At 30.9% G+C, this 72,089-nt stretch overlaps 2 protein-coding genes across 2 annotated transcripts; one reads left to right on the top strand and one right to left on the bottom strand.

The window, feature by feature from the left end:
* Positions 1 to 13,449: 13,449 nt before the first annotated feature.
* Positions 13,450 to 20,826, bottom strand: LOC126845182 (alpha-tocopherol transfer protein-like). The gene is made up of 6 exons (XM_050583782.1): positions 20,644 to 20,826; positions 19,392 to 19,548; positions 18,290 to 18,542; positions 18,055 to 18,165; positions 14,060 to 14,165; positions 13,450 to 13,993 (listed from the first exon to the last, which is right to left on the bottom strand). Exons 1-6 carry the CDS (start codon positions 20,756 to 20,758, stop codon positions 13,842 to 13,844), a joined length of 894 nt encoding a protein of 297 aa, XP_050439739.1. The 5' UTR covers positions 20,759 to 20,826; the 3' UTR covers positions 13,450 to 13,841.
* Positions 20,827 to 22,141: 1,315 nt separating this feature from the next.
* Positions 22,142 to 26,576, top strand: LOC126845181 (heat shock protein 75 kDa, mitochondrial). The gene is made up of 15 exons (XM_050583781.1): positions 22,142 to 22,358; positions 22,457 to 22,528; positions 22,947 to 23,020; positions 23,415 to 23,633; positions 23,701 to 23,864; positions 23,945 to 24,128; positions 24,222 to 24,387; positions 24,467 to 24,580; positions 24,671 to 24,740; positions 24,809 to 24,956; positions 25,026 to 25,153; positions 25,231 to 25,421; positions 25,490 to 25,721; positions 25,816 to 25,888; positions 25,959 to 26,576. The coding sequence occupies exons 1-15, from the start codon at positions 22,238 to 22,240 to the stop codon at positions 26,058 to 26,060; spliced, it is 2,058 nt and encodes a 685-aa protein (XP_050439738.1). The 5' UTR covers positions 22,142 to 22,237; the 3' UTR covers positions 26,061 to 26,576.
* Positions 26,577 to 72,089: the final 45,513 nt, after the last annotated feature.

Below are 72,089 nucleotides of genomic sequence, written 5' to 3'. Positions count from 1 at the left end.
GGTAAATTTTTTTTTATCGAAAACTTTATAATTTTGCCTAATTTATTAACATTTAATGGGTTGATTTAATTTATAAAATATCAGTTTTTAATTTTTATTTAGCCTAAGGAATAAAATTGAGCCATTGTTCTAATCAAAACTTATAAAATTAAAAGTTTATACTTATTTAATTAATAAAAAAAAACACTTGTTTCATATATGAAATAATAAAACATTTGTATTAAATATTATACACAGTATTGTATAAACATGCTTAAGAATAAAAGTGTGATGTAGAAAACAATAGTAACTTCGGGAAAATTACAAGTAGTTATCACAATATATTACTCTGCAAGACTTTTTAATCACAGTTGTACTTTGGTTTGTAAAATAACACTTATTACGCCCTTTTTCAAATAAAATAAAATAATGTTTTCTTATTACAGTACGTTCTGGTATGCGTACTGGACCAAAATTCTACCACAATATAAAATAATAGAAAAAAAGGAAATTTTTATAAGAAAAAAACAACCGAATTAGGCTCTTGTCCCAATTACAAGTGTCTCAATTACTATTGAAGTGACAACGATTGGAAATTGTAAGTACAAGAAAATAGTATTTCACGAATACTATACAGTGCACGTTTGTGCAGTTTTTTAGCCTATAACAATACCAAACGAAATGTAATATCGATGTCATCATAGTTGTTTACCGTACAAGTACATTGTTTGTGATTTCATTCATAAACATGATACATATTACTATAATAGTCGGTTATTAATATTTTGTGTTCTTCAATATCCGTACCACGCAAACACACGGTTTCAACTGATGAGTACCTGTGTATTTGTTGCACCCACTCGCTAGCCCTCCTCTTAACGGTTTAAGGGCGTTTCCAATAAGATTACCTGTTAGTATAATATATATATATATATATATAAACATTTTTTTATACTTGAACGAAAACTGGTCAGTATTCTGACTCGTGGGTCGTGTGTAGTCCGTTTATAGAAATGTTCCCGCACGATTTGACCGTGTCCGCATATAATAGTATTATGCATATAATATAATAAATATATATATATATATATATATATTAGTATTGGATACACACACTGTATGTGAAAATCTAAACGGGTACCGGTGACTCACATAGTGGTTGTCCTGTACTTACACCATATGACGTCACCGTTGCCGCCGTGTTTTACGACCGCCACCGCATTAGTACAGCTGCTGCTGCTGCTGTTGTATACAATACAATATATTATATTTATATTATAGTATTAAGTTTGTTTTGCGAAAATGTGCGATTGCACCGAAGACGATAAAAAAAAAGCAATACCCGTTAAACGAAATAGTACTTGGTAATAAAAACCAGTACAATGGGGCTATAGTGGGGACGGAGCTTAAGGGGGCGGGGAGAGGGCAATAGGTCTATATTATGAATTTTGGGCGGCTGAAAGTGACGATAAAGTGACATTTAAACAAACGCTCAGATGAGAATAAGCTTGTTTTCTGTGTTCAAATGGACAGCCAGTTAAGATTAGTAGGACACTTAGTTGAGAAAATATAACTGACGACCCACTTGGTCTTGAACAAAATTACAGGGTTAAAGTACAAGTTTAAAAAGGGATAAGGGATAAGTGTTTTTAGCATAATAAAAAGTGGACACTCAGTAAATTTGCACTAGGTATCTAATAATGTGCTTAAATGTGTATTTTTCTTATTAGGGTGGATACAAATAGGGTTGATAGTCCGTCTATAATAGTTTAATATGGTCAAAGTGTAATTTCACCCCTTATTTTTGGGCTTTCCTTAATAAAATAAAAAGATTGACCAAGCACAGTCCATACTAATTATTGTACAAACGTTTTATTTTAGAAAAACACTTGTGTGATTTGATGTGCGTTTTCGTTTCTACTATTCACATAAATGAAAACATAGTAATATTGAGTTTGCGTTTTAATAATGTGCACCTAACCATGGTCCAACTATATTCATATTTTCCAAGAAAGTGAGTGTCTTACATCAGATGGACCACCCTGTATAAGCTAATGATAAATTAGAAAAAAAATGTATACATTTCAATATTAGCTTTAAAAATAGTACAACGTTTACAATATTTGTAAGAAAATTTCTATTGAAAATATAAGTTTTCGAATTTGCTGATAGTCAAACTAAACACAATTATTGGTAGATAATATTATAAAATATATACCACTTTTAGTAAAACAAGCACCAACAAGCAACACTGGTCAGCTTAATTAAAATATTAGTTTGTGTGGTGTTTTTGGAGCCCAATCTAGTTAACTTTGTACCTATATAGTTTATAACGGGGTCATAAAAATAGGCACATAGGAATATCTGTTGTTTTTGTCAAACCGATACATTTGTACGGTGTAAAAACATATTTTTTTTGTATAATTTTGAACAATACACTCGCACATTGTTTTTTTGCTTATTTACTACATTTCTAGATGTTTAAGAGGCCCTCGGTTGTGTTTTCAATTCTTGACAGTCTATTCAAAATAATTTCACCATCTTCATTTCGTATATTTAATCATTAAATATAACACATAACTAATAAAGTGCCTAATAAATACATTTGAAATTCAAATAGTAATTATGTTAGTATTATTGGAATAACTGTAATCAAATAAGGCCAATGTAAATTTATTTCATAAACATACAAATTGATAATACATAATTCAATGCATTGACCATTATAATATAATTGTATTTATTTTAGTAATATACATTTGTATACTGCTACAAAAGGATTTAAACAGTTTTAATGAATGGTGCACCTTTAATGATCTATCTCTGAATATTGACAAATGCCAATAGTTATCTCTTTCACAAAAAATCGCAAACCAATTAACTTCAATTACTGTACATCTAATATAAATCTACTTCGTTCATCTATAGTCAATCATTTAAGTATACTATTTGATTGAAAATTACTATTCAACAACCACATACTAACAATCCAAAACAAAGCTCTATCCTTATTTGGTATGACACCTACAGGCTACAAATGCCTCTATACTTCTCTAGTCCGGTCTTTACTGGAATATGCAACAATAATTTGGGATAACAATAGCATTGGTCATAATAACCAACTTGAAAAAATTCAAAATAAAGTCCTTCGCTTTCTTTGCTACAAATGTAGTACAGCTAGAACTCCCCACACTGGTAATGAAAACATCCTAGCAATCTTAAATAGCTATATTCTATAGCTGTTAATATTATCTTATTTATACATATATATGTCGAATCTATTTGTTTCTAATTTATGTTATTAATGTATCTGTTATTAACTGTATCTACTTCAAGTCATTATCTAAAGTTATCTATATCGCTATACTTGAAAATGGACATATTTTGTCCGTAAAAATTATAATAAATAAATAATAACTATTGGCTTTTTTGTGGAGTTGTCATCAGAAGTTAAATATAATGTTCAAAGCCTCCGGTCCATAAAATACCTTTACATATTATTCAATTCTTTAACTTTTTGAGAAAAAGTCAATTTAGTCTAAAATTCGGTGGAATATTTTTTTAAGAGAAATATAAAACTACAACACAGTTAAGAACCAACACACTTTACCCCATTTTAATGGATGGTTCGGTATATTATGTTTTTATCGAATTGTTTGTTTTTGCATCATGGCGAATTGACAACAGCTCAACAACAATATGTGTTTTTGTTTTTTTTGCCAGTGTGCAATATTTAAACGTCGAATATCACCTAAAAAAACAAGTATTGCCCTTCACACGCGTTAAGTTTTATAAAAACCTATATCTGTAGACTCTTTGAACAAAACAACCGAATGTATTTCAACCGTATTGCTTTCATACTAAATTTCTCTAAAAAATATTACCACAAAACTATCGTGCCTATAATATAACAGAGATGGCCCTTGAAACTGTATTTTCAGTAGTAGTAGGGTTTATGCCATTGGGGATCATTATATATGATAATTATTAACATTAAATTAAAATGTTGTTGCTTAGCTACCTGTTGACTTTTTTAGGTTTAACATTTTAAAAGGGGAAGGGGAGAAATTTTTTAATTTCCGGTCCAATAAAGTACCTGTCAGGATCTATAGAGTTGAGATGTCGTGGGCCCACAAGGCGCACAAGAAAAACATGATTGTAAAAACAATGTCTTCTCAGCTAAAATTCTTAATATTATTATTACCCGTTGGCCTAGTCAAAAGCTGGATTGACAAGCGAGTTACTATTTTTATATGAGATGCTATAAAACATGAATATCAATTATACACATGATATTATCTGCCTCACGTTACACAATAGCCGGGGCAATAAAAAGTTATAAGGAGATAAAGATGTGCATTTGGATGGACGGAGAAGGAGCGGGTACTTCGTGATCCGGCGGTTGCAATTGGTAACCTTGGTAGTATTAAACACTACTAATTTGTTTTAACATATGGAATAATCATGCCTATTTCGTTCAATCCTCTTAAAAACAACAATTATGTTATGGAGCACAGTTTATAGATGAAAATTAATGCAATATACCTTGAAACGTTTAAAGAGTACCACGATAGTGGGTTGAGATGTTAGAGTAGTAAAAACAGAGCAAAAGTTTAGAAGAAGCTGAATGTTTCCATTCGTCAAAAGGAGGTAAATATAAGAATCAATAAAGAGATTGTATAAAGTTGCAACCGACTAATGATAGAATTTCTGTAATGGAAAACCGTTGAACCTACCTATAAAGAAGGAGATATGATCATTGGGGTTGAAACGTCAGCTAAAATTAATAAGAACTAAGTTGGATAAAATATATACAGGAAAAAAACAATACCTATCTAAATATGGATATAGGCTTTGATCTATTTAAAAGTGTGTTGGTTCGGTTTAGAAAAGCCAATTATCCAAAGGAGATTATTTAAAAATACATTGTTATTCTTATATAATCCTTCTTTTGGTATTTAATGATGAATTTTTTTTAGGAAGTCTCGTTTGAACTTTAAAAATATTTCCTAAAATTGGAAAAATGTTGATTGGTTAGAATTGTTTCAATAAAAAATACAAATTTCTAATTTTAGTCTTGGGGAAGTATTTAGAGTTAAGCTAGGGATCTAAAATTTTGCAGATTTTTTTATTCGGATAGGCTACTAAGGAATGTGACGTGTAAGTAAAAACAAAATTGTTATTCGTAGACACAGTTTAGTATAGATGATGTCATCGTTATGTTAAGTTCAACCGTGCGTAGGTGTTCTATTAATCGTCCGTTTATTATTACAAGGTTATAAGTCTATAACCTGCAGGCGTCATAGGTGCCCGTTAAGGAATGTTCAGCTCTAAGAGAAAAATAATGAATCTGTTCATAATAACCTCTCAGGTTAAATTCATTTTGTCATGTCAAGATAGTATATGGAAAAATTATCCACAAATCCATACTCCTGCCCCCAGACTTTAACAGTAGTCGAATTCCAGATACTATGTGATTGAATCAACAGTCAATAGGTGATAAATATATTTTCATGTTAGTGTTAATTACTAATATTACTACTAATTCCTAATACTACTCAATAACGTATACTATTTCCTTACTGTGCTTAGTTTGGACTGTACTGGTTTTTATATTATTATGATTTAGAAAATTAGAAATAATAAATGAATTAATATACTGTTTTATTACTATTATTATTACTAGCTACCTCGATTTTGCTATAATTTTTAGCATAATATTTTAGAGTTAATTTCTCATTACCCGAGGCTCAGTGACTGCTTCAATTCCAAGAACAAAAATTTAATTTTTACAAATTATCAAATTATTCTACAACTTAAGGGGGTTCAACCATTGACGGTCTATAAATGTCTATTCACAAGGAAACTTGACTGTATACGGCTTAACATTTATCAATTTACTTTAGTTATCTGAATTCTTTTATAAATATTTTCGATTAAATTAAAATATTATAAACCGAAAATCAAGGCTGGACATTAACGAGTTAATGAGAGTTATGTGTATGAAAATGAAATGGGCGTTTATTAACTTAGTTTTACTTTGTTCTAGATTAACGTCAAAGTAATATAATTTTAAAAACTTAATTTTTACACATCGGATACACAGTATAAAATTAGTTTACAAAATGGTATTAAATATTAGCCATTGACCAAACTAGTTTTAATTTTTATTAATTCCTACATTTTTGGATAAGTTGCGTCGTATTATTATTATTTATATTGTATTATAATTATGTTTATTGTGATAAAAAAAAACCCCAAAACTATTGGTGGTGTTTTGAAATGTAAACATTGGCCAACGAAAATGCCGAACCGTGTCCTTTGTTACATACGACAATCGTCAATAAATAGTTTTATACAAATAACGAGAAAAATAATATGATTGTGTGATAATAACGATAAAAGTAAGTTGGTACAGTCGTTCGACATATTATTAAATTATTTAACCTAAGTTCAAATAAACGTTGAACATTTTATAATAGGTGTAAGGAGTACTAATTCCGGCCGTGTGTAACGACTTCGGATTCACAAGACAATCTGTCACTAACAGCAATGATGGTCAGGTATATTAATATGTAATATTCAATTCATGTAGTTATTGTAGTAAATGGGTAAATGTCAAGTTATGTTATTATGCTGTATTAACAACAACCGGAATGTATCTTGTATGCTAGATTTGTATCTTTTGTATTATTATAATTTATAAAAAACTGAAGAACTGTTCTTTATTATACAACAAGTATTCCAACGCATTTGATATATCAGATCGAATAGCAGTGAAAAACATTGGAGTGACGATTTACCAAAATGGCATCTCGGTTGGTTATCCAGGTAATACTATTATGCACTATTTTATCATTTCCGTATACTAAAACGGCAAAAGACGATGTGGTAGGTGGCAACGCTTTAGATCAAATACCCGGCTTAGGCATTCTCGATAGTCTTCCTTTATGGAAAGATGGCGAGATCACGTATATCGTTGAGACTTTCGGTTCAGACCCAGAGAGATGGATACACGACACTCGTGCTATAGCCGACATGTCTTTTACCGTGTTGGGTTGTGTGTATTCGTCAAAAATAGTGAATTTCTTACAAACGGTAGACAATGAATTTTCCGAATGTCAGAAGTTCCGAAACGAAAAACATAATTTGACTACATGCTTGGCCATAAAAAATTTGCAATCGAAATCATTGCAAACAATGGCTGGTCAAATGTTGACGACACTGTTGAATTTTAAAAAAAAATTTAATATACGGGCTGACAAAAATCTGTTGAACGCGATTATGACGTTTAACTTATTTGTATATAACATGATAAACGGAAAATATAAATTGGAAGAAAGTTTGGTTGAAAAATTCATCAACATGAAGTTGTATACGCGTTACTTGATCGAAGCGTTCGCGGTCCAAAACTGTTCAAGTTATGCATTCGAGGTGAAAAAAAATAGTCATATCGACAACTTACTATCTGATTTTAAAATTCAAAACGATTTAAATTTACCAGAAACAAACTTTAAAGACGAGTACTTAGATACGAAAAAACTTCTTTTGAATGATGTTTTGGAATTCCGGTTAGGTTCTGGCTGCTGCAAAAGCAAAATGAGTGCATTGCGTGTGCAATCTAATCATAATGAGTTGTACTTTAAGGAATATATCACAAGTTACGCGACAGATTTTCGTTCAGAAATCATAACACAAAGCCAGACAATAGTTTTCCAGTCCACAGTTTCGATAGTTCTATATCTGATTAATCAAATAACCATAACGGCCATACAAAGCAATAAAACAATAAATTCAGGTACAGAAACGAGTGTGGCCAATGCCATAAATGTTTTAAAACGTTTTAATTTTCCTGGATTGTTACATGTGAAATTAAGACATGTCTTATATCTAAAAATGATAAGTCCAAACAGATATATACCGATTAAATATCTTACTGAAGGTTTACATTTCACTGTAGATAAAATTGAAGAAATGATTGGACTTGCAAATACAAAAAGCGTGGAAGTGTTGACGAGAATGTTGAAACGATTTTCAAATGATTTAGAAGCCATTGAACCAGATATCAAAATAGTAAAAGAGATAAACGAAATTTTGTGCGATTATGAATATGAAGAAGTAGGTTTTTTACCATACGACAGTTCTACGTTAAGTGTTAGTCATTGTTCAAATAAAAAACGGGCAAAGCAAGTAATCCCAATCTTGAAACGTTTAAATGAAAAAAATTGTCAGTTTTCTCATGTTGCTGCTGTTCATTTTATATTAATTGATTATATAATTTCACAGTGTGAAGCAATAGTATCCGTTACAAATAGGTTAGATATTATTCCAACTCTAAAATCATGTTTAGACTCAATAAGAAGATCCATCGAATCGATAGGAGTCACTCTCGACCATTCGTTGGTTACTATACTAGACATATTGAAATCGACTCATCCACATAACAATGCCAACCGCAAAGTAATTGACTCAATTCTAGCGATGAAACTGTATTTAAGCAACAGCAATCTGCTTAATACCACAGTACCGCAAGAAACGAAATACAAAACTGTAAATATTTATCAGGTGCTTCGTAAATTAGCTATGTTAAATAGATATAATTTTTTTATTATAAATCTTATTGAACATTACACGGTACATAGCTGCTCGACACCATCACTTCGCGAGAAGTTAACAAAAAATACTTTCAATAATATAAATCAACAATGTAGGAGCGTTATTAGCCAAAAAGACAAGACACAGCTCATAGAATGTGTTGAGGGAATCGTCAAAGATAATTTAAAGACATATAAAGCTGACGAATCCCCAATCAATAGAAATTATTATACAATTGAAAATTTGATCATGAATGACATTTTAGAGAAGTCTTTGAGTACAGATACCAGTTTATCAATGCTGCAAGAACTGAAAATTTCCTGGGAAGGCGGTCACAAAAAAATAACGGACATTGTCGAGATTGTGAAAAACAACGTTAATCCAAAATATCTTTGCAAATACCAATCGATCGTGATAAAAGCCGTAGTGTTTATTGTGTATGACCAAATTAAAACGATTATTCAATCTAGTACATCAAGCAACAATTTCCAAGTATATTGTTCTAAGAAGAATGCAATGCTGAAAGAATTAAAGGTTATAAGCAGTGATTTTTTCCCGTTAGGAATATTCCGAGTTTTTGAAATGATTGTTGATCGTTTTGATGAGTACTTCCAAGTTGACTCTTCGATTAACAAAAACGCACTTGTTCGTACCATTGAAGTAGAACAATATTTTTTGGGAATGCAAAAACAGTCGTCTGGTACAATAGTCGACGATATAGTGCAATCAATTCCAGATCATACGTTAGGAACGAGCTCAGAGTCACAAGATGTCGGAATAATTGTATCGTCTGAACTTGAAATGGATGGTCAAAAAAACATAAACAAACTACTATCGTATTTGGCTGTTGTTAAGGACATTCGGGGCACTCTTACAAATGTTGCACTTGTGTTGGATTTGAAACGAATGAGTAGTTCAGAGGTCTAATATTATTATGATGGATGTCATATTGTTGTAATAAGTATAAACATGTTATATTTCCTTTTGTTTTACATAATTTATATAATATTATTATAATTGAATAGTATCAATATCATTATACAAGTTTATAAGTGTTAAATCAATATCATGCTAAAAATGTATACCCCATTGTTCTCTGTGCAAAATTAATATATTTATTGTACTGCTTATGGACATTATTTTTATTTTATTAAAATGCTTTTACCGATTTTTGTGTTTTTTTTTTCCATTACTTTGTTTCGCATTGATGTGTTTGTTTGAAAGTGTTTTTATCACTCACTGTTGTAATAGTTCATCCAGACATGTAAGTAAAAAATATACTTGGGTAAGCAATAAAACAATTTGATGGCAAATTAAAAATAATATTTTATATTTAGAAAATAAAATAACATAAATATGGACATCTTTAAATTATTTAATATTTTTAGTGTATCTGAAAAATAAAATTACTGGAATTTTCATTGATGCAATTAAAATTCCATATTTTTATTGATACTCGATTTAACAAACCTAAAAGGTTTTTGTTGAATTTAATTCAATCTGTAACGTGTAAAGTGTAAAATTTCGAAAGTCTATCTGTACATTTTAGGCAAATAGTAAGCAGTTGTTAACCTACTGAACACTGCACATAGTGTGATCTCGTCATCCGTGTGGGATTTGGCAGATTTTAAATTGCACAATCCAATCAACCGTCTGCTCGGCTATTCTTTGTGGCAGATTGACGTTTGTTGTCTCCGAAAACGAAGGGTCGAGCACGGGATGATAAATAGTTTTTGGGGGATGAAAAGCCATTTTATAATGTTGCGCAACAATGGGGGAACAGATCAGCAAACCGGCCCTTCAACTATATCAAGTATACACTGTATTTTTACATAGACAATTGACTTTAAAGGGAGGGGATGTAATCCGGCATAATTAAACATGTAAGACCGCAACACATTACAAGAAAGAAAGATTGTTTTGTTTCGTAAATAAAAAGATTATTTCGTTGTAAAAAAAAATATGTATTTTTACTAGTCTGAATATGCACATGAGACCCGGTGGATTATTTAACGTTTTGGCATTCCATTTAAAGTACTCGCCAAAGCGAAGGAGTCAAAAATATACACGGCACCTTTACGAATAACAAGGCCGTTTCAGTCATTATGGAATTCTACAAAAATACATTTCATTTACGTGTAGCCGGAATTAACACTTAGAGAAAAAAAATACAACAAGTGCCAACGAAGGGAAGAAAACAATAATACAATTATTAATGCACATTGTTTCGCTCAGTGTGCTAATCTACGTTTTTCTAATTCACTAGCCACTAGTGTCTAGTAATGAAAACATAATCGGTTATAGGATTTTCAATATTGAGTAAATTAACCCTAAGAAACTAATTTAAAACATAAAATTTAATTGGTAAAAAAAAATATTCCTACATAGTACAAATTGACTAAAATGTGTTTGCATTTAATAGCAATCAAACGAAGGTGGGTAATGTGTTTATTTATTGAAAAATGATAGGCTTCCAAGTTAACCTCAGCTAATTAACAACATTCTAGACATGATAATTTATCACTTTATATTAGGAATAATCATTAACAAACAGTCAACACCGTGTTACGCTTTACGGGTTATAATATGGCAAGATTAATGTAAATATCCTTATTTATAAGTTGTAAAACAACAGCTATAGCCTAATAAGTTAGCAAAACAAGTTCTTTTTTAAAACTTGAGTCATGATGAAAATATTGTTTTTGGCTACCGAATTTGTACTGTCTATACATATATATATATATATATATTCTGGAGTTTTTAATCACCTAATTTATATCCAAATGTGTATTTTTTTTTCGTTGGCCAAAAATAATTTACAGTGTAATTAAACTTTTATATAATTTAATAATGTAAAGTGGATGAGTCGTGCGGTTATAATTATTATTACACGTCGTCGGCTATAAATACAAGTGCAACTAAAGTGCAAAGCAAAAAAAAAACTGTTGTATTGTTCTAAAATACTACGAATGAGTGTAGCGGTTATTTTGGTCACTGTTGATACTATTCCAAAGGTCTATGGAGATTAGCCAAAAAAAAAAAACCTAAAGGTGTTATACACTTGAAATCGAAAGAAATCCTTGACATTCTTTCAAAAGAAAAAAAAAACAAACGAGAAAAGTTCTCTTTCTGACATTGGTGTATTTGAAAGTTCATCTCAGGAGCAGGGTATGTGTATGTATCTATTTATATGTGCATACAAAATATACCTACACTAGTTTGATGTTCAATTTATTTAATAACGAATAAAAAACAATTTTTTATACCTATGAAGACTAATAAATCACTTTTAATATTAGGTATGCTGAATATCCATATCAATTTCAACAATATAATATTATACTTAGATGAAAATTGTACAAAAAACCAACGTCAATCATGTTGGATTACAATTAATCAAATTATTTCATCATCTACAGATACATATATTTACTGTATGATGGCTGTTTAGTAAAGCTAAGTCGGATGAGTAATCTTATCATATTTAACAATACAATACAAATCTGAAAATTTGAACTATTTATAGTAATTAAGAACTTAGGAGTTAGGATAGAACTGATAGACTATTTATAGAAAAGGAGAACTTTAATATACAACAATAATTTTCCAGTTTTTTTTCTCTTAATATTTATCAATTTAATGAAAAAAAATTAACATTAATTAACTGCAAATTTGAACTATTTCTATAGTTAAGGGTGTAGGAATAAACCGGTTGATTAATAATCATTTGTAGAAAAGAAGAACTTAAGTATCAGAATATTGAAATAACAAAGGAGAATGAGTTAAGAGAACACTTAAATTATAAATGAATTTATAACTAATTACCCAAGCTTGAATTTAAACATTGCATACACAGGCCAATTTCTTGCTATTGAAGACTTAGAGATCAACTTGACTTTAATTGATAAGCAAAATAAAACAACTGCTTTAAAAATGTCGATAAATAACGATTTAAATATCCATGATTTGCCTTCATGTCGAGAAAAACTTTTTAAAAGTATTTATTATTATTTAAATACAAATTGCCGTATAGCATATTATTTTTTACAACCAATACATGGGTAACATAATATTGGTAACATGTAGGTATACCAGGTATACCATACAAGTATGGCCACTTCGAGTAGTGGTCGTGCTACAAACACAAGCACATATATTTTTTTTTTTGATAAAATTATATACTTACAACAAATGGATGATAAGACATAATTTACATTTTTTATTACCAATTTCGAGTGTAAAGCAACCAAATACTGCAATAATAATATGATATTATGACTCGTTGAATTAATTTTAGATCTACAAACCGGCCGTATAATAGCGAGGAAGTCTGACCGAGAGTGAAAATCAACCTATACATGTGTACCATATATGGACAGTGTTGGATTGCATAGGTACGGTAATCAAACTACATCTATTTTAGGACTAGTTACCAGCAACCAGTTAATGTGACGCATTATTCAACTAAAGTTTATGCGTTCATTACTATTTAAAAGTGTTACGTTATTTAATTATCATAATATTTTATATTGAATTAATTCAATTTAACCAATTTCCTATCATTGGTATAACAGTCTAAATCATGAGTTGTGCTTAAGGACTAACATATTAAATCCGTCATCCAGAGATAGACATTGTCCCTTGACAGCAAGACAACAATCACATAATGTAATATCCACACGAATATATTACTCCAAGTAAATATGCTTTAATTATGCTGAACTGATACATCAATCATACCCGCCATCCGTTTTATAACTCTTTTTAACTATTATATTATGGAAACGGTAATTATTTTTATCGACAACAAACATTGTAATTTCAAAAATAATATATGCAATTAAAACTGTTTACTGTATTTAAATAACACTAACTAATAAGCAATAGTTATTACAAAAGAACTTTAAACGCCTTACATGTGATGTGTCCAGTTTTGCATGTAATAGTACAAATTATATGTGTGTAAGATTGTCCTAAATATATTTGACTATTTTTTTATTTAACTAGGCTGTGAATAGGCAGCATTGCACATTGTCATACAAATTACAATCGTAAAATCTTAAAAAAAAAAAATGTCCCACACAAAATTAGTATTATTACTATTTATCCAATGAGCTGTTTTCATAAAATATTGAGATTAATATTGTACTTCTTAAACCGTTATTGTCATTGTAACAAAACACCAAATAATATCAATAGTATAGTGCACCCTAAAACCATGAAACACATTTGGGCCGTTTTGGTGTGGAAATTCGATTGGCTTTATATCAATCCAAGTCAAGTGTTTTGAACGATCCGTCTAGGCCAAAGTAGTCGCTTTCTGTTTTTGGTTTGCCGACACGTTTTTGCTCGTCGACCCTGTATTTTTCTTCTTCCATGAACCACGTTTTCATTTCTTTGATTCGTGCCAATGTCTCATCTGAACATTTTATTTAAACATGAAAATAATACACCACACAGTTGTTAACAGTTATTATTCGGTTACCTCTGTAAATCGTTCTTGACTTTCCCGTTCCTCCTATTTCTGACGGCAAGATTTCCTTGGGTATACTGTCGAATATTGTTTCAGAGCCAGCGGAATGATAGAATAACTGTCATTAAAAATGGGGAAAAATCAATTATTAATGTAATAAAAGACACATATTAGTAGAATAACTATGGTTTTATGTGGTGGTTTAATGTATGTGACAAATAAACAATTTTATACAATAACATTATACATGCAAACGGTAGCTACTCCTAAGTATCTCAAGTATGCTACCTACCCATAAGTATCTTAAGTGTTATCATAGATGAGGCAGTGTCTATAAAAGCCGGCATTTACTGAACACGTCGACTGAGATTGATAACCAGTTTTAAACAACTTTTAACACATTTTTAAAGTTATAAGAGTTTGAAAAGAGGGGAAGTGCGCGCAGATAAAACGAATACTACACTCCACCTTTCCGCCTGCGCTAAACTTGAAACTTCAAAACTTCAAAAATAGTTAACCAAAACTGGTTATCGACTAGTCAAAATTTAGTTAAGTTTCAAAAGTTGGTCTAAGAATAATTAATTTGGGATAGGAACATAAACGTGTGTAGCAAATTGAAATCACATTATATAAAAATACTATGAAAAAAGAAAAATTGAATTATTAATTAAATCCGGTGAAATATTAAGTGGCTCACGATAAAAAAAATCACCCTGTATAAGTTATATGTATACAGGGTGATAAACTTATCGTGAACCACTCAGTATCTCACTGGATTTAATTAATAATTGATTTTTTCTGTACATGATGTTTTTATACAATGTGATCTCAATTTTTCACAATTTTTTTTGTTTTCCCCCTCCCCCCATCTTGGTTTTTTTATGGCCACTTTTGAAACTTAAATGGTACAATGTTCAAGTTGAAAATATTATTTTTAGGAGTCGATCGAATTCAAGTATAAAACGCGTTAGTCTTTGTTAGGAAAATAAAATGGCATTTACATTTGCATTGACATCTGTTTGGCGTACAACAATAATTTTATAAACGAGATGTTTTATTATTTTGTTTTTTTTCCCACTGTTCGGTTTACATTATTTTTGATTTTACAAAGTGTACGAAATACGGAATTGCGAAAATTTTCAACTGACAACAACAATGTATTCGCATGATACACCGACTGCCGTATATATTATTATGGCACTCTCTACCTAATTCATTGAACGTGTGCTTGCTCTCAAAGTATTAAATTGGACGGAACCTTTCAATGAAAATACTCAGAATTTTTTCGAATAACAAAATTTTTATTATAAGAAAAAAATGTAGTTATGACGTACAATGGTAACGCACGATGGACGTATCTGAACATTACAATAAAATGAGTATATTATATAGTTAATGTAAATTAGATTTAAATTGAAAATGTTTGCATATAACATGTAAACGAAATCAAATGTGCCGCGATTTTCATATTCCAATTCATCAATACATCGTTTTAGACTTACATCATTGATACATATTCCACGAATAACCGAACAAGTTTAAAGTCGACAAATTTAAACATCCATCTGAGATAGTGTAAAAATGCTGTGGTATTTTCCAAACTATAACGCTCAATGGGCACAGCACTTTCTTTAAGAACCAAATCGCAGTACGTTATCGAACTTTTATAAGGTGTCTGGAATTCATTGCCGTTCAGCTGGATTTTCTTAGCAGCTTCACACCCGAATTGTTCACAAAGTTTTCCCACTATTGGAATTAAATATCCAACCACACCGTCTATTGTTTGCTCTTTTTCAACAAGCTTATCGAGATAAACTAGCAAGCCACTCACGTGTGAATCTTCGGACAAGCTTAACGTATCGCCAAACTCTTCGACTTTATCATGCCATTCTTGCGCGTATTCCGCGTATTCGATTGAACACATAACGCCTCTTAAATAGCCAAGGTGTTTTAACGACAGCTGGAACATGATGATTTTTAGAAAATCAAACGTCAGTTTATAGTGTAATTTCAGGTTCACAAATTTGTCGGCAGTCCAAAAACTTTTGCGCGCATCGCACAAAGATTGAGCTAATATATCAGCTGCGCTGTGCCATTCTATTTGCACGTTGAACACGTTCATTAAATCTTCCATCGAAACATCTTTTGAACCGATTTTGTTTAGTAAAAGTCTTCCGATTTGAAACGTTTTCGAATCAATTTCACTCAACGACATGTTGTTTTTTGCAAGCAACCCTTCGGCTCTGGCAGTGTTCGACAGCATAAAATCTTCCAACTTTTTTTGCGAAGGATTCCCGTTCGAGAAAATCTGCTGCTCGTCGTTAAACGAATTATCTTTGCGGCAGTACGTTAAGCGTCCGCGCACTTGGGCGATGACATAGTCGAGAGTGGCAAACATTTTCATACTGTCTTCTACCTTGTCTTCGGACTCCCGGTAAAAATCCTTTGACAGAGCCAAGTACAAATGTATTAACCACAACGCATCCATACGCTTTACGTTTAAGTGGTACAGTGAATATATTTGGCTTTTGACGACATGGCCGTATTGAATCATTCTACCGATCAAAACCGATAGAGACAAAGAATACGTTAAATGCTGTGTCAACAGCATGTGTACCAATCCGCTATACAGGTATGTACATTTTAAATCATCGTGGATAATACCTTGGCCAACGCTGACTTGGCTGGGATACATGCATCCGGTTTCCAACGATTGTGCTGGTTGGCAAACGAACAACAATAACCCCAAAACCGTGCTAGTCAGTGTGTCGAAGCGCATCATATTGTTTTCTGTCTAATATTTGATTGAAGTCGGTGGAAAAAAAAATGGCGTCTGCTAGCTTGCTTCTTGCGGTAACGAAATTTTGAGACTACCAAATTTGTCAAGCCTATGATTTCGATTTTTTTTTTTTTAGCCTATATACGTGGCTTTTTCGGAGAGAGAAATCAAATAAATTTTCCGTTGTATTTATTTAGACCACGCATATGAGTACCGTGTGTCGCTCATTTTTTTAATAATTTAGTTTTATAATAACTTAGCGAAAACCCCGTCACCAAAAATCGACATCGCCAAATTATTTAACTAAACGTTTTTGAAATGACAAACTATGTTTTTTAACAAAACTGAAATAGAATTTATTTATTAGAAACTTTTATTTGATATACATTCAACACATTTTCCGTATACTATATACTACTATTGTAATATTATATTAAATTTAGTTCGCATGACTCATAGCATAGCATACATTTACTCTGATAACTATTGGCGTAAATTGGGCGGGACTAGGATGTGTACAGGGTGATTCATTAAGGATAAGACACTAATTTTCTCGGAATATATTAATATTTTGAACAATATTTTTTTTACAAGATATTTTGGTACACATTGTACTATATTTTTCAATATCTTGAAAATTTTTATTACCAATCCTTGAAGGCCAAAAAGGGGGATTTTAGTTTTTTTTTAATGGCAACATATGTTTTTAATTACATAAATTTGTATCCCCCCACTTTGGCATTAAGACCACAAAAATAATTTAAGTTCCTTACGCTAGGTTAGAGAAATAAACGAATAGTACCTAATAATACATAAACTTTTATATTACACTAAACTTTTAAGCTCATTCTCATTTTTCGTGAAATTACACCCTTATATATATATATATATATATTACCGATCATCAATAATTGTAAATCCGAAAAAACCAGGTGGGCCAATTAAATGCCCACCTTAACTTAAATTAAGAACAATGTACTAAAAAATTTGACTGGTCGATAACCAGTTTTGGATAACTATTTTTGAAGTTATTGAAGTTTTAAGTTCAGGGCAGGAGGAAAAGAGGTGGAGTGTAGTATTATTTTTATCTGCGCGCATTTCCCAACCGCACTTCCCCCTGTAATACCAACTTTTAAACTCTTATAAGCAGTATATATATATTTTTAAAAATCGCCTTAACAATAACACTTAGGTTTTACGAATAATGTGAATACATAACATGAGTTACCTTTTCGGATAGTTCGGTTTTCATAAAAGGCTTCGTCATGCTGGTAATCATGTCTATAAACGGAACCGTGTTTATGGTGTGTATGGCTTTTAAACGTGCCGGTAAACCTTCCTGCAAAGAGTAAAACATCACGAAGCATTTGAACGATTAGCAACAAAGTACCCGTGCGACACGCTTATTATAATTGTTGTGGTATTGTGTTTGGTATTATTTAAGTACCGTGCTGCTGTATTACCTGTAAGAAGTACACGTACTTTTTCATCAGACCCACGCTTAGACGGGCCATATGACTCAGGGTGAACCCTTTCATGTCGTATATTATGACGAGTCCGTTGAAAGTGCCCGAAGTCATTAACAACATGTCCATGAGCATACTTATTCCTTTGATTACCTCGGCAAACACAAAAAGTTCCGGTTCCGTGCGGTCTGGGTACAAAAATATCACCCTGTCGCCGTCCGGTGTTGGTTCGGGAAACAAGCAAAATCCACTGGAAAATCCAAAAAAAAAAAAATCTATAATAATATCAACTGACCTTAAATCGCCGTCATTCAGAGTGACCGCCTTACTGTGACTCGAGCCAGTTCGTCTTACAGCTGATATTGCGACAACTCTTATCTCATTTTTTTGCCAAATAAAGCTTGTCGTGTTATTATCACAGAACAAACAGAAAAGGGAAAATGGCGGCTACATTGTTGTCGGCGTAGGACATTTAATAAATGAACAGTATATTATAATTGGTATGACATAACAGGGCAACACAACACATAAATATTATAAATCGAATAGAATAAAATTCAACATGTCATATGAAGTAAAATAAACATCACAAAAATTGAGAAAACAATGATAATACGATTAAGGACTATCAAGGTCTGTACGTAGTAACTATTAAAGCTTAGCGATGAATTATATGGAACTATAAGTCAATGTCCAGATTTTGTATCCATTCGACTACATCCTTATTAGCTGAGTGAACTATAGTTCCATATAATTCATATCCAAGCTTTAATAGTTACTATATATAGACCTTGCTCGTCCTTAATCTTATTATCATTGTTTACTTGATTTTTGTAATGAACAGTGTAGCCATTAATTACAACAACATTAAAAAAAAAAACGAAATATCTTAGTTCTGGCATCACTGGCTAAATCTCAATACGTCTGACCTTTTTTTTATCAACTTTAAGATTCCCTTTTGTTTAGTCTGTGTTATCATTGCCGTTAGTTTTGGTTTGAAAATTGTTAATTAAATAATTTATTAAACAATTGAAAAAAACGACCAACAATATGAATCATAGTTCGAAAATCACCCTTTATAAATTGAATATTTCATTACATTGTCTTAAAGATGTCTGCTACGGGTTTATAGTCGATGTCCCTCTTGGTAAAAAATTCGGGCGAATGTGTGCGAATAGTAAAATAAGATTCTATTGTAGATTTTGTCAATTCCAACCGATAGAAACAGCTGTGCAAGAACAGTATAAGATGTTCGTCTGAAAGCACAAAATTATACTTTTAACTTACACTAATGGCCGGTTGCACCAAACTTGTCGTTATCTAATGGTATACTTATTACCACCGTAAAAAACTAACTTTTGTTAAACTTTATTTTTTGTTAAATTAACTTGTGTTAAATTTACGAGTGTTGCTTATTCGTTGTTTTATATTCAGGTTATTACCAGTATACAGGTTATCGAATAAATGGTATCAGCAATAGGAGTCAATATTATTATCATCAAGGTGGATTTATCCATAAATCCACCTTGATTATCATACAGGGTCTTATCAATGGTAAATTTTGTTATCAATGACAAAACATTGATAACAGAATTTAACTATACATACATTTTTACGCAGCGATAAATGACCCTGTAATTTAGCTAATGATAAAGTACATTTTTAACAACATGTAAAATTTAAAACAGGGTTTAAGTAACATTATTAATTTTAACTCCAGTTAAACTAGTTTATATCTCTGTATAAATATTTGGCGCAACCCGGCATAAGACTGTATTTCTAAATTAAGTAAAAACAGTTACATTGTTATAACAAGAAGCGCAACTATGTTGATTTGTTATGGATATTTAAATAATATTTCCAAGTACATTTTACAATATCTTAAACTAACATGAATTGCAAAACCTCGTGCATAACGAAAAAAACGTTAAATTGAGTAAATATTATTAAAACATTATGACAGATTAAATTTGATTTAATTACGTTTTTAATTTTGTGACAATTTGTAAAAAAAATGTTATTAATAATGTTTACTTTTTGGCGCTAGGCTTTGGCTATTAGACAATTGACTGATATAAATTATTTACAAGCAAATTATGCTAATTATAGAAGTTGTCTATGACAAATAAATAATAATAATTTATTAATATAAAATAATAGATAAAAATATATTAGGCCAACAGCTAATATAAGGCCATGAATAAATCAAACATATTCTATACAATTTTTGTTCATTTTACTTGTATATTATGGACATGTATATAAATCCAAGCTGTGTAATCTAAATTTAATAGGAGTAAAATACCACAAACATCACTTTTGCTGTTTAACTTAGCATAGGTGTATTTTACCTGTAACATCAGGCAGATGAGGTTGCTTAGCCAGCCAGTCTCTCAGATGACTTAAGTCTTCTTCTTTGAGTTCTGGATTTTTCTTGAACTCGTCTTCTCTCTTGAAAAAATTCATTTTTACTTGATAATAATATTTTAGTATGACTTAGATGCGTGGCGCTTGCGAAACACAAAATGTCTAATACCGTGTTTCGTTTTGTTCTATTCGTTTTATAGTGAACACGCCATACTGAATAATAATTACATATTATGCACATATAAGTGCACCACAATAACACATAATTAGTGAATAATACCCATACGTTTGATTATTTTACAGAAACATCCTTGTACAGTTACCTGATTTCGATTTCATTTTTTTTTTTCAATACAAATTACAGCATTCATACAGGATGTAGTTCATTTTATTGACTATTGCAACTAACTTTAAGCTAACTAAAAAAAAAAAACAATGTAAAATATTTATATTATTTTACCCAAGCTGTAACATTGCTGCGTCAGTTGTTGTTTGTGAAATGCATTAACATAATAGTCTTACTTTGATGGAAATAGAGTAACATGCATAATTTAGGTCTTAAAGTTAAGTTGTTTTATAACCATGACAATTTGTTTACATTATACCCGTTCACGTATTACTAAAAATGTATTTATTTTTGTTTTTTTATGTATACATTAGACGGTTTTAATTTCTAAGGTAGAATCAGCCATTTGATTTGCATAAATCATTATTATCTGCACTGAAATTCTGCTACTATTTGTTTAGGACCTTATTACTTGTTTTTTTATTATGTACATTCCATTGAAAATAATATTGTTAAACATAATATTATTTAATATAAGCTCATTAGTTGTAGGTGCCGATGAACTGATTATTATTATTAAGTCAATGCACATTTTAACCTGTCAACACAATTATTGATTATAATTAAATCTAACCATTTAAACATTTTAAATATGTCCAATTTGAAAACATGTTCATATAGTCGAAGCTCACCCGGTATTTCAGTTTATCTAGCTCAAAGTATGTCATCAATGAGCTACAATACAAGTGACCTTGTACGACACGGTGATTAGTATCACGAACACAATAATACTAATGATGTTTTGCGAATTGTCGGTAAATATATGTTAGTATATATTGATATATACTTACATATTATAATTGTGATGTATAATAATATGGCCATACGATTGTAGGGAATAAATAATAATTAATAAATAAATAATATTTAGTTTTTACGTTATTTTTTTATAAGGCGTATGAGTCATAAGCAAAACAGGTAGCTTTGATTTTCAAAACGTTGTTCTGATTTGAATGAATAATTACCAAAGCCGAAGGGCGTAGCGCTTAAAAACAATGTTATATGATATGATTATAAAGATTTTAATATTTGAATATGGGCGGGAAAATATTTAAGCTGCGGGGTTGGCTGCACTGTACATTGACCGGTTATCTTATCAAAAATTGAGATAATATTTTCTTTTGCGATGAGCGATAACAAATGTCTCAGCCGGTACAATGTTCACGCGTTTTTACTTTTAATGGTCTTCTACTTAGGTGTTCAATAATTTGAAAATTACATTCCTACTTAAAATGGCTTCGATGGCTGCGCTCAATATGGTCAAGAGTCAGTTCGGTAGAAATCTTTGGCGTATTAAAAACGCTGGAAAAGTACTGTACAGGCCTAAAATTTCACAAGCCGCATTAGCTTCGAGTAAGTTTTTCTTAACCCAATTGAAACGCGGTCGAGAAAATAATATTTGATTACTAACTTGTCGGTATAATGTTATTGGCGTGTTCTATTTGTTTTAGGCTTGTCTGTGAGACGCTACAGTGCTAACCCTAACGTTAATGCTAGTTCGGACAGCGGAAGCTCAAATGCGGGTAAATATAAAATAACGTTTATACATTTGTCAGTTTCTATTGTGTAGTGCTTGTGAAAGAAGAAAAACTTTAAAAAATTTTCTTTATTACATTATATTAATTACGGATGAGTTTACACGTTATCGAAAATTTCCGAGCACACAGAAACGTATACACAATATAATATAGAAAAATATTTTATAAAATGTCCACGGTTATACTTTTTTTTAAAAATTGTTACAAGACATTCAAGCCCTTGCTTTTTATATAATATTGTTTATTGTCTCTTATCAACAAGTTTTTATTTTAGTACAAACCCAAGCACTGTAAAAAAATTGATTGTGTAGATATTTTTTAATTATGTACGTTTAGTATGAATATAAAAACATAAAATTGTGAACTATATTCTTATAATTGTATAATACATTTGATATTTTAGAAAAGTTGGAATTCCAAGCAGAGACACGCATGTTGCTGGATATTGTGGCTAAATCGTTGTACTCAGAAAAAGAGGTAAATAATTGTTTTATAATGATACCAGTTACAAATAAATATCTTGGTCAACTTATTAATGGTTCAGAATGCGTTCCGAGCATAATATTTATACTTCATGCTTTCACCGAGAACAAGTTTTTTTTGGACCTTAAAATTAATAATAGAAAAACTATGTAGGGACACACGACCATTGAGAGTATGTTCTTACTACGTACACATTAGTAATTTTTTTTGACACAATAGTATAGATAATAATGAACGCTTCCTCTAATCCGTGTAGTAGTGTGACAATTTTAAAATTTACCGTTTACACCATTATTTACAGGCATTGTATTAGGTACACGCTTTTTTTTTTTGTCTTGAAAGCTTAAAATTATACAGTTAAAAAAAAAAAATCGTTTTCTATGCATAGGTTTTCATAAGAGAGCTCGTTTCTAATGCTAGTGACGCTTTGGAAAAGTTGCGTTACGTTAGTCTAAAAGCTAGCGAATCGCACGACATGGGAAGTCTGGAAATTAACATTTCGACCGACAAAACGGAACGAACGTTGACCATACAGGACAACGGCATCGGCATGACGAGAGAAGAACTTATTTCGAATTTGGGCACGATCGCCAAATCCGGTTCAAAAGTAAATAATTCACCAAAAAAAAAAACATTTGTTTCTTTTCAATATTATTATAATATTAATTTTCCAGGCATTTTTGAAACAAGCTCAAGACGGCGATTCTACAAACTTGTCGTCGATTATTGGACAATTCGGTGTCGGATTTTACAGTTGTTTCATGGTCGCCGACAAAGTCGAAGTGTTCACCAAGTCGATGGAACCTGACGCTGTCGGATACTTGTGGAAATCGGACGGGTAAAACTATATTGTTAACCGATCGTGTGGTTATTGTTGTTTTTTAATGTATATAATATATATTTTAACTTTGTATGTAGAACAAGCGTGTACGAAATAACCCAAGTGGACAACGTCGAGAGGGGTACGAAAATCGTTATGCACTTGAAAGCCGATTGTCGGGAGTACGCTTCCGAAGACGCAGTGCGCCAAGTTATTAACAAGTACAGTAATTTCGTCAACTCTCCCATCAAACTAAACGGATCTGAAATAAACACCATACAAGTAGGTCGATATAGTAATAATTAAGTACCCGGCCATTTTCATTTTTTTTTTTTTTTTTTTTGTACTTAAAATTTAACATTAAACATTTTCTAGCCGTTGTGGTTGCACAGTCCAAAATCGATTACCAAAGAACAACACGATGAGTTCTACAAGTACATTTCTAACTCGTACGACAAACCGAGGTTCGTGTTACATTATTCCGCCGAAGCTCCTATTCAAGTTCGCGCTCTGTTATATTTCCCAGAAACTCCTAGCACAGGTTATAGATCATTATTATTAGCATTGTATTTGTTATGTTTTTATCTAGTCTCGGTGAATAATAATTTAATCGGTTACAGGTCACGTTGAGTTCCGTAGTAACGTGACCAAAGGCGTTTCGCTGTACACCAGGCGAATATTGGTTAAAAAAGAAGCCGAACATGTACTGCCCAAATGGCTTGGATTTGTCAAAGGTACCGAATAGTGATAATTAATACTAGAAAAAAAACCCAGTTCAACCGTTTCAGGCTTGTAATAAAATTGTATGTGTATATTTTTTATAGGTGTTATAGATTCAGAAGATATTCCGTTAAATTTGAGCAGAGAAATGTTGCAAAATTCTGCGCTTTTACAGTACGACAAATTTCGATTAGCTTATTATTTTAACAAACGATATTGGAAGTTTTTTTTTTATTTTATAGAAAATTGAACCGTTTGCTCAGCAGTAGAATTATTAAGTTTTTACACGAAAAATCTGTTAACGACCTCGAGGAATATATGAAATTCTATAACGACTACAGTATTTTCATAAAAGAAGGAATTGTCGTGAACGAAGATCCTTCAGAACAGGCATGTTGGTTTTACACGTCGTTTAGAGTATCGTTATTTTAATTTTAAATTTTCACCTTGTCGTTTCAGGAAAATCTGGCTAGCCTCTTGCGATACGAATCTTCGCACACCGAGCCGGGCGAGACGATATCGTTCGAAGAGTACATCAAGAGGAAACCGGAGGGCCAAAATGATATTTACTATTTAGCGGCGCCAAAGTAACGACACGGCGTAAACGCGTAATACTCCATGACTGTTGAATTTCACGTTGTATTTTTTTATCACTGTCTTCCAGTCGTGCCTTGGCCGAAAGTTCTCCGTACATAGAAGCGCTGAAGAAAAAGAACGTCGAGGTGATGTACTGCTACGAGCCGCACGACGAAATAGTTTTGTACCAACTGAAATCGTTCAAAAACGTCAAGCTGACGTTGGTGGAAAAAGAAGTCAACTCGGCCAGCGATCAAGAGCCGAAAACACAAGATTACGGTCGGTTATTGGTTGTTTAATAATATATATATATATATAAATAATAATATAATGTATTTTACACACAGGCGCCGATAGTCTGAGTCAGTTGCAGTTGGACTCGCTGTTGCCTTGGATCGAAACCACTCTCGGTGCGAAAATCAAAAAAGCCAAAGTCACCGGCCAACTAGACACTCATCCGTGCGTGATCACCGTGCAGGACATGACGGCCGCCAGACATTTCATTAAGACGCGATACCAAGAAATGGACGAGGATATGTTGTTTTCGATTTTACAGCCGCAACTGGAACTCAACCCTAAGTAATATTCAATTGCAGTTATCTCTGCGTAATATTGTGTGTGTGTGTGTGTGTTATATTAATAACGGGCGATTTTATTCACACCTTTCCCGCAGACATCCTGTCATAAAGAAGTTACATACTCTCAAAGACTCGAATCAAGAACTGGCAAAACTAGTAGTCGAACAGGTAAAATTATCGATTATCAATTGCAAATATATTTTATCCGGGTTGCTAAAGTGCTCCGATTCGTGTTTAGCTATTCAGCAACTCGATGGTAACGGCCGGATTGATCAACGACTCGAGAAAGTTAGTGTCCAATCTGAATCGTCTTCTCGAATTAGCTGTTGAAAAATATTAGACGATTAAACGCCCGTAGTTTGGGAAAAAATCTGGTTAATTTTGTAAATATTATTATATAATTTTGTTTGTTTTTTTTTTATACATAGAAATATATTTTTAAAAATTGTATGTATATGTTTTTCACATTTTGTAAGACATTAAATGTGCGTGTTAAGTATAGCGCAATAGAATGACGGAAAATTTAAATCGGCCGCTCAGCAAATAACGGTATGTAAGTTGGCCAACTGAACTTGTTGTCCGAACGACAAATGATACCGATTTCAATAAGTACTAATCATTTGCATATTATGAGTTATGATTAATATTAAAGGTTCACGATGAAAAATAAAAATTTAAAGAAATATGACGTGAACGTTCTGAAGTGTAATATTTACGAAGGCAACGTAAAACAGTTCAGTCGAAGCGGCTCTGAAATTAAAATAAATCATCGGATAGCTGGCCGGTATGAGTTTATTATGTAATATTTTTTTGTTATTGAATTACCTAAAATAAAAACTAAATTTTGCCAACTAAACTAAGATCAGTTTTTGTGTCAAAATGTCTAAATCGACCGCTTGATTTTTGCTGTTGTCGGATCAGTCGAACTTGCATTGTACATTTTGATCCTGATAAGAGATTTTCAAAATTGTTTTTCGGTACAATAAATTAGTTAATATAGGTAATCAATGTACATTGTAAATCGCTGGACCAAGTTAAATAGGGCGTTAAAGGTCTTTGGTTGTGTCTAGATGTGATGATGTACTATTTAAGACAGTTACCATATTTGATAGATGATGCAGACAGTTATCATGTTATATCATCGGATATTTGCCTTAACTCAACCAGTTGGTTTTGTTAAAATTGAGCCGGTTTCTGAAGATGAATTCTATACTAGATGGTGAGACAATTTTATATAATATGCTAACACATCTAAATTTATACAAATATTGATAGATATATTATATGAAATATTAATTAAGGAAATTAATTATTATAAATTTGAATATGGACTTTGTTTTTGAAGCATAATTTTTTAAAAACTCTTATCGACTTTTGAAATGAAATTACATACATTTCATAATACTTAAATCAATGAATTTGGACTGGATGAATTCTTTTTAGTTAAAAATTAAAGATGTTCAACATTATTTAAAATCGTAGTTCATTTTCGGTTGTTTTCAAAGTAATTGACATTAAAAAAAAAAACAATGTGCTACAATTGATTGGTACATTATTCTTGTAGTACAATTATTTTTTACTTTTTATTTCACCGTTTTAATATTTTCAAACACTATAAGTTATTCCCGCCAAAAGTTTGTGATAGCCTGTTATCAGTTATGTGTGATAAGGTTCATTTATCTTTTAAAATCATAAATCGTGAATTTCTAAATGATTCTCCACGAACCGATAATTTAATTAGTTTTGAATTTGTGTTTTAATACATTGTAAAATATTCTATGATACTAATGCTTACATACAAGACTTAATGTATTTTATGTTCATTTTTAATGAATTTATTTGTGTTTTGGTTTAGCAAGTTCAAAGAAATAAAGAGAAATTCAATTAGTAGATACTAAATAATATTATAGATTTGTAAGTTACTCGCTTTTCAAATTTTTTTCCACAATACATTTTAATTTTAAAAATAAGTGTTTTTACTCTTATCTCTTATCTTTTATCAGATAACAGAGTGGCAGCTTTTTTGTGATATTTGTTTTGTGTTGAAAGTTGAAACTTATTTTCAATACATTATTTTTTATCACCTGGTAAAATTATATAACTATAATTATTTACGTGTAATCCCAAATGTTTTAAAAAAAAAATTTGGTAAAGAGTACAAGACAGGATATTTTAAAAATCCAATGTGTATACAAATGTACATATCTAGTGGTTTTCTGTAGATTTTTCACTGGATCTATGAAAAGTTAATATATTTTGTTTTGTAAATAATCGAATGACACAGCGCAATAGAAACGCTCACCTTTTAACACATCTGTGTATACAAATCCTAAAAATGTGTATCTGAACCGAGTATATTGTCAACTTATGATATTGTATTCCTAGCATAACCTACGATTTTCTATGCTATTATAACGAGCGCTTTCACAAACACAAACAAAATTAATTCAAGCGAAATGATGTTATAAGTTGAAAATGATTTGAAAGCAGTAACTAAAAAAAAAATAAGTCTGCAACCACGAAAGAGCATTTTCAAGTATCTAAGGGTGGCTAGTAAACATATCAAGTTTCTGGCTAACATTTAAGTGTTTTCATAATATCTGGCCTAGAACAATTCAGTGGAATATGACCTCTTAAATTATTGAATTTTTTTTCAGTTCTAGTTTGAACGTTGTGAACACAACATATCTCTTAACTCTAATCTCTTATCAGATACCAGCCTTTTTTCGTCACAAGTTTTTCGATATTTTTTTTCTATAGTACTATACTATCCCATTCCAACCCCCAACCCCATCCCTCATCACTAATCTCCTATATCTTACCTCCTCATCTCCTAAATTAGTAGTTTCTTTAGCGGGCGATAAAGAAAATTAACCTTCGTCTCTTCGTTAAAATCGTCGACTATGCAAGTTAGTTGGTTGGTTTACTAACATCTACTGAAAATTGTGTAAATGATAATTGGGTTAATAAATATATAATCATGACAATTAATAATCGTCGATGATTTTCAATAGTAAAAACATGTTTACACAAAATGAATAATAGACAACCTTTTAAAATTATTTTAATGATAAAAACATATAAGAAAGAAATCGGAGAGCAACTTTTCCGGGGAAAATTCTTATGCGTTTTTCAAAATATCAAACAGGAAAAAAGTCACAATAATTATTAGACACCAAAGTTTAACCTTTTTAATGGGGATTTTGTAAAAATAAAATCTTAATTAAATATTGGGTATGACTTATTCTTAACATACATTTTAACCACTGACGACTCTAAAAGAATTCGTTCAAAAATGGTCATCGACCAGTCAAAATATTTGAAAAACTACACTTTAAAATGGTTACCTTAATATATTTTTTTTTATATTTTCCATATGTTTTTAAAATGTTTTAGCTTCGATGCAATTTTAGATTTAGTCCATATTAACGATACCCTAACAGCACTGGGAAGCCAAGGAAGTTAACGAGTAAGTCAATTTTTTTTATGTTGTTTGATGTATGTAATATATATTTCCATAGCACCGTGACTGTGATTGCTTCAGCCTACACAGAACTCTGTTATGGCCAGGCCAACGGTTAATATTACAATAGCTAACAGTTGTAGATTATAACACCTACTATAGGCCTACGCTAATAATTCAAAACGCGTTGGTGTAGCTCAGTTGCCTATATCAAACGCCGTTTGAATATTTAAAAAAACATGCAAATTGGTGGTTTAATTTGTTACAATATTGTAACTTTAGCCGGTACAATTTTTATACATTTTTTAAATTAATATTACAACAAAAATTTGCCGTTCTCCAAAATTGGCAATTATATATTGTTGTTCTGTGAATAGAACGTTCAAAAAGTCAAGTCAGACATCAAACAGATGGCACCACTTGTGTTGTTTTGGAAACTTTGGAACAGATTGTTGTCTCTGGTAATAATGTATTATTCAGACGGTGAGTGAATAAATGTAAAACAATAATATGATCATACAATATAAAATTGGACTCAAAGAACACTTATTGCCATTAAGAAAAAAATATAAAATAAAAAGTAATAAAGTTTTAAACTCGATTTATACAATCATCTATCAAATAAACATAGGAACTTTTTCATTTTAAGTATTATAACACTAATTGGTTATGATAATAGATCTTCTTTAATATCACAAAAACTTACATATACTTTTGTACACTGATTATCTTTGAAATGACATAAAATAACGTTTTCACGCCAAGGAGTACATCCAGTTCGCTTAAAATGTAAACATTGAATCTGCTCAAAACATTTAATTAAAAATGTTAATTAAAAAAAAAAAAAAAAAGGACAAGGTCGTTGCGGTTATGCTACGAGTATAAATTGGACATTAAAACGGTAAACTTTGGAAGGAGTTGTTTAACTAAATCTTACTAGCCTTCCATTAGTTTGACGGACAACCGCATCACATCTGATGTCCCTTAAAAAACATAATATATTATTTATATATATATATATATATAAATTCAACATTTTTGTTTTGTTTTAGATAATGCAGATTTAAAACAGCTTTAATATGGTGGACTTTTTTAGAAACGTGGAGAGACATCTAGTTTTTTTCCCCGCCATGCTTTTTGAGACACCCCGTGTATGTTTATTAGGTGTAATATTAATCGTTCCTAATTTTTTCATAAAAATAAAAAAAAAATTCATGCGGCGAAGGGTAAAGCCACCGGTTATTTGATTTGAGAGAATTGACAGAAATGACAGAGCTCCGTTTGAGGACACATTTTGTTTTGCGCGGAAGGGGTTGATTTTCTTTGAATTTTCGACCCATCAAAGGGGTACCGTTTGTAGGTACGATTTATCGAAGTCAAAAATTTGATACGGTTTTTGAATCGTTATTTTCCGGGCAAGAGAAAATCGTGTGGAATGCCTAACGTTACGATATTGATCAAAAGCACTGTTTGATTTGGGGTCGGTGCACAATAGTAATAACCGTGGACTTGCCTCGTGGTGTTGGCGTTTAAACATGAATATTATGATTGTATCTGACACAATTGTGCGTGTAATAATAAATAAAGATTTGTGTTGCCAATTGAGGCGCTCAGCAGCCAAACTGATTGACTCCATAAAACGCAATTTTTCACCACAGGCAGTTAAAGTTATTTGAAACAATGTATGTAAGTGCAATTGTCAATCTTCTTGGCGCACTCCAGTGGTGGAAAATTCAACTACGGAGTTACTTGTTTGGGCCACTGACAATTATACACTTTTTTTTTTAACCCAACCACGCTATTATTCGCAATTTGAAAAAAAAATCGGAGTTAATTTCTGAAGGTTATTTCGTAATCAACATTAAAATAGTAAATAAAATATAGTATTATATTCTAACTAGCTTTTTTAAATATTAGGTGTGGATTGACTTACTCAGTGAATACCCCAAAACCACTATTATATCAAAAATAAACAACTGACTTGTATTGATTAATAGTTGTCGACGTTGTTCATTAAATTTTTTTTATTATAAGTGTTATTCAAACAATAATTACAAGCTGGAATAACAAGTTCAAGCTGTATTTTTTTTTTCAAACATAAATTACAGATTAGATATCGTAATTAGTTGGCCTACCTCCTGTAAGCTTATGCAGCTTGTGGTACTAAATATACAACTAATGAAATAAAAACAGAGTACAATGGTAATAATACGCACTACAAATCAAATAAATGTAAATAAATTAAACTAATGATTACAATAAAATGTTTTAAAAAATAACATTTTACAAGAACAATATTAACGATAAGAAAATACAAATGAAAAACAAAGTGATATAAATAATACAACAAAATTTAATCAAAATGATTAATACAAACGCACATCTTTCTCTAATTCTAAAAACAGTTCTGTTGGTACCGTTAAACTTGTATTAATAATTATTATTTTAATATTTTTTCAACGTTTGAAATAGTCTAACATTTGATAATTGTTAGAAAATTATAGAAATAGATACAAAATCAAATACTTTAATTCTCTAAATTATTATTTTATTCAATATCGTATATTTAATCATTTTGTCTCTTCGTTTAAACCGTCGACTATGTAAGTTAGTTACAAGTAGGTGCTAACGTCTAATTAAGTTTTTTGATATGGTAGTTTTTGTTATTAAGTATACAAAAATGGCCGCGAGGAGAACGTCTAAACACGGACGAACCGAACATTACACATCGCCCAGTTTACCCGTTAAATGTGCAAATCTTGCAAGAAATGGCCTACGTCTAGTTTGTTAATAAATTAGGTGGTTTGATTTCGACCAGTTGTTATGGTATTATACTTAAACCGGATGACAAATCGCTGTTCGGCCGGTCGATTGTTTGTTTACCCGAAACGACGGCCGTCCGTACATCTTTTACCTCCGTTTCTTGGCTATTTATTATTTCCAGGCGAAAGCGATGGTCGGTGTAAACAAAAAAAAAAAAAAGAGAAGATAAAAAAAAATCAGTCAGCGATTTGAATATTTTTCATTACATTAAGTAATATGCTCATTCTCGCGGGGCTGTGCGAACATTATTCCCTCGCCCCCCCCCCCTCCCTGAGGGCCGGAGGGTAAGACGAAGGGGGTTAAACGGGACGGTAATAAATGTGTAAAAGACAAGGTGGAGATAGGCGGTGGTGGGGGGGGGGCATAGGATAGGGGAGGGTAACGGGGAGGACGGTGCGCAGCCGCCGGCTTTTGAGCGCGCTTACAGCTGCTCAAACCCCAAGCAAGCGGCGCATCGGTGACTTTCGGTGGCGCTTGCTGAATATTTAATAAAGTTTGCACGTCTAACTTACGACTTGCAACGTCCTCCCCCTTATACCCACCGCCGGGAACGTGCCTGTACCGCCGCCGTGGGTCTGGCCGAATAGCAATAATAATTGTCGGGCAACGTTTTCCGTTGTAAAAAAAAACAAAAGAGGCGTTGGCAAAATAATTGTTGAAATGTAGCTGGCCAAAATCGAAAAAAAAAAAAAAAAACACAATACAAATATATTGTAGGAAGAGTAGGAAAGGGCTGTTTGATAAAGGGGAAGATGGGGAATTTTTGAAAACATTAATCATGTATTGCGGTTAACTGAGTTTACAATAAGTAAGTGCCTACCTAACAAATTATATCCTAATATATCCTTATATATCTTATATATCCTTATATATCCTTATATCCTATATATCCTAATATATCCTTATATATCCTATATATCCTTATATATCCTAATATATCCTTATATATCCTATATATCCTTTTATCCTTATATATCCTAATATATCCTTATATATCCTAATATATCCTTATATATCCTTATATATCCTAATATATCCTTATATATCCTTATATATCCTTATATCCTTATATATCCTTATATATCCTTATATATCCTTATATATCCTTATATATCCTTATATATCCTAATATATCCTAATATATCCTAATATATCCTTATATATCCTAATATATCCTTTTATATCCTAATATATCCTTATATATCCTGCTACTTGATGTATCTGCATGAAGTGTGGATACTCTTAACTTTATTTTCAGAATGACCCTCCATAATCCATGTCTATTTTATATATATATATATATAATATGTAAAGGAGATGTAGCTCTTTAGTAGCCACTTATGTTGTTTGTTATCATGGAATACTGTGTGTTATCAATTTCTGTAGCGAATGCTTATGATACAGCAGGTTGATAGCAGATAGGACGAGTTGAGTATTAGCTTAGTAAATGTTATTATATTAAATTGTTAAGTTTATTTATGATTAATCGTTAATTAGTAATAATGGACTTTAATTGTCGTTTATTTGTTACATGTTTGTGTGTATAGTAAATTAAGGCATGCATGTAGATAATAAAATAAAACAATTTTGTTACAGATCGACAAAATTGGTCTATTATTATAAACTATAAGGCAACCTTATTTGCAACAGGCAAATTTTCAGAATAACTCCCAGCCATAAGACATATCCATGTCAAATTGATCCACTGGCCGTTGTAAATATGTCGACTAGTTTTAAGGAGAAAAAATATAAAGTTTTTCATGTTATAAGACTTTTTTTTTTTGGCACATCTATTGGACGGATTACAATTTTTTTCTTTCTTTCAATTACAGCCAATATATATTTTTATGGGAGGTTAACCTAACCTAACAGTATATTTTCGATTTGGCTAATAGGAGATTAGCTTTTTTTAAACAAATTTGAATACCGTTAAAAAGAGAACAACATAAACTAGGTTCTCTCGTTGGTATTTGCAGAAAATTAAATTAAGATTTTTCATAAAAACTAAACTCCTTAAGTATGACATCCACTTAAGATTTTGTATGATGAATAACACCGGCACCACAGTCGCTTTGGGTAGACCTCTTTGATACAAACTAGATTATGGAACTGAGTTATAAAATAAATTTGATTTTTACAAATTGTGTGTATAAAAAAAAAGTTGAATAAAATCTAAATGATTAATAATTAATAGCTGGGAAATAAATGGCAGACAAGTAGTAAGTCCTGCTTGTTAATAAGTTTTGGATTTATATTTAACAATTAAAGATATATGATATTTTATTATTCGCAAAAATCAATAGAGTACAAGTTTTCTTTTCAAGAAAATTATAATAAAAAACCATGATAACTCAACAAGTCAAGTAAAATATATAGTCTATAATACGCAATACGGTTCTCAATAAGGTACTTGTTCATTTTTTTCGGTCGAAGAAACAATAAAGATTTAACGCTCGTTTAAGAATTACTTACAATTAGTGACTTATATTTTAACGATAATTGGATTTAAACTGTTACGAAAAACTGAAAAGAACTATATGAACGCGTTACGCAGGTTTCCTTTTAAGTATTTTGTATTAAAGAGTAGACTTTTAATTTGATATCCGTTTAAGATGGAAATTTCTCATTTTCATTCATTGTAATTGTATAATTGAAGAAATTACATTGAAATTAAGTCTGAGATTAACAAATTAATATTAAATAATAATGTTTGGGTTTGTTCTACAGCGTTTAAGAGTTTTTAGCTTACTCTGGAGAATTAATACAACATTGAGTTTAAAGGTAGTTACCACAATTTGTAAATTCTATTTTATGTATTTACATGATAACAAATACACAATAAAACTATTGATAAGTAATTAGCCTAACCTAACTTAACCAAACCTAACCTAACCTAACCAAACCAAACCTAACCAAACCTAACCAAACCTAACCTAACGGCTAACCTAACCAAACCTAACTATTGATATTATTATTGGTGAGTGATTTAACTTAAAACAAGTACAATACTTCTGTCGATGCAAACAAGTAAATTGTACTCAAGTAAGCAAACGCTAAAAATGAAATATTATGTACACATATTTAAAAAAACACTGCTATTAAAAAAAAAAAATGCACTTCTATATTATAACGAATGACCTATTATTATTAATTACAGTTGCATGTTGCCATTATGTAAATGCACACAGTAGTTGCGTGTGTCGATCCAGAGCCGAGGCAATAAGTAATATAACAATGTCTACACGGTTGACATAATAATATTAAGAGTATGACAAGTAAGCAATAGCGTACAAGACGTCAACAGAATTACAGTCAAGACGGTGTACGCGGTCACGTGAAATTGATTATGATAATTAAAAATTACAATTTATAACATTGTAAGTATTATATTACTTTTTCTTGTTTCAACAACTCAGTAGTGAATAATAACTATTTTAGTATGGAAAAAAAACAACATGAATTAATTAACATCAAAGCTAGTTTTATGAGTTAAATTATGTCTAGAACAATAATTCTTTTTTAAAAAACTAACGCTTAGAAAAAAAAAATCAAATATAACTATGTAATTACACATTTGAAATCGGATTTCAAAATACATTCTTAGCTATTTCTTTGTGTAAACTAAAGTATGTATAATAAGTTCTATTGAAAAATATCAAATTTTGACAATCTAAACCAGACCGTCGTCGTTGTGTTATTCAATTTGTTTTTTGTCGTTTCGCTGTAAGGGTTAAATATTATATAATTTAATAAAAATAAAGGGCAACATCATTTAGCTGTTAAGAGGATGTCTCATCGATGATTTTTAATGGTAAAAACATGTTTACACAAAACGGAAAAAAGACAGAGCTTTCAGATCTTTAAGTAAACCTTTCAAAGCGATATTAGAGATACAACACCAATTATAAAAAAGATAGAAGACAATTCATTGAAATCATCATATTGGCCTACACATTGTAGATAATGCAAAACGCATATGTTAAGGTTAAATGGGAAATATTTTCCTCTGTCTATTTTATTGTAGGTGTTTTATCTCTAAAAATAACTTCAAAGGGTACCTTTTTCTGTATTGTATGAACATGTTTGGATAAACAACACATTTTTAAATCGCTGTCAAGGATGCTGTGATAATCTGAAAAAAAATTAACTACCAAAAAAAAATATATATATACTAACTACTGAACAAATAATTATTAAATACCAAAGTTTAACCTTTAAATTAAGATTTTGTAAAAAAATATAATCTCGAATAAATATTGGGTATGACTTATTCTTAACATATATTTTAACCACTGACAACTCTAAAAAAATTCATTCAAAAATGATCATCGACCAGACAAGATATTTAAATAACTACACTTTAAAATGACTATCTTAATATTTTTTTTTATATACAATGGTATGTTTTTAAAAGGTTTTTTTTATTTAGGCCATCTTAACTATACCCTAAAAGCACGGGGAAGTCAAGGAAGTTAACGAGTAAGTCTATTTTTTTTATGTTGTTTGATGTATGTAATAAATAGTTTCATAGCCCAGTGACTGTGATTGTTTCAGCTTATTTTATTTATACACTAATTGCTAGTACACATCATTGTCGTTGGACCATAATAAACTATAATAAATAAACAAAACATTAAAAAAACAACATAATTTATGATTTCTTTAAAATTATGTTCAGCTAAGCTGTACCGCTGATTCGATAAGAAAAATTTAAAGAGAGAGATATCTAAATTTATGATTAAGTTTATTTTAGAAAGTTTTCCACGTGTCGTTTATTTATTTTAATTCATATTGTTGACTAAATAACAAAAATGTTTTGCATTTAAAATTGTTTGCTAAAATCAAGTGTACACCGTTTTAAGGTCAATCTCTAAAAAGCGGTAAAATAATTTAAAGCACGACCTAAATAATATGTACAATTAATTACATAATATAATATATTATGCGCAATGTCTTAAAAATATAATATCACAATATACCGAGAAAAAGAAAGACCTAATTAGTGAACTAAAAATTATTGCTAAGCATTACACGGTTTAACCTTTGAATTGAGATTTTGCAAAAAACTCTCCTATGTAAGTGCCAAGTCCTCGTCGACAAATAGGTGTACATCCTATTTATTAAGGAGTTTGTACTCTTAATGTTTTGTTAATTTCCCAACGCCCTGCTGTAAACCACAAGACATATTAGTGTTATTATACTACCGGGAAACACATACCTACCGAGGAAGGATCTGGTTATAAAGTTGCACAGACCTTTGACGTGCACGCTATTTTCGCTATTGGTTTGCCAGTGCTCTCTTATAATATGTGAGTATATATTATGTGTGTGTGTGTGCGAATACTAGCAGCGGATAACTTGACAAGCAGTGATTTATCGTGTAAACTCTCTGGGGAGCTCTTTCGCCTCGCCCTCTTTTTCCACTTTCCTTCGTCCAAGCTAACATTTTTTTTTCCTTCCTTCCTCCCTTCACTTTGCTGTTTGCCGTATCGCCGTTTTATAACCATATTTTGACGAGCCTCTGGAAAACTATTTAATTAGTTAGTCAAAACATACCAAAAAAAAAAGTTACAGTCTACTTAAAGCCTAACGGTATTTGGTTACCCATTAAAAAAATAAAATATCAATATATGGATTTGTACCTCTCGCGGTTAGCTTAATAAAATATGAATAAAACACAATTACTTAAAATTAAACCGCTATATCGCGCCACTTTCGCGCTACATCATTTTTAAGGACAATTATTAAATTTAAATTGATTTAAATCGTTCAATAAATAATATATTAATCGGTGAAATATTGCACAAATCGATAGTTTTCATTTTACACACTTTATATAATAATTTTTAAATTAACGTTTTGATTGAAACGATAGTGGCCACTCCGTTTAAGTAAGTATATATATATATATATACAAGATGCTCCAACTAACGTAAGACACTTATTTTACTTAGGTACATATTTTACTACATTCTTCAATATTTTGAAAAGTTTTATCGCCAAGTCTTATAAGCCAAAAAGGGGGATTTTTGGTTTTTTATTAATGGCAACATATGTTTTTAATTGCATAAATTTGTAGACAAAAAATAAAAAAATATGTTTGCGTTTGAATTTTTATTTATTTGTTCATTTGTTATGGCTTTATAAAGATTTGATTTTTCGACTGTATTTTTTAATATTTTCAATCGTTACTACAAAGACAAAGGTATAATACAATAAATAACCTGTAATTTTAAGTAGTCTGTAAATAAGAACCGTTCGCCTATTGATTATTTCAAAATCTTTTATAATGACTTCCTAGTTGTTAGAATTTGTTCGCCAATTGCACAATGCGAACATAAATGTGAATTTTATGTGCTACCGGATTTGAAAAACCGAAGAAATATGATGGGTAATTATTAAGAGGAAATGTAGACTGTCTTTACAAAGTCATAGTTAATGAACTGATAAATGGACATAGAACATTTTAAACGCTAACATACTTATACAATTTTTTCTCTACAAATTTTTTGCAATTAAAAACATAATATGTTGCCATTTGAAAAAAAAAACAACAAAAATCCACCTTTTTTTGGCATATAAGAAGTGGCGGTAATGTTGGACTCTGTAAGAGTTTCATCTTTGCGGCCCTTTAAATTTTTATGGCCAACCACGCCGTAATGATGTTTATTAAAAAATGTAGGTGACCCAAAAGTGAACACCCGGAAGTTTTCGAGTCATTAGATTTATTTCCGTGTGTCGATTCAGGTCAGTCATCGCCGTCGCCGGTGCCGGCCGGCGGGTGTTAAGCACTTTAAAAACCACCGCCGGCTTCAAAAACCCTCCCCTCGTTGTCATTCACCGTCGTTGCCATACAAGCCAGCTCTCCTTTGTGACCGCCACCCGAGTACCGGCAAATAGAAAAACCCATTTAATATATCTTGCCACACTCTTGCCCTTTTTTCTTTTTTACCCCAACCCCCTACGCCAGTGAATTATCAAACTTTCCACTTATCCTCTCTGCTACTCACGGCCGGTTCCACGCAACGACAATCGATATCAGCCGTTCGACCAGAGCCGCTATCCCCCCCGCTTTCCCGTTTACCGTTAACAGTTCACACGGCACTCTTTTTTTTTTCTCGGTATATCGTGACAATATATATATTTTTCAGATAATATTGCGCATATTTTACGCACAATTTAATTGGACTAAACATAATTATTATAACAAAATTACAAGAGAGCGCCCGGCAAACCGATGGCAAAAATAGCGTGCGCGTCAAAGGTCTGTGCGACTTTACAACCAGATCCTTCCTCGGTAGGTATGCGTGTGTTCCGGTAGCATAATAACGCTAATGTGTCTTGTGGTTTACAGCAGGGCGTTGGGAAATTGACAAAACATTAAGCGTAGAAACTCCTTAATAAATAGGATGTACACCTATTTGTCGACGAGGACTTGGCACTTACATAGGAGAGTTTTTTGCAAAATCTCAATTCAAAGGTTAAACCGTGTAATGCTTAACAATAATTATTAGTTAGTCAGTAATTAGGTCTTTTTTTTCTCGGTATATTGTGATATTATATTTTTAAGACATTGTGCGTAATATATTATATTATGTAATTAACTGTACATATTATTTAGGTCGCGCTTTAAATTATTTTACCGCTTTTTAGAGATTGACCTTAAAACGGTGTACACTTGATTTTTGCAAACAATTTTAAATGCAAAACATTTTTGTTATTTAGTCAACAATATGAATTAAAATAAATAAACGACACGTGGAAAACTTTCTAAAATAAACTTAATCATAATTTTAGATATCTCTCTCTTTAAATTTTTCTTATCGAATCAGCGGTACAGCGTAGCTGAACCTAGTTTTAAAGAAATCATAAATTATGTTGTTTTTTTAATGTTTCTTTATTTATTATAGTTTATTATGGTCTAACAACCAATGATGTGTACTAGCAATTAGTGTATAAATAAAATAAGCTGAAACAATCACAGTCACTGGTGCTATGAAACTATTTATTACATACATCAAACAACATAAAAAAAATAGACTTACTCGTTAACTTCCTTGACTTCCCCGTGCTTTTAAGGTATCATTAAGATGGACTAATTAAAAAAAAAAAACATTTTAAAAGTATATCATTGTACATATATAAAAAAAAACATTAAGATAGCCATTTTAAAGTGTATTTTTTCAAATATTTTGTCTGGTCGATGACCATTTTTGAATGAATTCTTTTACAGTTGTCAGTGGTTAAAATATAATTTGTTAAGAATAAGTCATACCCAATATTTATTCGAGATTATATTTTTTACAAAATCTTAATTTAAAGGTTAAACTTTGGTGTTTAATAATTATTTGTTCAGTAGTTAGTATATATATATTTTTTTTTGGTAGTTAATTTTTTTTCAGACTATCACAGCATCCTTGTCAGCGATTTAAAAAACGTTTTCATTAAAACATGTTCATGCAAAACTGAAAAAGGTACCCTTTAAAGTGATTTTGGAGATACCATAAAATAGATAGAGGTGAATATTTCCTAGGAAACCTCACCATATGCGGTTTGTATTATCTACAATGTGTAGAGCCAATATGATGAATTCAAAAATATATTTTTTTTACTTTTTTATATCTTTGAATGTGCCTATGAGGTTACTTCGGAAATCTTGTATCCTTTTTTTTTTTTATTACAATTGGTGTTTTATCTCTAATATCGGTCTGGAAGATTTACGCAATAGTCTGAAAGGTCTGACTTTTATCTGTTTTAAATAAACATGTTTTTGCCATTGATGGCACGTTCTCTGAGCGAACCATTTTCTTATCTATTTTTATATCCCTTTTGACTTCTTCATATTCATAATTCTGATTTTGGAGTAACCAGACACAACGTTCGCTCGTGAATTGTTTTTACCTTTATATTTATTTTGCCGTCAAACTCAATTCTTTGTTTTTCTATTTCTCTTTCTGAAAAAGTCTTGTATTTATTATATTCTTCTTTATCCGTCGACCCTCTCAGAATAAGGTCACGTACAAGTCGTCGGATGTAAATAAAGATCAAAATTGCATAAAATGTCTGCTTTAGCAGTTGATCTTTTTTTTTATTTTTCAAACATGCCAAGAGTCTTGTATAATCGAAAAATAGTCAATTTTGCGTTCCACCATTTATTCTGCTTTGGAAAAATCTACTTGTGAATTATACAAACACAAGACATCGACATTGCACAAATTATGGTGTTAAACTTCATAGTTGAAAAGCAAAAATTTTAAATTAACTATTAAATCAAAATTAACTCCAAATGAAAGTACATTTTAAAAATAACCGCATGGAAATAAAATAGCATTGACACTAAATAGTTCAATGGAGGTAATCAATTAAAAAAACTAACCAGTTGTAAACACAATAATATTATGTTTTATAATATAAATTTAAATATGCCAATTATTTTTTTAAAATTATTTAATTTATATTTTTTTATAACAACTATCACACTTCCCTCCATTATTATTGTACAACTTGTTAATTTTTTTTAATTAGGAGTGTTTGTGTTAAAAATCCTTTGATACTTAGGATGTCATAATTAGTTTTATTATAACTTTGGGATAGGTACTTATTCTACTGAACTGGCCGCGAACACCTCGTCGAGTAATTGGATTGACTTTTCGACCCTTTCATGCGATAAGGGTAGGTATTTAAACGGCTCCTTAATATGTTCCTAAACAACATCGTTTAACGTTATACATTTTTAAAGTGCGGTAAAAGAAACCAATCAACACATTTAATGGAAATTCATTATTTTATTGTATAAGTTATAAGGTTCGATAAGGAGCTGACAAAGTATTGTTTTTGCAATCCTTATCTTGACAATGGAAGCACCCAAACATACCATATATAATGCCAATTTGTGCACCATCTATTTTGATTGAAACAAATCGGTATAATTCTACCAAAATTGATAAGCCAATGAATTGTAAAAGCCTGACAAAATTTCGCCTACTGAGAATGGCTCTATTTCCATTCTATGAGAACATTTGAGTTAATCTGTCTCTTTTCTGGGTTATTGTGGGAACAAAATGGTTTTTACTGGTAGGACAAATTGTACAAGTAAAAATTATACCCTGAAACTAAATTTACATGGTCGAAATTTATTAAAACCGCTTTTTCTCAATATCAAATCCCCCTAAAAAAACCTGCTGGCTCAATATGAGTATTTAATATTTTACCATGACAAAAAAAATACTGAAAAACTTAATAAGAACACTCTGAATAGGTGTCGATAAAAATATTGACCTGATCATTTTTTCCCCAAGTTATAACAACAGTTTTTTGATAATTTTAAATATTATGTAAGTATGAAGTCTCAACCAATTACATTGTCTTGATATTATTTGTAGAACAATAACGCAGTTACACGCTCTAGCTGTAAAAGCTGTTCAAATAAATAACACTAGTTTTATATAAGACAATTCATTATAAAGAGGAAATGTAGTATCTAAAATTAAAATAAAATATTCAAACCCTAATATATTTTTTGTCTACAAATGTTACAATTTAAAAATATTAAAAACACCTCTTTGTGGCGTGATTGAGACTTCATACTTACACAATATTTAAAATTGTCAAAAAACTGTTGTTATAACTTGGGGGAAAAAATGATTAATATTTTTATAGACACCAATTCAGTGTGTTCTTTTTAAGTTTTTTCTAGGATTTCTTTTGTCGTGGTAAAATATTAAATACTTATATTGAGCCAGCAGTTTTTTTTTAGGGGGATTTGATAATGAGAAAAAGCGGTTTTAATAAATTTCGACCATGTAAATTTAGTTTCAGGGTATAATTTTTACTTGTACAATTTTTTTCAATCATTAAAAGCCATTTTGTTCCCACAATAACCAAGCAAAGAGACAGATTAACTCAAATGTTCTCATAGAATGGAAATAGAGCCATTCTCAGTAGGCGAAATTTTGTCAGGCTTTTACAATTGATTGGCTTATCAATTTTGGTAGAATTATACTGATTTGTTTCACTCAACATAGATGGTGCACAAATCGGCATTGTGTATGGTATGTTTGGGTGTTTTCGTTGTCGGGATAAGGGTTGCGAAAAACAATAGCTCGTCAGCTCCTCGTCGAACCGTATATCTTGTACAATAAAATAACGAATTTCTTTTTGAAACGTGTCGACGAACATATTTAGAAGCCGAGTAAATACCCAACCCTTATCGCGTGTGAAAGAGTATAGGGATCACCCTGTATGTGTATATACGTACCATGTAGTATACACAAATAATGTGGTCACGAGGTTTTATTTCCGAGGCATAAACGAGAGAAGGTAAAGCAGAAGGGCGACGACGACGACGATATATGGTGAAGTATACCAGATATTTTAATGTGTGTACATGCATGTATGTATACACACACAACACGTGGACGAGGCGGTAGTATAGAACGGCATCAGGTTGTATTATATCGGATGTTTTCGGGTAGAAGGCAGGGATGGGGTGGGATGTTTTCCATCCCTATCCGCCCCTTAGCCGTCACCGGTTGACGGCGACGAGGAAGTTCGTGCCACGGCTATCGATTCGGGTCGGTTCTTCCCCTACAAGCCACAGCCATCGCACACCCCCCTTACGAGTCCTCGTTGTAAAACTCCACGTGTGTGTACCCATATTAATATTACTGCAATCGTTTTGTAAACCGTTTATTTTATACTTTAATCAGCTCCGTCATCGTTATTCCTGACATAATCGTTATTATCAAGACCTAAACGGTCGTACCCGAACACCGCACACCAGTTAGAAAATTCTCTATACTCAAATTTCCATTTGAATCCAAGTTTCCACTCTAGTTTGCCAAAACAAAGCGACTGTCCTCGATCTCCCCCCTGGCTGAATACGCTCTCCCAGAAGACTTAAAAGAAGATGATGGCCCGGAGACCTTCTAAAATTACCATTACCTATTATTTTCATGCTCTTCGAACAGAAAATATACACCCCAATAACCGTTGTAAGTTAGTTTCTATGAAAAAGGCCTAACGAGTGTTGTTTTATAAGCCCACTGTGTACAACTGCGATTAAATAGATCTTACTAAGTGTAAAAGACTGCGATAACTACTTTTAAACGTTCTAATATTCTCAAAATTAATATTGCTTTCTAAATGACATTTTTTTTTTTTTAAACATGTTAATATAATAATGTGCATGATATTGAACACAAAAGACATATTACAGAACAAGTGTTTTTTTTTTTTTAAATTAAATAAATATTCAATTTTAAAAGTTTTGATTAGAACAAAGGCTTGCAACTTTTAAAAAATTCCTTATGCTATGTTAAAATTAAACATACATATAAATAGGTTGCCATAAAGCATTAAAACTTAAATTTATAAATTTTTTTTAGAACTATATTAAGCGTTAAAATGTTTCCGTTTATAATTTTCTAACACAGCAAGCAGGTTTTGTAATTTATTAGTTATTTTAGCATGGAATGCGTTATTTTATTTTAAGTTAAAGTTCACAAACAACATTAAAAACATGATTCAACCAAAAATGTGGGTAAAATCATTGAACTTAGACTATTATTTGCTGTTCATTGTCCCCGTGTTCATCCACTTATTTTGGTACATTTTTAATGTAAATATTAAACTGTGTTTTATAAAACAGTATTCAATGGCATAATTTCACGTTGACAAATATTTATGAAGTTATTATTTAAAATACAATAATGATTATTTACATTGCCTTATCGAACAATACGACTTAACGCTTTGGGTATTGGAAATTCGTCGAGAAAAAAACAAGATTTTCGGATCACCATTTAACGGAGGGAATGCGTGGGTTCATACATAATATTATCTTGACCTTTTTTTTTCCCATTCACTTAAACAAACACCTCTCCGCGCCCTGTTATGTCTCCAGCAGTTTGAATTTTATGTCGTATAATTTCACATATAAGTACCTACGGCTTGTACGTGTAATCTGGTAGCTTTGCGACGGCGGATATATTTCAAAGCGAGTAAACGCAGGGATATTAAAGCCACCCTCGTTGTGGCTGTTTATTATAGCGGCAAAAAGCCGACGGTCTAGTCTAGAGGACGTTTCATCGGTGATTTTCAATGGCGAAAATATGTTTACACAGAACGCATAAAAAGATTTTTGAGATAAAACATCCACGGTAAAAAGATAGAGGACAAGATATCCCCAAAGGGCAACTAAAAACAGACAAAATATTGAAATCACCGTCGAGGATGCTGTGGGAGTCCAAAAAAAAAATTTACTGCCTATCAAAGAGTTCTAATTACTGAACTAAAAATTAAACATCATAGTTTAAATCTGGAATTCAGATTTTGCAAGAAATTACCCTATACCTAACTCCTTAATAAAAGGTGGGGATGTGTCGACCTCATAAGCATAGAAAATAAACGTTAAACTAGAATTATAATACATGTATAATTTATTAAACTGTGAACTGTTAGTGCTTTTCAATTTAATAACTATACATATATAATCATTGTTATTTGTTACTCAACTGAATTTTGTAAAAACACAGTCCTTAAGCACGTTTAAACATTATAAAAACTACTGATCACCTTAAAATAGTTTTTGAATGTGTTTAACACTAATAATTCTATTTAAATAATTTAAAAAGCACAAAAAAGAAAACGAGAAAACCATTTACAAAATAATGATGTAGTGCGATAATCCAATGAAGACGTCTCATCAATGATTTTTAATGAAAAAAACATGTTTACATTAAACAGATAAAGGTACTTTTCAAAGTGATATAAGAGATAAAAAAACACTTATGATAAAACAAATAAGAGGACTAGATATTCGAGATACCTCATCATATGCGTTTTTTTAAAACTATCAATTAGAAAAAAAAATTACAAAGATTTATAAAAGTTAATAAAATGTACTATTGCATCCATCATATCGACCAAGGATTGTAGATAATGCAAAACTCATACGAGGAAATCTTGTCCTCTATTTTGTGTTTAAGTATTTTCTCACTAAAATCACTTTGAAGGGTACCTTTTTCTGTTTTGCATGAACATGACGTTTAGATAAACAAAAAATATTTAAATCACTGTCGAGGATGCTACGTTAGTCCGAAAAATAAATTGACCGCCAAATAAGAGTCCTAATTACTAAACTAATAATTAAACATCACAGTTTAACTTTTGAGTTAAAATGTTCCAAGAAATTGCCTAGACCTAACTCCTTGATAAATAGGAGGTTTGACGTCCACTTAAACATAGAAAATAAGCGTTAATATAGAACTATAATACATTTAAAATTTAATAATCTATACAATTTTATAATATATGTGTTATTCCACAGTTTATACATAGAATACATGGAGAACCATTTCTTTTTCACTGATTTTCTGGCCGCGTCGACTTTGATTGTATATTTTTAACATTACTACGTTAATGTCACAGGCAAAAGTTTAATTGAGTGAAAAATTAAAACACGGGGAAACAATTCTATAAATAGCCAATTTGGTATTTCAAGAAACAGTTTTAAAGTAATTCATAAATTAACAAACAACCAGTGGACTTTTTGGCAAATCATATTATGAGGTTACCTCGGAAATCTTGCCCTCTATCTTTTTACAATAGAAGTTTTATCTCCAAAAAAATACTCAGAATGGTATCCTTTTCTGTTTTACTCGAACGTGGTTGGATCAATTTGTTTTTAAATCGTTTTCAAGCATGCTGTGCCAGTCAGAAATTTAAATTAACTACCAAACAAAGAGTTCTAATCACCGAACTAACTTACTACACGTCACGGTTTAACCTTGATTTTGCAAAAAATTGCCTACACCTAATAAATCCTTAATAAATAGGAGATACGACGTGTTCTTTAGGGGCGAATGGAATTCATGTTGCTGTTCAGATTGTTTGCTGTAACAAGGTTTTTGCGCGAAACGATAATCACAAGTTATGAACAGCCGTTGTTTCAGAAAGTTTGCGGAAAACTTTTAGCCATAAAATGTGCAAACCGGAAAATGACGGACGCCAAACTCTTTCCAGTGACGGTTTTGATGTTTTCAATGTAATCTCTCACGGGAACAAAATAGAGAAATATAAAAAAAATTGTTACAGCGCACCGACCTCAGACGGTGCCGAAAACCAAAAGGGAAATCATAATAATATGTTAACCCCCGTCTGGTTGTATTATCTCTACTCTGTGCAGCTCTTCTTAAATTTGATATTTTATTCGGTTTCCAGCGCGCGAGGAATACGAACCGATTTGTTTTGCCTCATTCGTATACCCGTCTCGTTCACCGCCGGGTTTTACCCGACAAAAATGGCCTTAATCGAAAGGTTATTCAGACATTTCTGCACTTCAAAATTACAAGAAGAAGGATAAAAAAAAAAATGGAGAGAAAAAGATTTCCCGTTTTCTACTCCTCCTGTTTGCAACGGCCTCTTCGCGCCGCTTTTATTACACACACATACTCTATTCTTCTCTTACGCTTGCATTATTTGCCTTTTTAAAAAAACATAATGCCAACCGATACACGGCGACGGATTTTCAAAAGCAAGTCATATTCCCTTTTTTTTAAAAAATAGTTTGGTGTACGCGATTTTGTGCAAAATCTTAAATCCAAGGTTAAATTATAATGTGTAATTATTAGTGTGGTAATTAGCAATCTTTGTTTTGCTAGTTAATTTATTTTTCGAACTAGCGCAGCATCCTTGAAAGCGATTTAAAAACAAATTGATCCAACCACGTTCGAGTAAAACAGAAAAGGATACCATTCTGAGTATTTTTTGGAGATAAAACTTCTGATGTAAAAAAATAGAGGGCAAGATTTCCGAGGTAACATCATAATATGGGTTGTCAAAAAGTCGACTGGTTGCTTATTAATTTATGAATTTACTTTAAAACGGGTTTCTTGAAGTACCGAATTGGTTATTTATACCTCTTGTTTTAATTTTTCACTCAATAAAACTTTTGCCTGTGACATTAACGTAGTAATGTTAGAATGTAATCAAAGTCGACACGGTAAGTTCGCAGAAAATCTGTGACAAAGAAATGGTTCTTCGTATTCTATGTATAATCTATGGAATAACACATATTTTATAAAATTGTATAGATTATTAAATTTTAAATGTATTATAGTTCTAGTTTAACGCTTATTTTCAACAATTAAGAGGACGTCATACCCCCTGGTTATGAAGGAGTTAGGTAACTGTGATGTTTAATTATTATTTCAGTAATTAGGACTCTTATTTGGCAGTCAACTTATTTTTCGGACTAGAGCAGCATCATCGACAGTGATTTAAATAGTATTTTGTTAATCTAAACGTCAAGTTCATGCAAAACAGAAAAAGGGTACCCTTCAAAGTGATTTTAGTGAGAAAATACTTAAGCACAAAATAGAGGACAAGATTTCCACGTATGAGTTTTGCATCATCTACAATTCGTTGGTCGATATGGTGGATGCAAAAGTACATTACAACTTTTATATATCTTTGCAATTTTTTTTCTGATTGATAGTTTTAAAAAACGCATATGATGAGGTATCTCGAATATCTGGTGCTCTTATTTGTTTTATCATAAGTGTTTTTTATCTCTTATATCACTTTGAAAAGTACCTTTATCTGTTTAATGTAAACATGTTTTTTTCATTAAAAATCATTGACGAGACGTCTTCATTAGATTATCGCACTACATCATTATTTTGTAAATGGTTTTCTCGTTTCCTTGATTGTGTTTTAAAATTATTTAAATAGAATTATTAGTGTTAAACAGATTCAAAAACTGTGTTAAGGCGAGCAGTAGTTTTTATAATGTTAAAAAGTATTTAGGACTGTGTTTTTTTACAACGTCAAAAAACTATACTATTTACATACAGTCGAGTAACAAATAACAATGATTACTTATACAGTTATTAAATTGAAATGCGCTAAATGTTTATTAGACCACTTGCCATTGGGACCTCTCGAAAGTATACTACACAAAAAATAAATTGTTGTTACTATGATTAATTTGTAATGATGTTTTATTTTTAAGGAAAAATACACATATGTACACTGCACCGTTGTAAAATAATAATTATTTCTGCCCTGTTTCCCACCAGTATCGCTTGTGGAGGGTTCGCCCGCTGTAAGCTCTGGTGTCCAGTGATTTTTATTTGGGATCACGTTAGGTATTGCATAGTCCACTGACCACAGTGATTAATGGTCTGCCGGAACATTTGTTTCGGACGTTCACTCACAGCCCTTCGGTCCATACCAGGCCGACTGACGGACATAATATATCCTAATGCTTTTGGCGCAGTAGAAACCCCGCAATATAAAAGTTAGCCACAAGACAAAAGCCCGACAAATTGTAAAAATACACGGTCGCGTCCTGACCAACAGTAATTAAATAATAAATCATACGGTTTAGACCTGATAGTAATAGTAATTAATAGTATCGAACGCGTTAATTAATGCGTTTACATAGACCATATTGAGATTTTATTGTAATGTTATAATGATATCACTTATCACTTATCATTTAGTGATAACCAATGATAACGTTGGAATCAAGGTGACCGCTTTGGTAACCCAAATAACATTTTATTAACTTAAAAAATTGAATTTAATAATAATAATGTAGCGGCGAAAGATCACTAGCTAGTGAAAATTGGGTTTCATCGAGATTTGTTAGCCTTAACATATTGTTAAAACGATTGTTAAATTAATTACCCAAAATCGGCTTGTTAAAAAGTTAATCGGCATGTTAACATGTATTGAAGTACTTATATATAATATTTGTACTATTATAGTTCAGAAATTATTTTGTAAATTTTAATGACTGAGTATACTAGCAATATATAATAATGAATTACACATTTGATGATGAACTTCTTTAAATTGAGTATTTAGAGAACAATAGAAAAGACAACTTCGATAAACCTTTATTAGGTAAGCAGAAGTTATTTTATGTAGGTAGATAAGGAAAAAAAAGGCACAGACTTGCATTATAGGTTCACAAATCAAAATTTATTGTATTTTGTAATTTGGATATATTATTATGTCTTGTATTATTATGTCTTGCCTTGCCTGAGTATAACAATGGAAATAACTCTTATCACTACCTACTTTTAATGATTTTAATGACCTTGATGACAAACTATTTTTAGAAAAGTATAGTCTATTTAAACAAAGTGTTAAAAATATTATATATAAATTATTTATATAAACCAAAACGTTAAAAGAAAGTAAAATAAAATGCCGAATAAAAACAAACTGACAAATAAAATAATACAATCACTTATCAGTTATCACATATCTTAATAACCAATGAGAACGTTGGAATCGAGGTAACCGCTCTGGTAACCCAACTAACGTTTTGTTAACTTAACAAATACAATTTAACAATAATACTGTTATGGTGAAACTTATTCCATTTAACCAGATGTTAAATTTCAATGAATTGTTAACTAACATTATGTTAAGAGTGTATTTAACAATAGTTGGCGAAACCGGCTGTCAGACTTTTTAACTGTATCAACACTCAACAGTCAATTATTATTGTACATTAATGATGTTACTGACATTACTGATATGTGACGGCGAGCAGAACATGCCAAACATCTGCACAGGTGTAGATATTAATTTTGATTGTATGTCATTTTATATTTCATGCGAAAAATGTTGCCTTTTTAATACAATAATATTTAAACAATAGAATAATATATAAAGGTAGCTGCTGCTATGGGAAACGGCATGATAAATAACGGGGGATTAACTGCGTACGGATAAAATCGTTTTTCCGGAATAGTAGTTTTAGAATTAAAACGGTTTTCCCGAAATCGACTACACGTGTGCATTAATTTCTTATGAGTGTTAAAAGGAAAAACAATTTTTTTATTTTGCAAACATTTTCAAGCAGATGTACCATCGTTGTTCATCGTTTTCAATTTCCTCGGCCACACGTGCATACACCGTTTTTTTTTTTTTTAATTACGACCCTATTTATACATTTATTATTATCAACGTCACGCAGCTATCATTATTATCATTATCTATACGATTGTGCCCGCTCTCAGAGTCCTTAAGTCCTCCTCGACGATGTGACGGCAGCTGATGCAACCAGTGTTTTGACGGATAAACGACATTGATTAATAGTGCCCTTCGAGGAAAATCTTCGCCACCAACCCCACGGCTTCATCTGTCAATGCTACCAGCGCGCCCGGCAAAAAGCTTTTCCTTCGAACGAAACAAAGCTTTTCCCGACCAAATAATTGATATTTATTTATCTTCCCTACCTCCCTCTTTTTCACCGGGTTGTTAAATGGGGGTGTCGGTTTTCGAACAAGGCGAATGATCCTTGCATGTACCTCGGTAATTATATTAAACGCGCATAAATAATTTATTAAGCAAATTGCACGCGGTCTGTTTAAAGGAATTTCGCGTAGGAAATATTTAAGGAAAACCAATTAAGAGTATCCACGCTTCATGCAGATACATCAATACATGGATATTATGTAAATTAATTTCACTATCCTTAAATACTTATATATCCTAATCTATTCATATATTATATAAAATAATATCTAATCTCTTATCTCTTATCTCTCATATCTTATCAGATATTTATTTATCAGTTCTTTCGTTCAAAAAACAACCGCTAGATCGCGCCACATGCACACATTTCCCTTGGTAACGTTCAGCGTGACGCACAGATTTTCTTATTGGCAATTATTAGTAGAACCTAATCATAAATATAGAATTTAAGAATCATTGTAATAAAAACGGTTATGTAGCTAATGTTATAATAAAACTAAATTTATAAATGAAGACTAATAAGTGATCTATGCTTTATCTTTGTTACAACGATTACAGTACAACCTAACCTACTACTATTGTCAATTATAATAAAAAAAAGTGGTTAAAGAAAAGTATTTACATAATTTTTGCACTAGGTAATATCTCATAACGATTAAACATAAATTATTTTAAAGGCAGAACTGTTCCATAAGCGTTCTCGGTAGTAGAATTATTTAAGCGACCCACGTGACCGTGTATGTTTAAGCCAATCCCTTGGACTTTATACCGTTTGATCGGATGAAAATATTTTGTTATAAAAGCAACATCGAATTTCTGCCTTTGTAGCTTTCCGTACAACAACAAATATAATATAATTGGATCGAGTAGAAATACTCAACCTTTCAACAATGTTTTCCTCAAATTCCTTTCGATGAAATAATTATTCTAAAATATTCATTCGTTTTTTTAAATAACTGAAATATAGCAGTCGTCAAATGGAAATAATAATTGAAATTTACCAATAAGCCAACATCTGTAAGCTCACATATTAACAAAGCAAAGAGATTACATCTATAGTGATTTAACATTTTTGTTTTCAACTTTTGTAACACCTGCAGACTCTTTTGTTTTGTACAAATACATTACAATGTAATGGAATAGAAAAATTTTTTTTATTAAATATTTAGTTTAGAAAACAATTAATGTTCGTACTAAGGCCAAGGTCTCGGTGATAAGTTTTATTGAAGTAATTTGCATAGTACTTCCACAAAGTAAAAAACAAGGATAATTTTTTACACAATATAACTACAAACAACATTCAAAAGTAATTTTTCATCTTATTAGTTTATTTATCCAAAGATTTGGATAAATTATATAATAAGAGTTATAATGCTCAGAAATAGATATAGTAGGAAATATAATAATTTTAACAATTAATATTATTGTAAATACACTTCAAATAATGACTAAACGAATAGCACTTTCACTATTTTGGCCATACTAATTATTGTTGTATAATAATTTGACGGTTTGAGATGGTAAACTCTTTTATTACAGTTTGCAAAACGATTACTTAAACAGTTATTTGTGAATTATATCAAATAAATTGCTACCTATTGCTTGCTCGGGGTGAAAGTTTAAAAAGAAAAAAAGGTTTTTATTTAATTGAGAGTAATAAATATACGGGTTTTTTTTTATTATTATTATTTAAACGCACAAAGTAAAATAGCAGGGAAAAGGTAATAAAAAAGTTATTCGCGAAAACACAATGAAAAATAGGATTGCTTTTTTGTTCCGTCCCCGTTAATAAGCTTTTATATTATTTTGTTTGCCTGGCCGTGTCGCTGTCGGCTTAATATTATTATTATCTTCTTAAAACAGTTTATACGTTAGCCAATCTGTTAAATATTCTAACGACAGATTACTGTATTATAATAGTATGATAATAATAAAGAATAATTCATTTATCAATAGAATAATTTGAATTTCGTGTAATAATATGATAATGTGATAACACTATAACTGATATCATATATTTTGTATTACAAGGTCACATTAACGAAACAAATAAAAAATATGTACCTGGGAAATTTAATTTCGTCATTCGGGTCTCACTGAAGCTTACCTTTTCGCTTATAACATGATTTATTTAACTTAATGCGACTCCTTGGTTTGAATAGGTAAATGTAACACCTTTGTAAAGTCATAGCAAACAAATTGATGAGAACTTGGATATATATAATAAATATAATGAAATAGATTGCTAAGTATACATGCCACCAATAGAGATAATTGAAGTTACCATTTTCCGCCATCTTTGTGGGAATTTTAACCTTATCACGTCATGTGTATATCTGTTATCATTGCTTATAACAGTTAAAAGTTAAACTGATAGAATCACAGATATATACATATTATTTTACACTACATGCAGCTACATCTGGTTGCAGGAAATATGCGATCTGGCGGTGGTTTTTTTAATGAAAGAGCTGATAAACAATTATCAGATAAGAAGATATGAGAGATAAGACATTGGTGATAAGAGATAAGAGACAAAATATTATAGATAAGAGATTAGGTACTCCTGATTAGGCACAACTGATTAGGATATAAGGATGAAATGATATATTAGGATATAACATAAGGATAAAGGGATAGTCAAATGAATTTGTCAGGTAGGCACTTGATTACTGGTGAACCACGGAATATTATAATACATAATATTATAATCATATTATTTTATTATATTGTCAGCCGCTTACACCAACTATTGTTAAATACACTCTTAACACAATGCTAGTTAACAATTCATTTAAATATAACATCTGGTTGAATGATATAAGTTTCACCATAACATTATTATTGTTAAATTCTATTTGTTAAGTTAACAAAACGTTAGTTGGGTTACCAAAGCGGTTACCTCGATTCCAACGTTCTCATTGGTTAGATATGTGATAACTGATAAGTGATTGTATTATTTAATTTGTCAGTTTATTTTATTTAGCATTTCATTTTGCTTTCTTTTAACGTTTCGGTTTATATAAATAATTTATTCATAATTTTTAACACATTGTTTAGATAGCTATACCTTTCTAAAAATAGTTTGTCATTAAAATAATTTTTTCAATTTTGAAGCCCTAAAAAAAAAAGGTAGGTAGTGATAAGAATTTTTTCCATTGTTATACTCAGGCAAGACATAATAATATTATCCAAATTACAATATACAATAAATTGTGATATTTTAACTTATAAGGCAAGTCTGTGCCATTCCTTTTTACCTAATTTGCATAAAATAACTTCTGCTTATCTAATAAAGGGTTATCGAAGTTGTCTTTGCTATTGTTTTCTAAATGCTCAGTATGATGAAGTTGCTCATCAAATGTGTAATTCGTTATTATATATTACTAGTATACTCAGTCAAGAAAAATTATAAAACAATTTCTGAACTATAATAATATAAATAATATATATACTAGTACTACAATACATGTTAACACATACCGATTAACTTTTTAACAAGCCGAATTCGGGTGATTGATTTAACAATCGTTTTAACAATGTGTTAAGGCTAACGAATCTCGACGAAACCCAATTTTCATTAACCAGTCGTTACAAATAATTAACAATAAGCTAAATTCTCAACAATTATTGTTGTTGAAACCGGCTGAATATGTTTGAAAATATGGATCACCCCTGTATGGTGCACACACTGGTGTGCTGTACACACCGGGGTTATAGCCGAAAATCAATTTGTACGGATTTGGGTTTGGACAAAGATCGAACGAGGGGAGAGTGAAAAACGGCGACGATAATTATTACAGGCTCGGATTATTCGTGGGGGCCATAAAAAAAAAAAATATATAATAAAAAGTTCATATTGTCATGTAAATTAAACGCACCCTCGCACGCCTCGTCCGTGTGCCATTATGATACGGTAGTTTGTACTCGGTTTTCTCGGTTTTATTATTTTTTTATATTATACACTCCACCGCGACCGGTCGCTTCGATATCCTGCAAAGGAAAAAAAAATGTAAGAAAAACTTTTTGAAATTATTATCCGACAAGGAAATGTATTATTATTGCGGTTGCAGAGCAGCGTTTGGTGGAAGCGACCAAACACGATTTAACTAAGATTTTTTTTTTTAAGAAAACCGCTCACTCAATATCATCTCTTAAGATCTAATGTTTGCGCAGATAATTAGAAAGCTTTTTTAAATAAATCACAGATGAGTGTGTGTTAACGAAAAAAAACCAAACGTTTGTTCGATTAAAAGGGCTATTGTTATATTTTATCAAGGAGCAAAGGAAAGGCAATGTTTGATACAAATTTATCTAGAAGCCTAAACTATGTCAATTAATTTAAAGATAAGAAAAAATGATGTTTGTTATAGTTTGACAACTCAAAAGTTGGAAAAATTCGAAATTGACCGCTTTGCTGAATGAATTTCAACAAATAGAGAACAAAACAACTTGAGGTGTTAAAATGATATGCAAAGCAAACCCGACCAATGTCAACATACCAAAAAGGTGTTGGGCTTAGGTCAGGTTTACTAGTTATTAAGTTGGTCACAGATGAAAGAAATGTACACAGCATGTAATGTATTATTAAAATGTCAGTTCTGCTCATTTACTTGCAAGACAGACCAGTTTTATTAAAAATTAAAATAATAACATTATAGTTTTCACAACTTCTGTTCATTTTCCTTCCCTTTTTTTAAAAAATATTGTGCATAACAAATTGAGCACAATTAGTGTTTTCAAATTGACATATTTTGTGCACAACTTCTAAGCGCAAACCCTTAGGTGACTTGATCAGATCTGTTTTCATATTGGCTGCTGTTGTTAAACAATATTTAAGTAACAGCTGATAATTCTGATGATTTCGGTGGAATTTTAATTTTAAGTATTATACTTATATGTCTGAATTCGTGTTCGCTAGTCGTTTCATGGTAGTACCTGGGAGGATCTATGTACTTACCCCCAGGCTAGTACTCTAGTAGTGTTACATGACGTTTGTAACCGTATAATATAATATATTATTATCATTGTAAGGGTTGTCGGGCACCTGCCTTGAACCGTGCACAACGTCCGTCCACCGTGATAGCCATCCATGAAAGGGTAACTGTATAGTCATAGGTATTATGTTTTTCGAGAACGGGGTAAACGTTTTAAGGTCATTGATCCTGCTTTTTATGTATTATGTAGTACTTGTGTCCTGTGCCCATTTAGTCGTCAGTGTCGTCACACGCCTATAAACAAATAGTCCATAGTGTATTAATTATAAATTCATATCAAACCCAAAAATTAACAGCTAAAAGTACATTTCGAAGTGATTTTAGAGATAATAATAAACACAGAGGACAAGATATGCGGTTTTTAAAAATATCAATCAGAAAAATAAAATTTAAAAAGTTCAAAAGATATATTTTGGCATTCATCATATTGAAACCGAAGCGTTAGTAGATAACACCTTGACTTCTATCTTTTTTATTATAGATATATTCTCTCTTAAATCACTTTGAATGGTTGTCAACTTTTTGTCTAAATTATTTTCAATTTAAAAAGTTAATTAAATATATGCGTTACCATTTGAGTTTCTAAAATTGATAGCACTTTTTTAACAAACAAACAATAATACATAAACAAAAATGTTTTCAAATATAAAAAACTACAAAGTTGCAATATTACTTTGAGAACAAAATGAGTGGGTTACTCTATAATAATTTCCCCTCTAAGTATGCTTAACACAAAAGACAAATATTACCAGGAGTGCTAGTTTGACATAATATAAGGATTATAATAATATAAATCTATATGTTTATGTCTATCTATGTGTTCGAATATGGTTGGCTGGGAATTATCAAACATATCATGAATATAAGGTATTTTTCTTTAAGGGATAAAAAGGATATAGATGCTATTTTTGTTGATCCAGTGATGCGATAAACATTTCAAAATAGATCCGAATTCTGTTCGACTAAATCGAATGGCTGTTAAATTTATTTAATGTATGGCGAATCACTTAAATACTAGTATTTTTTTTTTTACTAAAGGAACTAAGGTGACTTTTTTCCAGGAATGTATAAATTACTTTGTATACAGCAAAGCATTGGAAAACCTAATGTCGAGTGTAACAAATACTAGTTTAATATTTTAAGGAGAAATCTATTGTTCGACACGTTATTCCAACAAACGGGTTAATAAAATATTATATTCTTGGAAGTATAATATTCGTTTAGAGATAATTTTATTATGAACATAATTTCAAACACACAAGATTGCCAACAACAATTGTTGAGTTATGAATTTAACTCATTAGTCACACTTGTATCGAGTCGTTTTCCATAAAAACAACCAACGAATAACATAAAATGTATGAATAATAAATACTTTAAGCACATGACAGTTAAAAAAAAAAAAAAAAAGATAGATATAATAATTATAATAATTACCAGTATTACAGATAGCGTTGAATGAGCCAAAGTTTATGGATGTGCTCGACCCCGACCACTCGTACAACTTTTCGTGCAAACCCATTTATAAATTCCATTCTAAATTCGTTAGGTAATCCATCATCGCCGACAACGGGGAAAACTTACATATTGTATTTGTAATATTATAATACTCGGAAACAAATTATCCTTAACCTCGGAGTTTGTACTCACTGAAAAGTGCATTCATTGCTAATGTATTCGTTTGTCAAGTGCACACGGGTCAAAGGTAGGAAGAACCCCTGTTTAACGGACTTCCATACCGACCGTTTGGGATTGATTTGAAACAATATTATATTTTATGCGTTATAGCGGAAAAATGATAATAATATGCCCCAAAGTAAATACTTTCAGGTAGACCGACCCCTGCGTGTAAATACCACCTGTTCCCTTTTATCGTTTCCATATTATACAGTGTGCATTACCTTATTTTGTTATTACTCGTTTTCCACCAAGTTTACAAAGTAAAAACTTGGCTATATCGTTTTACAAGTATTGTAACTAATTTCAAGTCAATTGGAATATTAGTTTTCGAGTTATCGTCCAAGGGGTAAGGTTTTAGGGTTCAATCCAACACTTCAAAGCGAACCTGTAAAGGAAAACGTGCGTTTAGAATTGCAAGAAGAGAAGAGTACAGTCGGCTTGGCGATGGGTAAAATACCGGAAATGCAAACAACAGGCAAGTCGGACAAACCGGAAGAGCGACAAAGAAACGGACGAAAGAACATATTGAGAAAGATGTGGACCACAAAAGAAGCTGAACGTGCTAAAAGACATCCAGATCAACAAGGTAACAAAATATTTAACAAAGAAGCTTATTTCGGAGAGAAAAAAAAAAGAAGCAATAGAAATTGAGAAATGCCAATAGAGAAGCTGGTTGGAAAATTAATATGTGGAACTCGATTATTCAACAGGAAAAAACAAACAAACAAATCAAACCAATTGATCAATGTCAAGCAATAGAAACAGATGTTGTGGAAATAAATGAAAATCACAGAGGTCCAAAGAAAACAGTAAATGGCAAAGTGTGGAAAGAAAAACAAAGAAAATCAAATGATCAATTACGACACCACTTGGTCGAGATATACAAAAAGGTTAGAATAGATTTTTGGACAGTTCCAAATTAATACAAAAAAAAAATTCACAACTTTATGATATTTTTATTTCTTTGTTATCCTGTTTAAGGAGAACGTTTTTTTCGTATAATTTGATGATGAGACGTTTCCATCTATTCGTGAACAAACTTCATTATTTTATTATTGTTTCAATGCAGACTGAGAAATTCTCCTAAAAATTTAAAAAAAATAAACATTTTATTTTACATTTTTAGAGCTGACTTACAAAGATCCAATATGAAGTCAAACATAGAGACCACTCTAATATACGTCAGAGGGCCAACTTTATTTATCATCTCTATACATGTTAGGTATAATATATAAACATAAAAATTACCTATGTATGTATGTTCTTTATAGGATTCCCAACGGCTGCACTTATTTTAATACAACTTGGCATATGTAATATATTATTTGGATCCAGGATATTGCACGGGTACGACGGCAACTCCCTCCGGTGCCTTAAGGAGTACATACCCTTTTACCGAAAATGTCTTCAAAATTTCCAATTGACAACAGCTACGCTATCTATCTGTTTAATATTTAATTACTAATGCATACTTTTAAATTGATTTTGTTGAGTTTAATTTTTTTAATTGGCTAAAGCAGTTATAATAATTGATCGAAAAATGAATAAAAATTTAAAAGCATTAATATTTCAGATACTTTACATTGCCACTCAAAAAAATGTCAATTTATAGCTTCTGGAAAATTTGTTATAAGAAAAAAGTAGAAGTAAACAAAAGGTGGGTGGGTCAATTACACTTCTCGCTTCTAACAAAAATGTTTGGTGCCCAAATAAATGTAGAGTGTTATTATTCAGTCTAGTCAATCAAATATGTTCACAAAGAAAGTGACATGGCTGCTTTTAAGTTCTCATTCATATTCCCTGGGGTTCGCCATAACCCAAAAAGATACCAAAAAAAAAAAAAAGTAGAAAATAAAAGATGATCTAAATAACAAAACGGCGAATTTAGGATTTTTCAATTGATGGAGTGTTTGGCGATGGAGATGGATAAGTTGTGGATGGAATGGCACACATTGTATTTGAATAATATTTTTTATATTTGATAGATTACACTTTATAAATTTGCCTAATTCATTACCATTTAATTGGATAATTTCATTTATAAAATATTAATTTTTAGTTTTAATTTAGCCCAAAGTAAAAACACTTGTTCTGTGTATGAAATGTAACAATTTTATTTGATATCATGCAAAATATCATAATAACATGCTTAAAAAAACAAAAATTAAAGTGTCGTGTAGAAAACAATATTAACTTTGAGAATATTATAACATTTAAAGTAGTTATCACAATAGTTTACTCTGCAAGACTTTAGTAGTCACAGTTTTACTTTTTTTTATAGGATAACACTTATTAGTCATACAGAACTTTTGCTAGGAATTTGTTAGATTTTGCCAAAATTATACCAGAAACAAACATGCCGGGGCTTAAAAAATAAAATTAAAAATAAAGGTACAAACGATGCTGGAGCGTGAGATGAAGATAAAGATTCAGGGATGCTGAAGCTTAAGATGAATATTAAGATAAAGATACAGATACAGGTGATGCTGGACCTTAAGGTAAAGTTAAGGATACAGGTGATGATGGAACTTGAGATAAAGATAGAGGGGATGCTAGAGCTTGAGATGAAGATAAAGATACAGGTGATGCTGAAGCTTGAGATGAAGATACAGAAGACGCTGAAGCTTGAGATAAAGATAGAGGGGATGGTGGAGGTTGAGATAATGATATAGGTGATGCAGGAGTTTGAGATGAGAATGAAGATAAAGTTACAGGGAATGCTAAAGCTTGAGATAAAGATAAAACCTAATGTAACAATTAAAAATGTAAGAATAAAACGTTGATTTTTTATTTTAACATCTATATCAGTATAATTATATATTTTATTGTCAAACAAATCCAAGGAAAATGTTTGTTATCTTTATTATATATATAAATTATAAACATTTGTTTTTGTACTTGGACATTTCCAGATGCTAATATTTTTTTTTTGAGTTTGTGGTTTAATTTTCTTATTTTCAACTTGCCTAGCAAAGCCTATCAAATTTTAAAGAAGAATATAGCGTATCGATTACTATTATTTTGTTAGTTGCCTGTGCTAATCATTTTTTTTCAAATTTGTCTACGACGAAATTTGCATATTAAAAAAATGCCCATCATAATCAAGCACCTCTTTATAATTATTTTGGGATACGAAATTCAATATTTGAACTATTTGCCGGTGCGCGGTCAAGTAGCACCGGCATGTTTGTTTCTGGTATAACTTTAAGTGTCTCCATTGTTAAGAGATAAAACAAAGTAGGTTTTGTAAGATAGCAATTGATTTTCAATTACCCAACATTTATGTTCGTGCCGAATGGTTTTGCATGTATAAACAACAAGTTTGATAAGATTTAAAATCGCGGAGGTAGTGTAATATTAACTATTTTGAACCCAAAAACGTATACACGTATAATATATAAGTAAAAGCACCGAGAACACCGGGTTAGTGTATATTATCCCGAGCAATACAGCAATAGCAACAGCGCCTGGGCGAATGGAGGCCAATGAACCTCTTTTACGACCCACCGATTCGTCCACGGTGTTTTCATCCGACATAATCCGAATGATTTATCATCAGTGAAGCTCTGGCCGTTGTTAATTTACTAACTATAATGGTTTTTGGACGGAACAAACAAGAAGAAAATACGAAAATGTTCTCTAAGCGATAATAATAATAGTTGTCGACTTGCCTACTAATAGTAATCGATAAAAGCATGTGGAAGGTATAAATTAGTAAAAAGGTAATAGAGTAATTAGGGAAGTCAAAGTAAACGTGATTTATAGTAACCGTTTGTTGTTGTTGTTTTTTTTTTTTTTATATCCAAACGAAAATTGTTTTTTAACCGTTGAAAATATTTCCCTAATGAAAATTATTATTCTTTCGCAGCGGTCGTTAACAAAAAAAAAAAAAAAAAACAAACCCACTCGGTTATTTCACCGTAAGGAAATGGTCGACATAATTAAAATTACGTTTCGCAAGATAAAACTCCTCGTTTAGACCACAAAAACGTGTAGTCGACCATTCCTGAAATGAGTTTGTTGCTAAAAAATGCGTTTAATAAAAATTAATTTAATGCTCCAGCTACAATTGCGCAATGTAAACGATTGAACTTATATCAGTGGCCGTTGAACACAGAGAATACTTTACACTACTACAGCTACAACACTCTTTTTTTTTTCAACCACTCTATAATTACAAATTTTATCTAGTTGGTACTATCGAGTAGAAAAGTTTAAAAAATGCACTCCTTTGCCATTGAAATAAGAAAAAAACGATAAAAAAATGTTCAACTTTGGCCAGCTATAATTTCGAAAAAAATGATATAAATATTTATATATATTTTACTTGGTATGCTCTTATATACGCCAAAAGCCTCAAATTTAAATTATACTTATTTCCTAACCACCTGCTCCACGGGGATAGAAGCTATTGGCTCGAAAACGACACGAGGTAGCGTCACGAAAGTAGCGCGAAAGTGGCGCGATCTAGCGGTGGTTTTTATATAATATGTATAAATATATATATATAAAATGCTTGTGAAAAATGTGTAAAAGCAGCTACTAAATCTACAAGTGTTAGCATAAGCATAGAGTACAAAAAAAAAATTTAATCTAGCACACCTTAAACTTTAATTAGTACAGACAAAACTAGTTTAGTTTGAAGTGTATTTTTAAATTAAAACGTATACAGGAAAAGCCAATACAGTAGGGTTAGAGCACAGTAGGAACTGAACATAGTAGCGATGGGGAGGTCAAGGATTTACAGGAATTATTATAACTGAAAGTGATAAATATTATGTTGAAAAATATTAATTTTAACCCATGCCCCCCCCCCCAAGGGTTGAAGTTTAAATGGGATTTAACATTGGATTTCGACACTTGTGCACAAATCAATGTATAACATTTTTTCTACTCCTCAGTTTGATCTGAAGCATAGCCTGAAGTCCAAGTTCACATCTGTCAAAATTGATGTCAGAAAATACAAAATTTAACAAGACATTTTACCAAAAAAACGCCTAATTTTGGTTAGATTTTAATTTTCTGGTAAGTGCTTTAAAAACTTCAGAATTTTTCGTTCGTGTCATAAAAAGTCATAGGCCTAAAAGCTCAATAGCTCGTTTTAATAAAATGCCAAACTTTAAAGTTACTTGTACATCACAAAAAAAAAAAAAAATTGTAAAAAGAAGTTTTGAAAGAGTATAGTATGATGTACCAGAATAAAACAGATTTTTTTTTTATTTTTACCTTGAGTAAGTAAAAAAAAAATTATCCGTAGGCCTACAATACAAAATTGGAGAAATTCAAATTTTAAAAAAATTGTTTTCTTCACTTTTCTGATTTTATGGAACTATCTGCATAGGACATGTAAATTTGAGGCATTTCAAAAATCACACATCTGTTGACTTGGCATGTAATGACCCATTTTTTTTTTTTTTAATCCTGCTTTATTGTGCTTGGAAACTTTGGGCGTCGATGTTAAAATTCGAAAATCTACTTTTCAAGGACTACCCTAAATTATATAGTGTTATATATATATATATAATACTATTCAACGAAATTGTTGAAGCATAAGCGCGTCTGAGCTATACTTTTGTCATTTTACGGTATTATTATGTCTCCTTAAAGAAAGCGGACGGAACGAAAATGTCGTCGGGGTAATGAATACACAAAGGCGGCGAGGGAAGGAGGCTTTTCTCGGTCTCCAGAGTGGTCTTTGGAGTCGTGGAAAGATACACAAAGAGTCAGTTTTTTTTTCCTTCACGAATTGCCCGTCCCCCTCTTTTTACGCCCTCATTGTTTACTTTACTTTTAAGTTTCACTGTGGACGGGAACAGGGAGAGGGACATGGCATCGTGGCACGTATAAAAGGCGAACGGTGTTGTGTACATAATATGTTTGTACGTAGTGGTAAACGAGGGTGCCAGAAAAAGTATATTACCAAAAAAGACCTTGTGGATTTTTAATTTTTGGAGAACTTATTAGTATATATCTTTAATCGTCGAGAAATTCATTGAAAACGTATAAAAATGTCGAAGGAAAGAATGTGTTTCAATTATATGTATATCATTTATTTGGAAGTTTTTTAATTCAACTTAAGTATCTCCTCGACAAACTATTTCCAATGAGCTCAGTATCAGCTTTCTATCTCTTGCAGTTTAAGATACGATTACTTTTTTTTTATTTTCTTCTTAAAATTAAAAAATATTTATTACATTAATAACATTTCAAAGCCCACTTTCCCATTGCTGGGAAACGATATGAGACTTTTAGAGTGATATTTTAATATATTTTTTTTTCAAGGGAATCATTTTACAGATATATAGAGTTAGACGGTTGTAGAATGTACACTAATATTTTTACCCTGAAGCTAATACGAACGTCAACTTAAGTGTAAGTCGTCATTAAATAAAGCGCATTAATACATTTTTGGTTTGAATATTATTGTCTATAGTTTGCTCCTTAACGAATAGCCTAGAGCGGTTAAATCCTTCCCACGGTGGTTGTATAAACGTTGACAAGTTTTAAAAGGGCAAGAAAAGTCCACAAGGACGAATAATATGGTACAATAAAGTCGATTGAGTATTGTGAAGGTGACACCAATAATAATAATATATTAATGACACTGTGATTTGTACAAATCTCCTCGTTTTGCCAGATTTTTTCCCATAAGATTTACAATGATTTTCAGCATGACAATATTAAACTGAATTTTCTTGTTAACAACTGAAATGCGAGATGGCTTTATTGTGTGTAAAAGTGTAGAGCTGTTTTATAACCCAAGTGCTACCAATTAAAAATACCTATTTTATGGCTTAACTAGAGGTTTGAGAAAGCATTTTTAAATGAATTTATTTCCTTAACTCGAGAACACCGACGATCACATTACTTTATTAAAACAAAAATGATTACTTATGCAAATGTACAATGTACAATATCAATTAGGTATACATCAACATGTAACGTTGTATGTTCAAGTATAATAAATAAGGCGGCAGTGGGAAATTAATTTCGCTCAACGGCGTGCGCTATTTATAAATAGGTTTTGGTCAATTTCGCATACAAGTGTAATACGTGCATACTCAAGTAGGCGGGATTAATTTTTGGTTAAATTCAAAATTGAAATTTCATCACCACAATTTGCCGTTGTATTATTCACTGTAGTTGTTGATGTACACAGCAAACGTATCGTTATGGACAATTACACAAATTGGACAGCTTACAAAAGGTATACAACTGTAAATTTCTAATTGCATGTACTTTAAAATTAAAAATAAATTAAATACCTTTGCACCGTATCTAAAATGTTTAGTGTATTTTATTTTAAATAGAAAACCTTAAAATTGGTTTAAAAGAAAATTAAAATTGTACCATTCATAAGATGTGTAACACAGACCTTCTTCAAATTCAAATCATTATTCAAAGACAAATATCTTTCTTCTTACTATTAATAAGTAGTATTTTGATTTTTTCTCTATTCACATCAAGCTCATAATGTTATAAACATCAATTTTTTTCATTTCAATCACAATACTTACTTGCGTTTTTAAAAAATTAAAAAATTAAAGTATGATTTATTTCTTGAAGAAATTATCTATGCAAATATTGTTTTATTATTTGCTACTTTACATTTTTTTTTTCGATTCATCGCCAACATAATAATATTTTATTATAATGAATAAGTTATAAAATTTCCGTTTACAGTAGAACAAAAATCATTGCATTCAATTAGCATAGCTAATTATTTCTCAAATCCATCGTTTACCAATAAAATATAGAAGTATGATGTTGGCTTTAAACTTTCTTTGTTTACTTATTTACTTCTTCCGAATGTTATTCGTGATATTTGGGGTTTTCAATGTGCCTCGTTTGCTGAGTTATATATGTTTTTGTTGGCCTCGATAAAAGGGATTATGTCTCGGTTTATTTTGACCTGAGACAATGCCGGGGTCCTATTTTATTTGCTCGCAGTTTATGTGTATTATTTAAAAGTATATAATATGTACCTGCAGTGTGGTTAATAGTTGCATTACACCAGCGTTGACTATATTTTATACAAATAAACGATGCATTTCAAACTAAAACTGAAATATTTTTGTTTTTATCAGTTGCATATTAAAAAAAAAGGTTGATTTAACATAATGTAAATACGTTTTTGGAACATGAAGCTGAAATTAGACAATTGATGGGATGTAAGTGAGAGACAATCTGTGATTTGCTTGTATCCTTATGTTAGTTACATTTTGACTAGCGTATAGCATTATGTTGATTTTTCCCAATTCACAACAAGCTCATAAAGTTATCGATATCAGTGTTTGCTTTTCATTTCAACTGCCGTACTTGATTTTTGAAAAATCAAGAAAGTAAAAATAAATATATTATTTGTTTACAGTATTATAACATTATACACGGCGTCGACGGATGCAAGTATTATAACAGTCCCTCTTTGACGACCACTCCCCCCCCCCCCGTTATGTCTACTCTTTGTGTGCATTCTGCCTGCACTTCATCGCATGTACATATAAGTATAAGTATATATGTTTACACATAATATGGTGGACCGATCGACCGACTGAACCGGATGTGCGTTTACAGCCGTGAGTGCAAAGACCGCTGGTTGGGCGCATCCTCGTGGCGGCAACGGCATGACAGTGCGCTATGTACAAATACAAAATATTATACACACACATATTGCTTACGAAATGTACACACCGTGACCGTATTCAAAATCGATCACGCCATACGGTATAGAAGACAATAGTGTCAGTAATATGGACCAAAAATACCCTGCGCCACCGCAGTTTGGTTTGTATATCTACAGAGTGATCCGACCAACGTGAGACGCACATTTTCTCGAATTTTTTCTTTCCTAAACTTTTATGGGTACCTACATTTTTCAATATTTTAAAAATTGTTATCACCAACGCTTATAAGCCAAAAAGGGGGATTTTTTAATGTATTTTTTGAAATGGCAACATATGTTTTTAATTTACATAAACTTGTAGACAAAAAAATAAAAAAATATGTTAGAGTCTGAATTGTTTTATTTTTATTTATCTGTTCATCAGCTATGACTCTGTAAAGATACTACATTTCTTCGGTTTTCCAAAACTGGTAGCACATAAAATTCATATTTAACAACTAGGAAGTCACTATAAAAGATTTTAAAAAAATGAACAGACAAACGGTTCTTATCTATAGATTACTTAGATTACAGGTTATTTATTATATCTGATTGCAAATATTATATAAATGCAGTCAAAAAATCAATTCTTTATAAAGTCATAACAAATGAGCAAATAAATGAAAATAAAAAAATTAAATGCTTACTTTTTTTTTAATTTCTTTGTCTACAGACGTATGTAATTAAAAAATTATGTTGCCTTTAAAAAAACCAAAACCCCCTTTTTGGCAATTAAGGATTGGTAAAAAAATTTTCAAAATATTGAAAAATGTAGTAAAATATGCGTATAAAAGTTAAAGGAACAAAATTCTCAAAATATTCATATATACAGAAAAAATGAGTGTCTTACTCTCCCATTTTCATCCCACAGTCATAACCGGAAATACTTGGAACGATGAGATAAGAAAGTATACCACAAGTGTTCAAAATGTAACTAACATAATGATATAAGCAAATCACATAAAGTCTCTCACTTACATCTCATCAATTGTTTAATTTCAGTTTCATGTTCTAAAAACATATTTACATTATGTTAAATCAACCTTTTTTTCATTATGCAACTGATAAAAACAAAAATATTTCAGTTTCAGTTGGAAATGCATCGTTTATATGTATAAAATATAGTCAACGCTGGTGTAATGCAACTATTAACCACACTATAGATACATATTATATACTTTTAAATAAGACACATAAACTGCGAGCAAATAAAATAGGATCCCGGCATTGTCTTAGGTCAAAATAAACCGAGACATAATCCCTTTTATCGAGGCCAGCAAAAACATATAACTCAGCAAACGAGGCACCTTGAAAACCTCAAATATCCCGAATAACATTCAATTCAGAAGAAGTAAACAAGTAAACAAAGAAAGTTTAAAGCGAAAATCATACTTCTATATTTTATTGGTAAACGCTGGGTTTGAGAAATAATTAGCTATGCTAATTGAATGCAATGCTTTTTGTTCTACTGTAAACGGAAATTGCATAACATATTCATTATAATATAATATTATTATGTTGTCGATGAATCGAAAAAAAAATGTAAAGTGGCAAATAATAAAACAATATTTGCATAGATAATTTCTTCGAGTTGCCTTAAAAAAAAAATAGTACTTTAATTTTTTTATTTTTAAAAAATCAAGTAAGTATTGTGATTGAAATGAAAAAAATTGATGTTTATAACATTATGAGCTTGATGTGAATAGAGAAAGAATCAAAATACTACTTATTAATAGTAAGAAGAAAGATATTTGTCTTTGAATAATGATTTGAATTTGAAGAAGGTTGTGTTACACATCTTATGAACGGTTAATTTTAATTTTTTTTTAAACCAATTTTAAGGTTTTCTATTTAAAATAAAATACACTAAACATTTTAGATACGGTGCAAAGGTATTTAATTTATTTTTAATTTTAAAGTACATGCAATTATAATTACAGTTGTATACCTTTTGTAGGCTGTCCAATTTGTATAATTGTCCATAACGATACGTTTGCTGTGTACATCAACAACTACAGTGAACAATACAACGGCAAATTGTGGTGATGAAATTTCAATTTTGAATTTAACCAAAAATTAATCCCGCCTACTTGAGTATGCACGTATTACACTTGTATGCGAAATTGACCAAAACCTATTTATAAATAGCGCACGCCGTTGAGCGAAATTAATTTCCCACTGCCGCCTTATTTATTATACTTGAACATACAACGTTACATGTTGATGTATACCTAATTGATATTGTACATTTGCATAAGTAATCATTTCTGTTTTAATAAAGTAATGTGATCGTCGGTGTTCTCGAGTTAAGGAAATAAATTCATTTAAAAATGCTTTCTCAAACCTCTAGTTAAGCCATAAAATAGGTATTTTTAATTGGTAGCACTTGGGTTATAAAACAGCTCTACACTTTTACACACAATAAAGCCATCTCGCATTTCAGTTGTTAACAAGAAAATTCAGTTTAATATTGTCATGCTGAAAATCATTGTAAATCTTATGGGAAAAAATCTGGCAAAACGAGGAGATTTGTACAAATCACAGTGTCATTAATATATTATTATTATTGCTGTATACAAAGTACTTTATTCCATCAGCTGTAATAATGTAAACTAACAAAATAATGACTCTAACTACCTAATTGCGTAGGCTTAGAGCCTAGTCAGTTAAGTTATACTTGTAAAGCTTAATCATAAGTATTCATAATAAACCGGCTTAAGTGATTTTACACTGATTTATAATAATCTAGATTGCCAAGTATGTACATGCCGCCAATAGAGAGATAATTGTGATTAACGTTTTCCGCCATCTTTGTGGGAATAAGAATCTTATCACATGTTTATTACTGTTATCACTGTTTATAACAATTACTAATTTAGTTATTGGCACATAATCACAGCTATATATGTATATATTTACTTCACTAGCTAGCAATATAGTTTATTATATACATATCTGTGTGCTTTTATAGGTTTTAAACAAAACGTTACATGTTGATGTATACCTAATTGATATTGTACATTTGCATAAGTAATCATTTCTGTTTTAATAAAGTAATGTGATCGTCGGTGTTCTCGAGTTAAGGAAATAAATTCATTTAAAAATGCTTTCTCAAACCTCTAGTTAAGCCATAAAATAGGTATTTTTAATTGGTAGCACTTGGGTTATAAAACAGCTCTACACTTTTACACACAATAAAGCCATCTCGCATTTCAGTTGTTAACAAGAAAATTCAGTTTAATATTGTCATGCTGAAAATCATTGTAAATCTTATGGGAAAAAATCTGGCAAAACGAGGAGATTTGTACAAATCACAGTGTCATTAATATATTATTATTATTGGTGTCACCTTCACAATACTCAATCGACTTTATTGTACCATATTATTCGTCCTTGTGGACTTTTCTTGCCCTTTTAAAACTTGTCAACGTTTATACAACCACCGTGGGAAGGATTTAACCGCTCTAGGCTATTCGTTAAGGAGCAAACTATAGACAATAATATTCAAACCAAAAATGTATTAATGCGCTTTATTTAATGACGACTTACACTTAAGTTGACGTTCGTATTAGCTTCAGGGTAAAAATATTAGTGTACATTCTACAACCGTCTAACTCTATATATCTGTAAAATGATTCCCTTGAAAAAAAAATATATTAAAATATCACTCTAAAAGTCTCATATCGTTTCCCAGCAATGGGAAAGTGGGCTTTGAAATGTTATTAATGTAATAAATATTTTTCAATTTTAAGAAGAAAATAAAAAAAATGCTGTATATAAAAAAGGGAAACATTTTTGATTTGTATGAAAAATCAATGACGAATAGTAAAAAAATCCAGCACAGAATTTAGTTTCTTTCTGCGGTATAAGAATTTATAATAAAATATGTTAGTTTTATCTTTTCAACTCAAACAAGCTTGAGGAAGGTACACAGTTGAATCATGTTAAAATCAAATGGATTTGTTCAATTATTGTTTATCTCATTTTATGTTCTATTGATGTGTTTTAAAAGCAAAGAAAAAGGAATACACATACTTGTTTATTACAATATTATTTTAGCCTAAACCGTATAATATATTTATCACGGCTGTACTTGTATAATGGAATTCTACGATTAATTGAATATTACTATGAAGGAATGGTACAGCTATAATAGTGTATGTGTACATCATGGTACCCTGGTGTCGGTAGTCCACCGTCGGTGTGAAAACCGCATCAAAATAATTATTATTCCCATCGCTTGTTCCTGGATTGACAGCCAAGAAATTTAGACATTAGAGAAAGCCAAATATATTGTATGAAATATATAATTAGGACAAAAAGCATTTAAAAAAAAAAATTTTGCAATTTGTGCAATTTATCATACCATGAACACTCTTTCTGAATTTCCTCTAGAGAAATGGCACGGCCATGTTTCTCGGAGTAAGTTAATACAATTAAATTGGGTTTCATCGAGATTTGTTAGCCTTAACACGTTGTTAAATTAATCCCCCAAAATCGGCTTGTTAAAAAGTTAATCGGCATGTTAAAATTGTTTTTAGTACTTATATATAATATTTATATTATTATAGTTCAGAAATTGTTTTATAATTTTTGTTGCCTGAGTATACTAGTAATATATAATAATAAATTACACATTTTATGAGGAACTTATTTGTATTGAGTGTTTAGAGAACAATAGAAAAGACATCTTCGATATCACTTTATTATGTAAGCAGAAGTTACTTTATGAAGGTAGATTAGGTAAAAAGGAATGGCACAGACTTGCATAATAGGTTCAAATATCATAATTTATTGTATTTTGTAATTTAGATAATAATATTATTATGTCTTGCCTGTCCTGACAATGGATATAATTCTTATCACTACCTACCTTTTTTATTAGGGCTTCAAAATTGAAAAAAATTATTGTAATGACCATGATGATAAACTATTTTTAGAGAGACTATCTAAACAATGTGATAAAAAATTATGAATAAATTATTTATATAAACCGAAACGTTAAAAGAAAGTAAAATGAAATGTCAAATAATAACAAACTGACAAATTAAATTACACAACCACTTATCAGTTATCACATATCTAACCAATGAGAACGTTGGAATCGAGGTAACCGCTTTGGTAACCCACCTAACGTTTTGTTGACTTAACAAATAGAATTTAACAATTGTAATGTTATGGTGAAACTTATTTAATTTAACCAGATGTTAAATTTAAATGAATTGTTAACTAACATTGTGTTAAGAGTGTATTTAACAATAGTTGGTGAATTTGGCTGCAATATAATAAAATAATATGATTATAATATTATGTGCATATTTTCGGGTTTTACCATATTATTATTATATTGTTATAAGGTCAATAAATTATCGGCTCGTTGAATTTTGATAATAATATTATACCTACAGTACTGATGTAGCATGGGGTCCGTCCATGGTCTCCTAGTACTTGAGTATCGATAAGTAT

This window comes from Adelges cooleyi, unplaced genomic scaffold (genome assembly GCF_023614345.1).
Source record: "Adelges cooleyi isolate 19-005CV unplaced genomic scaffold, UGA_ACOO_1.1 ACOO_flye_CR_arks_rails_tigmint_CR_PRNA_7, whole genome shotgun sequence".
In the NCBI taxonomy this organism is placed as follows: Eukaryota; Metazoa; Arthropoda; class Insecta; order Hemiptera; family Adelgidae; genus Adelges; species Adelges cooleyi.
This window is presented reverse-complemented; position numbering and strand designations above follow the sequence as displayed.

Excerpts from the sequence above, each read along its gene's own strand:
- LOC126845182 (XM_050583782.1), bottom strand. The coding sequence starts at position 20,758 with ATGAATTTTTTCAAGAGAGAAGACGAGTTCAAGAAAAATCCAGAACTC. Across the intron at positions 18,543-19,391 it reads GCAGACATCTTTAAGACAAT|TGGATTTTGCTTGTTTCCCG; the intron begins GTAATGAAATAT and ends TGGATTTTCCAG. Across the intron at positions 13,994-14,059 it reads GTCAAGAACGATTTACAGAG|ATGAGACATTGGCACGAATC; the intron begins GTAACCGAATAA and ends TAAAATGTTCAG.
- LOC126845181 (XM_050583781.1), top strand. The coding sequence starts at position 22,238 with ATGGCTTCGATGGCTGCGCTCAATATGGTCAAGAGTCAGTTCGGTAGA. Across the intron at positions 22,359-22,456 it reads ACAAGCCGCATTAGCTTCGA|GCTTGTCTGTGAGACGCTAC; the intron begins GTAAGTTTTTCT and ends TATTTGTTTTAG. Across the intron at positions 24,581-24,670 it reads ATGGCTTGGATTTGTCAAAG|GTGTTATAGATTCAGAAGAT; the intron begins GTACCGAATAGT and ends TATTTTTTATAG.